Here is a 72,089-nt window from a genome sequence, read left to right on the forward strand (position 1 = left end):
TCGCATGATCAGCTTCAGCGGTTTGCAGCCTGTAAGGGGTTAACTGTGGCAGCTCTGTGCTAAAGTCAGAGATCGGCGATCGGCTTCTTTGGCCTGAAACCGGGACACATACGTAGTTGCTTCAGGGGATACATATCTTCACGGGTCTGGGATACTCATTTTACCACTACACCGGGGGCAGCTGTCACTGTGCCGGGAATCCAGGATCACCCCAATAACTGACCTTCACAGAGCCTAGAAACTCTGCTGGCGTCCTGCTCCTGCACCCCTTGTGATGGTGTCACCCGCACCCTCCCAGGGACGCCACTGAGTGTCAATGCATTTTATTAGCACTGATCACTGTATTAGTGTCACTGGTCATGTCAGTGTTAGTTAGCTAATGTCAGAACGCCCACCATACTATCACAGTCCTGACATAAGTTGCTGATCGCTGCCATTACTAGTATTAAGAAATATCCAAATTATATATACCATCATTTGTAGATGTTAACATTTTCAAGCAAACCAATTAATATACACTTTTTACCAAAGACATGTCGCAGAATACATTTTGACCTAAATTTATTAGGGTTTTAAACATTTTTTTGAATGGGATATGTTTTATAGTAAAAAGCAAAAAATATTTTTTTTTTCAAAATTTTCGGTTCGTTTTTCATTTATAGCACAAAAAATAAAAAAAACAAACACAGTGGTGATCAAATACTACCAAAAGAAAGCTCTATTTGTGTGAAAAACAATTGTATACATTTCATTTGTGTACAGTGTTACATGACCATGCAATTGTCAGTTAAAGCAGTGTAGTGCCATATAGCAAAAAATGGCCTGGTCATAAAAGAGGGTAAATCTTTCAGAGGGCAAGTGGTTAATTAGCACTGAATATTAGTATTTGATATACTGTATTGAATATTATCTGTGGGTGATACACTGAGTGCGCTGGCTTGCTGTTTTGTCACGTTTGTGTGTTGTTGTTGTACAGCACATTTATTAACACTATGCAGGATTGTGATTGATCACTAAATCACCACAACCACAACCTTTTTTCCTTTTTTTTATCTATCTTTCTTTATTGTCTTTTTCTTCATATGACCACCATAACTAGGAAAGGAAGTAAGGACAATATCTTTAACAAAGACACCAAAGGCAATACAAATCTTCATCAAGGTAAAAAAATGTCCAGGCTTTAGGACTACTTGAAGGGTCTGGTATGGAATTTTAAGGCAACTCGCCCATTTTTTTTTTTTTTGTGAGGTAACCCTTTTAAATTCATATCAGACTCAAAGGGTCTGGTATGAAAAAATAGGCGAACCCCCTTAAACTTCATAGCAAACTTTTCAGGCAAACAAGTAAATGTTCAGTTCATCTGAATGCTCAAACAGCCAAAGTTTAAACCTTGAGTTCAGACTGAACCTTATGCTCATCCCTAGTCCTTACCTCCATAGATAATGAGATTTTAAAAAAGACTCAAAATAATAAAACAAAGTAATAAAAGGTGACAGTAATCAATACTTATTTTTATTTAAGCGTTATTCAGGACATGATCAGCAATGTATTTGACAGCTAGCATTGTTTCTTCACAGGTTTCGACAATCTCAGATTCAGGCAGTATGAAGCCATATTTTCCAGTGTCACGCAGCTCAAATGTGAAGGAATATTTAATACCGGTATCATAGGCCCAGTCATCTGATCCTCCAGAGGAAAGATCTAAAAGAAAAATTAAATAAAGAAAAATATTGAACAGTTACTGCAGCATATTAACTCTAATAATACAATGACTATTATGTACAAGACTGCACAACCTGCAAAGCATACAGATATGCAACTAGAGATGTGTGCATTCATTCATACTTCTGAGCAGGGCTTTTTTTCTCAGAGAATCGGTGCAGGTACTCCCCTTTCCAAGTCACCCCTTGTTTCCAACCCCTACCCAACCCTGAACACTGTCCCTTAGTTCCACCCCCTAACCACCTCCCATTACTGCCCCTTTTAGAGAATACAGTACTAAGTATCATATGGAATGTGTTAATGATAACAAGAAGAGCAGTAAAATAGATCCCTTGCAACCAGCAATCATAGACCCCCCACCAACAATAGATTCCCCTATCACCAATATAACCCCCACAACAACAATAGACCATACAGCACCCATCAACAATAGATCCATCCAAACAACAAATAACCCCTCAGAAATAATAGATCACCCACCAGCAACATTAGACCTCCCTGCAGCAATAAATCCCTCCTAGTGACAATATAGCCCCCAGCAGGCAGCAACAATAGACCCTCCTGCACACCCCAGCTCCCCCCCCTGCCTTTACACACATTCAGTGCCAGAGGTACCGAAGCTGCATTCCCCCATGTTCCCGCTGAAAAAAACAGCCTGCTTCCAAGAATTCAAGTCAGATTGCATTAACTCACCTGATGTAGTTTTGAAATCTGGCAGTGATTAATGTAAAGTGAAATTGTGGAGTTTTCACTTGCTGATGACCTTGCACAGGAAATCCCCATACTATTGCATCTCCCTTTCTATCTTTCTCTGTGCCCCTGAATACGTCAAGTGAAGGGCACTGGGCTCCTATTACTGATGGCCTTCAGGTAATGCAGTAGTTGGCCTGGGTACATGTACAACTTCCTTACCCCCTCTAAGCCAAAAGGGACATCGCCACTGCTCAGACTTCCACCCCACCTAGCATCCCTCACACAAAAACCCCCTCAACACTCCTCTCCTTTGACCTGTCCAGACCTCCACCCCACCTAACATTCCTCACACTAAAACCCCCTCAACACTCCACTCTTTCGACCTTGCTACCACTGAAGAGGTCACTAAGGTCTTCTCTGAAGCTCGCCTTACCACCTGCCCCCTTGACCCTGTCCCCCCACAACTCCTACGATCACCCTCCTTCTCCATCCTACGCTCCCTCACCCACATCTTTAATCTCTTCCTCTCCACTGGCACATTCCCCTCCCCTCTGAAGCACGCGCACATCACTCCCATACTTAAAAAAGCCTCCCTGGATCCCACCGACCTAAACAACCTTAGACCCATCTCCCTGCTGCCATTTACATCCAAACTCCTTGAGCACTTAGTCTATAATCGCCTGAGTTCCCACCTCACCAACAACAACCTCCTTGATCCCCTACAGTCTGGCTTCCGTCCCCTACACTCCACCGAAACCACCCTACTCAAACTCACAAACGACCTGCTAACCACCAAAGCTAATGGCCACTACTCAGTGCTCCTACTCCTCGACCTTTCCGCGGCTTTCGACACGGTCAACCACCCCCTCCTCCTCAAAAAACTATACTCTCTTGGCCTCAGAGACTCCGCTCTCTCCTGGCTCTCTTCCTATCTATCACAGCGCTCCTTCAGTGTTACCTATAATGCTGCCACTTCCCCCTCACTCCCCCTCTCTGTTGGGGTCCCTCAAGGTTCCATCCTCGGGCCCCTTCTCTTCTCCATCTACACCTCCTCCCTTGGCTAACTGATACACTCCCACGGCTTCAACTACCATCTCTATGCCGATGACACGCAAATCTATCTCTCTACCTTTCGCCTCACCCCTTCAGTCTCCACCCGAATCACTAGCCTACTGAACAATATATCAGATTGGATGTCACTCCACATCCTCAAATTAAACCTGTCCAAAACCGAGCTCCTAGTTTTCCCCCCAGCCCCCCCCCCCCGACTTCTCCATCACGACCAACAACGCCTCCATCAGTCCCACCCCGCAAGCCAGAGTACTAGGTGTCATTCTAGACTCCAATCTGTCCTTCCAGCCCCAGGTCCAATCGCTGACAAATTCATGTAGACTCCACCTCTGCAACATCTCTAAAATACGTCCGTTCCTAACCCCAGGAACTACTAACTAACTCATTCACTCCCTTATTATTTCACGACTTGACTACTGTAACACCCTCCTCACTGGTTTACCTCATCACTGGCTATCACCGCTTCAGTCTATCCTGAATTTTGCGTCCAGACTCATCCACCTTACTAACCGCTCCGTATCCGCCACCCCCCTCTGCCAATCCCTCCACTGGCTTCCGATTGCCCAACTCATAAAATTCAAATTACTAACATTGACGTACAAAGCTGTCCATAACACTGCCCCAAACGACATCACCGACCTGATATCCATATACCACCAAAAACTTACTCTCCGCTCCTCACAAGACCTCCTACTCTCTAGTTCCCTGGTCTCCTCCTCCCATGCCTGTCTCCAGGACTTCTCCAGGGCTTCCCCCATCCTCTGGAACTCACTACCCCAATCCATCAGACTATCACTTACTCTCCTCACCTTTAGGCTACCCTGAAAACCCATCTCTTCAGGGAAGCCTACCCCGCCCTCACCTAATTGCCGATCTCCTCCACTCTTCCTACCACTCCATCCCCCACAGCTATTTCCTCCTGTACCACTATCCCCTCCCTCCTAGATTTTATGCTCCAAGGAGCAGGGCCCTCAAACCCATCGTGTATTGTACTGTTTTGTTACTGTACTGTCTCGAGTACTGTCTCCCATTATAATGTACAGCACTGAGCAAACTGTTATATATAAATACTGTATAATAATAGTAATAATAATGTACCCTTCATCTGCTATGCTGATAGGTTGAAACCCTGTCTACCACAGGTGAACTAGTCAAAGAATTCCCATTTCCTTATTTCATCTGCACTTAACTGGGTAATTGAAGGGAATATTCACGCAATTTATTATGTGAATATTTGAGAATTATTCTCAAATCCTTTGGTAAATCAGCCTCACTGTACAGGGCTTACTACATTACAGTTACAGACATATTTGGTTTATGAATTATGGGATATTAGAATTATATCTTATGTACTGTATGTAGTAGCAATATAAATGCAAGTGAGATTCAACTTACAGATGGTTTTTCCTCCTGGTCCATAGGTATAGGTGGTTCCATACAAGGATGATAGTGCATTAACTGCGCCTTCTGCAAGAGCAAACTAAAATAAACAAAACACATTGTTAAAATAGTGTTATTTATTTTAAAGGCATTCTATAGTTACAGCATACAGTATAATTTCATTTTATAACATCAGCATTGTAATAGTAATACAAATGATAGTTACTTGAAAAATCTTATTTTGTTTTGTGTGCTGCCTGTTTGCTGGCCATCTCTTGGCCACTTCTTGGATTCCCTGCATGCTTTGCAGCTTCTCCTAATAATAATATGTTTGCTTTACTGTTAATTTCTAAGGATTATATATTTCATGATACTATACAGAAATGATGTGGAGTGTTTCGTGTAGTGACTGTGACCCCTGCAATTCAGAAGGCAGGTTCCATGAAATACGTGCCACAGCAGGGCAAATTTACAGGGGAATATGTTTATAGCCAGGTGCTGGCTATATCATTATGCCATTCAGGGACATTTACAGATGAGACTATGGTTAATCCTTTTTCCCCCAGTGCCTAGTACTGAGATTGTATCCAAAGTGTATCCAATTTTTCTGACAGCAAAGGATCTTGGGACCTGTAGTCCTATAGCCAATACATCCTGTACTCCAACTAGAGAGCTGGGGAAGGAGAAGGTTGCTGGGAAACAGATATATTCTACAGCATGGGACTGGCTCTCTCTCTTGGCATGGGATTCAGAGCTGAATACAGGAGGACTGACATTCTCCTCCCAAGACAGATTGCTGGCCTACTGAAGCAGGACTCTGCACATCAGTTCAGCACAATGGTGACCAAGATCACATCAGCTTCTCTGCATCAGGACTGTTACTGTCTGATCTTCACATAGACTTCTCTACTCACCGTGCTGACAGGCCATCAGGGGGTAACTCTACACTTCAATGCAAACAACCAAGAGCCTCGGCAAGAACTCTCATTCCTAGGAGACCATGCTATCCATAGGATTGGTGAGTGAGCTTAGATACCACATGCAGGCATATTTACACCTCAGTTACCAGGAGACAGTTGCTTCAAGCAGTACCGTGGCTTATCTGTTTAACTTCATTGAATTACCAGTATTCACTAATGTTTATGGTCCCCACCATTGCTAGCAGAAGACAGTAGATACCACCATATCAGTAACTTTAAACATCACATGACTCAAGTTGCAATCTCTAGTTAAAGAGACTTTTTCTCTTCTAAGGTTATTGTTATTCAATTTAGGACATTTATATCTATTTATGCTGCAGTATATATTTACATAATTCTCTGCATGCCCTGTTGCGGTGCCAGTGGCACAGAGGGAGCTGATAAGTCAACAAGCTTTTTCTTCCGCCTCTTGCTGCTGGTTTTGCAACTAAATAGTTGAAGCTTACTACTCACAACTGTATAACCTGTTAAACGTTGCTAATTGATTATTCCTATTTTACCAGTGTTCTGCTTTTAACTGCGGTTGTATATCCTAAACCTAGGTAGCTTACTCTTTTGAACAAGTCTAATATAGAGGTCTTACTAAAGAATTGTGTCTCTTTCATTAGTATTTTATACTGTTTAAATATATCTGAACCCAGAGTGTCAGAGGTGTCAGGGGGCTTGAAAAGTCAGGGCAACCACTGGGGACAAACATTATCAAGTGGCCGCTGCGGGGGTAGCGCTACATGTGTCACAGCATTCAAGGAAGTAAATGTATGGGATTCTTGAAAAAAATGAAAAAAGATCATTCAGATTAATAGAAGTAGGCTAGCAGTAATTCAAATGAAATTTGCAAATTAATATAGAATTTTACGTTTTAATTATAGATATACTTTACGTTGTGCTGCCACCCCAATAGTAATGTTTCACTTCTTTTTTTTCTCTTTTTATGTTGTCACTGAATGGGCTTTGTTGCACAAATACTATGAGCTCTGTTTACTCAATAGTAAAAAAACTTGGAACAATGAAAATATAGCAATAGTGTCCTCAATGACCAATCACAGTGCTTGCTTTCATCTTTTAACTTGCACAGAATTGTGACCCTTTATTTAATTTTCACATATTTTTTTAAAGTTAACTATTTGCCCATTCAGAGCAGGGTGAAAAGCTCTCTTGATACTTACCTTCCCTGCACTTACATATTTAATGTCAGCCTGCCTGAGCCCTACGTTATAAGCCCTGTTTATAAGCTCATTGCCAATCTGTGTCAGAGCTTACACAGGGATTGTAACCTACCTCCTAACTCCTATTATTGCATCACAAGAGGAAGAGGGTCACATGCTTCCCTACAGTATGTGGGCATGAAAGCATGTAGCAGTGGAAGGGGAAAAGGCTATCAAAGGAACTTGTTACTTTTCCCTTGAAGGTCAAATCAGCAGTGGAACTTTAATAAGCAATGGATGCTACAATACAGGCACATATTTACTACTGGCCTGAACGTCACCTGAACTGGGTTATTATTTACACCACATCTCTTAGGTGTCACTTCAATAACCCCAGTGTGGATAAGATAGTGTTTTGGTAATATGAGCATGCACTGAATCACGTATGGCTTTATTTAGTGCAAGTAAGTCTTAAAAGAAGTAGAAATGTGCAGAGTGCATTAATTCAAAGCAACACCTGATTCCGACACTCACTTAGCTATCTAAAGTAAAACTGAAATTGGACTGACTGATGTGTGTTACTGCACGGACTTATTGCCCTTTTCCAGTGAATTATCAAATAAGTCCAATAAAGTATATGTATCAATTAATCAGCCTTATTGTTGCGCAGACTTTTGTATGAACAAACTTTAAAGCCCAACTCCAGGATATCAACAACGCCTAGCCACCTCTCTCTAACTAACTGCTGGTATTTAAAAAAATACCTATCCAAATGTCCATTTTACTTGCCCTAAAACTATGAGCACATGAATCTTCTCTGTTCTTCTGTTTACTTCCTGAATCCTTCTTTGGATGTTCACATAACTGTCTGATTAATTTTTACTCCTCCTCTTGTTGAAGGTGACATTCCCAGCAACGTGGGTGCTCTCTCATAGGCTTCAGAGGCAGGTGAACTCAAGGGGGTTGTGAGAGGACCACTGTCCAAGAAGATAACAAGCAGGGGAAAATGTTTGGTCCCCAGGGCATGAAATTCATTTTGGTCATAAAGGAAACTGGGACTTTGATCTGGGATGGCTGAGTATGGCTCAGGAAGAGGTATTTGTAATTAAGACCGATGCATAATGCAGGTTTTAAATACATTTTTTCCTGAGGTTGGGCTTTAACTTTCTTTGTCACTTTGCATGTCCTTCATGTAGTCGATATAACCAAATCCCCAGGACTGCAGCACACATGCTTTGGTTTGTACTGACTAAATATTCTAGTTGAGTCAATTGTGTTAGACTTTTATCAAATGATGTGCCTATCTCCCAGAAATTCTGGGTCAGAGCATTAACAACCTATTATTCACAAAAGTTAAACATATTAAGTTAGAAACACATCTAGAATCATTTCATAATTTTACCTTCTTCATGTTTCTAAGTGAAACTTGGATTGTAAAAAGAAATGAAGTGACCTTGTATAGGCGAGATAAACAGCGCCCCTGGTTCCACAACTTATTAGACCTAGTTTTCCTCCAGAAACAGTTGGTTGTTATGCAAGCCTTAGGCCTCATTCACACGGTATGTACAGAAAAAATGATGGAAATTGATGTGCAGATTTCACTTGCAGAGACATCAGTTTTCATGCGAGCAATTGATTTTGTTGTGTCCTTGCATAATACGTGCAGAAAAACTGATGTCTCTGTGCCACGGTCTGAACAAGCCCTTAAACTTACTACACTTTGCATATTCCAAGAGAACAATATTTTATATCTGTAGAGGTATGTTCCCCAAACCAAAAGGATAAAGTCTTGTGAAAATAATGTAATACTCACCAGTTCATTATAGTTCTTTGCTAGTTTATGTGTGTAGGAGTAAGGAAAGAGAAGCATCTGTGAGTAGGAGTGAATGGTCAGGTAAGCCTTAATAGAGGAAAGATTAGAACGGATAAATTCACCAAGAGCTCTGGTTTCACTCTCTGATTCAGGAGTTGTACCACAATAAACCTCACTGCAAGGGCTTGATGTTGCTCCGTTAGCTGAAGAGATGATGAAATCAGTTTGACTAAAGTTATTTTATTATGTATTATAAGCGTTTACAAATATGTAGATAGAAATACAAGTCTTACTTTGTTCACAAAGAATATCACTTATAAGAAGGATTTGAGAGCATGTGGAATATTTGAATATTTGAAGAATCACTTGACAAAATATGAAGTTATTGTGCAGTAGGTTATAAAAACTATTAAGTACTATAAGAAGATATATTTTGAAAAGCTTATCAATAAGATAGAGAGAGAGAATATTTTGTAAACAAGCTAACAATGAATTCATTATTTAAAATATAAAAGAACAGGTACAATTGTAGTTTATTCTATTAGAATAATATCATCTAGGGTCAATTTACATATTATAAAGTGGACAGTTATGATTCTGTAATTCTCGGTTCAGTTTTTCTAAACGTAAACCCCACTGGAACAATATATACCTTAAAGTGAACTCTCACTTAAATTTTTTTCAGTGTTCTGTCACCAAGGGGATAAGCGCATGTAGCCCTTAATCCCATGTTACTTTGTGATTTATAAGCCTAGATCCAAGGTCAGAAAGGACCCCCCCCAACTCCCCACACATCCATAATAATAATATAGTTAACAAGTAGATGGTAGTTTAATAACTGGCTCTTGTCTCAGGTCCGTGAGCTTGTCTGAGACAAGTGATGGCCAGAATAATACAGAATGATGTGAGCCTGATATGTCCTCCTCCTTATTTATTCCACTTGCTGCCTCTTGTCTCAGGCAAGTGCTTGGAACTGAGACAAGCACTAGCTATTAGGCAGCCATCTGTTTGCTAGCTTCATTGTCAGATGGCCACAAGCGGAGGGAAGCTCCTTGTCCCACCTCATTGATAGGCTTACAAAGCAGGCATGAAGAGTGGACAATGAACTACATGTACTTTGCCCTCCTGGAGGATAGAAGACTTGAAAAAATTTGAAAATTGAAAGTGAAAATTGTTCTTTAATTTCAGTTGATAATGGTTTGTGGGGACTAGGGTTAATGTTTAAAAGGTGTTCTTCTGTAACCTAGAGAGCTGTCTGTGAAAATACCACCAAGATGTAGGCTGTCACTCTGTTGGTCTGGGCCCCCACCTTGGACAATCGTATATATATGATAGCCAAGGAATGGGTGATGGTTACTCTGGTAGTGATGGGGTCTTGTATTTCTCCCCTTCACAAGCAGCTGGTTCACTGCATTTTGGAATTGTACCTGCGGCACAGAGTACCTAGGGATCTAGCCTGGGAAGTCACGGGTGAGAGGTGTAGTTACAGAGTTAGATTGATTTTCTGTATCCATTGGTATCTGTGAACATGTCACTGTTTTTTTTTCTATTTTTTATTTATTTTGTTTACATTTTTTTTTACACTTTTTATTTTTTTTAAAACTGTATTGCTATCACAAGGGATGAACAACATCCCTTATGATAGCTTAGGCAGTGACAGGTACTCTTTATGGAGAGATCATGGGTCTATCAGACCCCCAATCCCTCCTCTGCTTTCCAAGACAGCCACTCAAACAGCCAATCAAACAGAGATCAATACAGTACCAAAACCGGAAGTGACAAAATCCTCGTTACATCATGCTTAATTCATCACAGAGGAGAAGGAGGAACGGAAGTTTGGGCCGTGGTAAAGTTGGAGCTGCAAAAACTCCTGCAAGAAGATATTGCAGAACCTACTGACTTTTCCCCATGGGTTTTTAACATAGTGAGAGCCAAAGGAATGGAGGACATTTTGGTGACATTTTCCTGGCAAACAAAATTATAATACCAGACTTTTACCCACTGTTTACTACAGAGGATTTCATTTTCCAATGCCAAAAATATTCACTAAACTAGACCTCTGTAAAAAGGATATTTATAAATCCCACTTGCATTGCAGGCCAGGAACCTAACAGCTTTCATTGCGCATCTGGGACATTTCGGCTTTAAATGCACCCTTTTTGGACTGTGCTCAGCTCTGAGCTATTTTGAAAAATTAATGCTCATTGTTTTTAAAGAACTACCTGGTGTAACAATTTACTTGAATGATATCCTTATCCATGCATCCTCTCAGGAGGACCACAGTTCATTTTTTACCAGGGGCGGACTGACAACTCATGGGGCCCCCGGGGCAATAGGGGATCATGGGGCATCTCATGGGGCATCTATGGGGCATCTATGAAAAAGGTACCAGGGGCATCTCATGGGGCCCCCTACTGACCTCGGGCCCTCAGGCAGTGCTTGGGTTTCCAAATGGTCAGTCCACCCCTGTTCTTTACTCAAGTTTTTTACAAAAGGATGGAATCCAACCTCACTTTAAGCAAAGAAAAAATGTGTTTATGCACAACTGAGGTTGACTTTTAGGCCATAGACTCTCATCACTGGGTATACAACCCTTACAATCCAACAAAGATGCTATACTCAAGTTACCCATTCCAAAAGATAAAGCAGAGCTTTTAAGATTCACAAGCTATTATTTAAGGTTTGTAGCTGACTATGCTAAAATCACAATACCTTTTGGTGCCTTACTTCAACAGCATGCAGAATCGCAGTGGACTGCTCTGAGGCTGTACGTGTTTTGAATATCTACACCAACACTTTTTTCACCAAATTTTCACCAAATTCACCAACGTTTGTCTCTTGTGATGCTTCCACTGTTGTTTTAGGTGCAATTTTATCACAAGTTCACTAGGGAGAGGAACATCCTATTGCTCTTGCATCTCAAGCTCTTTTTGCAGCTGAGCAAAAGTATTCTGTATGAGAACGTGAGGCATTGACCTGTATATGGGCATGTGAATGGTTACATCACTTTCTCTATGTTAGAAAGTTTACCCTGCGAACCAATCTCCTTGCTGTTGTTGTCAGGGTCTGGCCACCATCATCTTTGTATACATAGCTTGCTTAGTGGCAAAAATCAAAATAAAACAGCTGCTCCATTACAAATCAGACGTTTCCCAAAAGGCCCACCATAACATCAAAGCTACTGTTTGGTAGAAAAAGTATGCACCACTCCAGGCTACTCCACTGATCTACTCTTGCTAACACACTACTAAGTGCTTTCCCAACTCATAACTGTCTTCACAGGAAAGGTAAAAATGGTAAAAATCGGCCACACATCTAAAACCACTTTTATAGTAGATGCTTGAATAAAATGCACAAGCACAAGCTACAACAAAGGAGACAGAAAACAGCTAATATGTTTTGTGCTTACTCAGCACTTAATCATAGCTGACTGAGCATGAAACATGTTAGCTGTTTTATTCAAACACCTACAATAAGAGGTGGTTTTTGATGTGCGTCCACCTACTGTTTTTACCTTTTCTGTGGATACGGTTTGGTAGCTTATGATTTCTGCTCAAAATGGCCAGAGGTGGCTACAACAGAAATCATGACCACTAAAGTCATTATCACCACCTTGGAAGGATGATTCTCAAGGTGAAGACTACCAGTGGAAATCATTACCAACAATGGTCCAAAATTTATTTAACCTCCCTGGAGGTATTCCCGAGTGTAGCTCATGGTAAAGTTTCAGCACCACAAGCGGTAACCCCGAGCTACACTCGGGAATACCTTGCAGCGTTGCTCCAGGATCTCTTCTGCACTTACCTTGTCCTTCACTCCCGCGATGTCCCCCCTGCAGCATCTCCTGCCATCTCCTCCGGCCGATGCCGGCTTCTGTCTTCCGGGTTCCGTTCCCTGCGATGTCGGGACGTATGGCGGGCAATTTGAGAATGTCAAAAAGTGACATTCACTAAATACACTAAAATTACATAGTAAAACATTACTGCATCAAAGCATCAACATACATTTTGTCCCTAGTGCTTTGTCCTGTGCCCTGCCTGCATTTTTACTGTGCTTTCTGCCTGGAAACTGAGAAAAGTCCATGGCGTCCAAAAAGCGTCCCTTTAGGTCAAAAGCGGTTTTAGATCAGCTAGAGAACAGCGATAGTAAATTAGAACCACTTGCAGAATTGAGTGATAACGATTTGTGGGGAAATTCATCATCAGACACTGAAAATGATTTTGCGACTTTGCTCAGTGATGTGCAAACTTGGCGCTATATTTAAAATTTCAGTGTTTTTGGTTTGATTATATTATTGAATTAAATGTATTATTATTATTATTATATTATTATTTTTTATGATTATTTATTAAATTATAATTTATGATTTCGTGTTTCAAATTTTATCATACCCGGGATGTTTACTAGACTCTTGTTCGGCCAGATTTCAGTGAGTTATTCGTAAAAATTACAGGCCTACAATAAAAAAACGACATATTTCCATGCAAAAAAATGTACCACTTTGAGCACAGTAATACTGACATAATCATACCGCTAGGAAGGTTAAAGAGAGTCTGAGACTTTCCTTAAAAGGATCGGGTATGGTGTAAGTTAAAAAACAAACCTCCATGCTGCAGGATGCAGCTGTCCAATTCTAGCTCTAAGACTGAGAACTGAGCAATCACATGAATAAAGCACATCTTAACACCACAATACCATCCACAGGCCAATGGAGGTGGTGAGACATATAATCAAACATTTAAAAATGTCCCAAAGACACATCTGTGTTAGGGATTCTTCTTTGGCAAAGCTATAACTGTTATTCTAAACACATTACAGGTCAACTCTTCACAGCGCCACTAGGGAATCACCTGCAAAACTGATGATAGGTCATAATCTATCTCTAAACCTGTGAGCCAGAGTGGAGAGGTGTCAGGTTGAATCAAAAACATAAAATGATACAAAAAAAACCACCAAGGCAACTATTCTCATTCCTGGCCAGGATAAGGATAAGACCAACCAAGTCAAAGTTTAACCCCAGTCAATCTAATCCTTAATAAACCCACGCCCAATTGGCATGTGAGATGTTAGTACGTGTTCAAGATCCTTCGATCGGGCAGGACACTACTCCTAATTGGCTTACCTGGGATGATGCATTTAGCCCTACCACACAGCCACCAATATCTGGAAGCCCAGACAACAACTCCCTCTCTCAGAACACACCAAAACTATACCTAGGTACTTGACTGACTGTGTACTTTATAATGTTATCATGTTTTGAACTGTAACAGGGGAGGGAGTGAATGATGTGTATTTATAAAGTTCTGTGTATCCCCATTTTAAGAAAATGTTAAAGCTTTTCTGCTTGAAGAACTTTAAGAGATAGCAGGAGGAGCTGGAATAGGAAGTTTGTGTGATTAATAAAGATGGTGATTTGTTAACAGTCTGTCAGCATTGTTGAGACAAAATAGATAGTCGCTAAGAAACTTACTGCCCCATGCTGCAGCAAAATTTCTGTTTGGATCAGTTCCAAGGCAGGGTGTGTTATTGTTGAGGGAGCGTGTTTTTCTCCACATACGGTCCTGTACCAAATACAACAGTGTTTAGTCATTATGAATTATGCATATATGTAATTTTTTTTAACAATAAACACAAATTTCAACTTACATTTGTCCAGGAGTATGCATAGCCATCAACATTTAGGACAGGAAGAACATAGAAATCCAGATTGTTAAGAAGGTTGGTAAATTGTGGATCAGAGCCATAAGAATTAACAGCCTTTTATTCACAAAAAAAGACATACCAAGTTAGAAACATACCTAGATTTGTGTAATATTTATGCATTCTTAGATAACTGAAACATGAATTATACGAGGGATACATTGCACTCCTGAATCCACAAGTTAGCAATTTGCATTTAGAAATTAAAGAGGAACTTCTCCCTGGTTAAGACAATGAAAGTCAGCAGCTACAAATACTGTAGCTGCTGACTTTTAAAAAACAGTTACTTACCGGCCCATAGAGTGCAGCATGGTCTTTCCAAGAGCTGATACTGCTTAAGGCTGTGGAGACCTTATGCTGCCATCTTGGATTTGGGAGATGGCTGAGACTTCCTGTTGAGTCACAGCCAGGTCCCCACTTTGCATATGCAAGATCACGTGGTGCAGAAAGACCGGTCCTGCAGCCTTTTGGGATGGGTTATCCCAAGAGGATGTGGGCAGGGGAAGGGGGTGCAGCCCAAGATGATGTCCACCTAAGGAAGTTGGAGCGAGTACCTGTCAAAAAAAGTTACCCGATTCCAGGAAAAAAAAAACAAACACCTTCAAATTTATAAGTGGCCGGGTAGGGGGGGATGGTTAGGGGGGTGAGGATGAGCAGTACTTTCAGTTTTGAGTATATGTTTGAATATTTCAAATGCTAATTTAAAGAAATATATAAAAAGAGCTAACCTCCTTTACAAACCACTGACAGAATGCAGGCGTGATCCATTCTCTGGCATGGAATCCACAATCCATGAAGATGGCATTTTTACTGGCACCAGCTTTTCCAACCTTAAAAATAAATGCATGCATACATAATTGCAATATAATAAGTGATGTTTTTACATGTAGTGCTTACACCCAGAGGGAGTGCTGAGAATATACCCAGGTCTCCCACAATAGTATAGAGGCTGCCAGTCACAAGCACAGTTCCATACTAACAATTCAGACTCAGTCTAGAGGATGTCTTAGAATTTATTGCTGAATAAATTGAACAGGAGAGGGGTTTAGGATCACAGGATACTCCAAAACGATAATAGCAATAACAGGAGAAAAGCTAATCTTCTCTAAGCAGCCCTTTCCTGGAAGCAACAGGGGATGGCCAGTATATCTAGGGCTCTATAAGAGTAGTCCCAGTCCATATAGCAACCTCTGGCACTTAGTTCCCTTTTAGCACTTGCACATACAAGACTCTACAACAAGGTCTTTACTCACAATGTCCCAGAAGCTGTCTGCCACCCAGCATTCACAGGTAGATCCTTAATGAGGGAGATAAAACACCCTTCTCCAGACCAGGACTTCAGGACACTGCCCTCCAGCAAGTATAATCCTTTAGAAATCTACCCCATACTCTCAGTCCGCCTCCTGCTGAGACCCAGACTGCAATTTCCATCTCATTAGCTATCTCCTAGGGGCATCAGAACTGGAAACCCTTCATGGAGAGGAAAGAATACTCTGGAAAATCCTTCCAAACATTTATCATCTCCCCATCCACCTTCTGGATGCCTCCTTCCAGACACTGGGTCAAGCATGATAAATATTCATAACTGGAGGGTTTACCCTCTTGCTCTATCATCTGAATGCTTTTTACCAGATACTGGCAAGAGAAATCAATCACCAAGCTTAGAAATCCCTCACCAGGCAAAAATAATAGATTGCTGCTCCACTGACTGCAGTGAAGCTAAAAATTAAATTTAGCCTAACAGTCTAACTAGAGGAGGGCGCTACATACATTTAACTGACAAGTACATGTGCTGTTTTATTCTTTGGACATTTGTGTGGTATTATAAAAGGAATAAAGAAGCAAGCGCTATCCTGTCAGCATCTGTACACTCAAGGCAACCAACAAAATCCTTAATAGAACCAGAACAAATGGACAATAGTTGAAATAAATTGAAAGAAATGAGCAGTGCACGTGGAAAAATGAATATGTCCAAACTATGCGACTAAGTGAACATATAATAATTATAATATGAAAAATTATATAAAATCTGTACTGGTGACTAAAAAATTGCTATAATAGTCCCCACAACTTCAATCAGTGCTTGTGCTTCGTATTTAATAGAAGGAATGCGCACTCACCAGAATGCCAGAGCAAGGTGGATGGATGGATGAGCAAGAGTGTGGTCAGACAAGCCGAGTCGGTAACCGTGGGAGTGGTGCGGTACAAAGCAGCGGGCAGAGAATGGTCGGGTTACACACCAGGTCAGCAACAGAAGATCAGGTCCAATAGGGGGCATCCAGGAGGGAGGTCAGGCAAGACAGGGGTCAGAGCAGGAGAGTACAGCAAAGTCAGGAACAATCCGGGTCAGCAACAAACAAGAATCACGGTCAACAGGATCAGGAACACAGGGAGACCAAACGGCAATTCATGTCAGCGCCGGGCGACTTAAATATCGCGCCCTGCGCTGTCATTTGTGCCAGGCGCGCACCCGTGGCTCCGCCGCAGCTGGCCAGGACCTAGTGCCCGTACACTAGCATGAACGGGCACAGTGTGCCTGCGCCGAGCCGCGGATCATGGCGGATCGTGACAGGGAGCCTCCTGTTTACCCTGTGTGAGCTGTAACCACCCATCCCTAAAAGGGAACTCTGGACACCCCAGGAACATCAACACCTAAGTCCCTGGACCCTACCCATTTTAAGAGGGACCCTTTTCTACCTATTGGCCCAGATGACTACCTTGATGATGCTGGGATAATATACAATGCACATTAATAGTGCACATCTGGTGAGTGCATATTCCTTCTATTAAATACAAAGCACAAGCACCGACTGAAGTTGTGGGGACTATTATAGCAATTTTTTAGTCACCGTTACGGATTTTATATAATTCTTCATATTATAATTATTATATGTTCACTTAGTCGCATAGTTTGGACATAATCCTTTTTCCACGTGCACTGCTCATTTCTTTCAATTTATTTCAACTATTGTCCATTTGTTCTATTGATGCTTGCAGTATTTTTCTGACATATAGTCCATTTATTCTTATGATTACTTTTAGCTCTGCACTATTTTATTTGTGTGGTATTACAGTCCCACTATAAGTTGCTGTTCAATGCCATTACAGGTTAAAAAAAAAAATCCAGTATATATACCATAGTTTGTAGACGTTATAACTTTCACACAAACCAATCAATATACACTTATTTTTGTTTACCAAAGACATGTAGCAGAATAAATTTATGAAGAAATTACTTTTTTTTTTAACTGAATATGTTTTAGAGCAGAAAGTAAAAATTATTGTTTTTTTTTAATTTTCGGTCCTTTTTTTGTTTATATAATAAAGAATAAAAAACCCAGTGGTGATCAAATACCACCAAACAAAAGCTCTATTTGTGTGAAAAAAATTATCTAAATTTCATTTGGGTACAGTGTTGCATGAGTGTTGCCAATTAAAATAGTGCAGTGCTAAATAAAAAAAATGTGCTGTCATGAAGGGGGTAAAATCGTCCACAGCTCAAGTGGTTAAAGGATGCTGCTATCACTGATCTCCTTTTAAAAATGCTAGTTGCTGGGCTTTCTCTGGCAGACGACATTCAGAATTTCTGATCTGAATACTTGTCCAGGTCAGTTGCTCAGAAAATATAGAAGCTTTTGGGTTAGCAAGACAGACAACTAGCAGTAAAAGAAAAAAAAGTATAACATTGCAAGGCTAAATATTTTTTCAACTAGGCAGGAGCTCTAGTTTAAATATTGATACATTTGAGGATACGGTTACCTTAAGCAAATAAATAGGCCGTCCCTCGTAGGAGGTTCCAATCTGTGAGCGGGTGACAAGGTCTGGGTTCTGTGCTGCAATGTTTGCAGTCCAGGCATAAATCTAAAGTGGAGACAATAGCTATAAAATATTTTTCAAAAAGTGTTTCCATGAAAATGTATTACAACCAAATTGTAGCCTTACCATTTCAAGGTCATTGTACTTGTCATAGCTATGTACAGAGCGAGCATTGCTGGTAAATTGGTTGTCAATGGCTATCTGAACATCGTCCATCATAACCCTGCACAGAAACAGACCAGTATGTCATATTGATGTCAGTACTATAATACAGTATGTTTGATGATGATATACACTTTTAAATCACTTGTAAACCACACTAATTTCTTTTTAATCAAAAGAATGAATTAAAAAATGTTTGGTGTAAAATCTACATTATATTGCTCATTTTACCATACAAATCTAAAATGGTTAAAACTGACTTTTCAGAACTAAGAGAACAGGACATGCATTTAAAAAAGGAATATTTTACTCAGCTGTGAATAGTTTTTAATCTAATGATAAAAGCTGATATATAATGGATCACATTGCATTATTGCTATTTGATAAAATAAGCCATTTGACGCCAAGTGCTTGTTAAAAGAAGAAAGCAAAACAAAAACCCATACTTTATTTCCCCAGGCTATGTTGTAAAATGCAACTGAAAACTGTGTCCCTTTTATTTCTGGTGTTCAGACTAGAACTTGCCAGCTTCTACATTTTACCTCCTTATCTTATTATAGGACCCAGAACATAATACCATAAATCAGATTCTTACAAATGCACATTACACATTAGGATGGGTGAGCATATTAAAAAAGAAAAAATCAAAATGGATTAAAAAAAAAAGGAATAGTAAAACATTTTTCTATAGATTTCCTTGGAGTAACTGGGACCAAACTGGTGCCATCTGCTCTTTATATAGTAATGTAAATAGGTTTTAAAATAAAACCTTTGCCTGTGTATTATATGTACTCTATATGAAAAGTCATGATGTGCACATATGTAGCCTATACCTCTGGTTTTAGTGATTATTTTGTCATGCAGTTTTGAGAAAAAGTAATATTTGACAGGTTCACTTTAAGTGTTCATTAGAAGAGTTTCCTTCATACATTTGCCATAGAGACTTAGTCATTTTTAGCTATGCAATTGTTTCGTATGTTTACACAAAGTGAAGGTTGTTTTTATGTAAAAGTATTTAAAAGTAATGTCTATCTGAGCAAATAAATGTAATGATCTGGAAATAGATGAAAGGAACAAAATAAACATAACCTATAACTAGTATTCTTTCTCCAGTGTTTCAGAGCTGCACTGAACACATAGAGCATAATTTGGCCTTAAGTTAATATTTGTGAATATTTTCTGAGCATGGTAGCAGAGAGGGGAGCATATGGAGAATGCATACACTGCATCTCCAGGGCTTGGGTTTAAAGTTTGGGATTAAAAAAAAAAAAAAAAATATATATATATATATATATATATATATATATATACAGTACATATACTTACTTAGGTGGATGCAGCATCGATCCGATGATACATCTGTTCCCTACGAGCTCTAAGACCGAGAACTGAGAGTTCAAAGACCCCCGTGTGGGGAAATATGAGGGGGGAATACATTACACCCCGATCACTCAGTTCTCAGTTTTCTGTGAGCAGAGAGTGGTGACTATCTGTCACCTGCTCTCTTCTCTGCCCCCCGATCCAATCTTTTTAAATATTTGGTCAATGACCTATGGCAAGCATGCAGATAATACATCTTACTTTTCCCCAACTGCCCTGATCTGCATACAGTACGTGTTCAAGGTCAGTCCTTGACGAATTACTGAAGACAGTGGTTTAGCAATACAGCCAGGCAACTGGAGCTTCAAGTAGGCAATGAGCAGTTGTCAGGTTAATCAACATTTAATAATATTTTTCACAAAATATACATTACCTAAAATGTTTTTACTATGGCAAATGTCCATAAAGGCAGAGCAGCTTTGATTACACTTACTCAAATGGCATTCCACTGTGAGCAATGAGAGCTTGAACATCATATGCTGTGTCATATTCAGCCCGAAAGTCAGTAGTCTTTCCTTCTTCAAGAAGTGATACTGAGTCAGGAACCCAAAAATCCAGCTATGACAAAAGAGAGTAGATAGGAAGGACAGGAATATTGAAGCTGATGACTGCTAGTTTCAATCACCTATAGGTTTATTTTATCTCATAGCACTGCAGTAGAGAAAAACATTGTTCTATATAAATATACTGTATATGTGTAGTAGTACTAGGTTGCAGATCTTGCTTTTAGAACTCCTAAGATATATATAGAGGTAAAAACCCAGTAAGGGGTTCAGTTAGTAAACATTCAAATCTCACTTTTGGGCAGGGTTAGCACTAAGTGCAAGACACTCATCTCTCTTTATTCATCTGTTTATATGCATATAAAATATTTGAATGAAAAAGCAGGATGCAATCAGCTCAGTCCATGACTGTCCATCCAGTTTCATCAGATCATAATGTACCTGGAAACATTTAAGGCCTTACACCCTCCCCAAACATAACAAAAGATAACAGGTTCAGAGAACTGTCACTCTTCTCTTCCGCTGCTTCTCTTCAGGCTATCTTTGTCCTCCTTTTGGAAGACTGTCACTCTTTTCTTTCTTAGCTCCTCTCCAGGCTCTTCTTCTGCTCCCCTTTTGGAAGACTGTCACTCTTTTTTTTATAAGCCTCTCTGCAAACTCTACCACTGTCTCCCTTTTGAAAGATTGCCACTTTTCTCTTTCTGAGCTTCTTTTCAGGCTCTGCCCCGTCTGCCTTTTGGAATACTGTCAGTTTTCTTTTCCTGAGCTCTTCTCCAGGCTCTCCATATCTATCCTTATGAGAACCTGTTACACTTCTCTTCCTGATCTTCTTTCTAGGCTCCTCTCTTGTACCCCTTTTGGAAGACTGTCACTATTCTTTTCTTTAGTTCTGCTCCTCTCAAGGCCTCCCCCCCATGAGTGACCTATTTTAACTTTCTCAGTCCTACATTGCATCAGGCTGCTTGTGGGTACATTGATGTGCACTGGCAGGTACAATGCAGCTGGTGTGTCAAACATAGTCCCACCATGAGGCACGCTAAGGCAAATTGATTTTGGCCCCCTGAGTCCTGCAGTGCATCAGGACCTGGGCACCTTGCAGCTTTTGAGGTCAGTACAATGATTGTGCATGTCTATAGCATGGGTTGGGGTGGATAGTGGACCACTACTGCTGCACAGACTTAGAGGGAGAGTTGGGAAGAGCAGAGTGCATGACTAAATGATGCTTCTGTGGGCAAAATCTTATTTAGAAGGAGGAAAGTGACCTAATGTCACAGTACTATCACTTTACTTGTCTAATGTGCTAACTAGAGCTGCTGCACCTGTCCCCTCATGTTGCTTAGCAACTTTTAGCTTGCAAGATACCATAGTAATAAACTTTGAAGCTGCTCCAAACAGGATAGATTTTAAATTTACATTGGTTCAGCCTGGTTTCATCTATACCTTTATATTTTGCATCTGCAGGGCTGCTGTAGATGCAGACATTCACTATGGTAGCCTGTGCTCCATATAGCCAGTGCTGGTCTCTTCCAGGTTTTAGGGAATCAGAGAAAAGAGAATGCATTGCATTCATTGAAAAAATACAGGTTGTTCTCTGAATGGTGGAAGTGCCAATCAAACAATCCCCTGTGTTGAGTACAGGGGCGGACTGACCATTTGGAAACTCGGGCACTGCCCGAGGGCCCGGGGTCAGTAGGGGGCCCCATGAGATGCCCCTGGTACATTTTTCATAGGCTTTTTTGAGTTTGGGCAAGGACACAGGGGCCCCATGATCCCCTATTGCCCGGGGGCTCCATGAGTTGTCAGTCCGCCCCTGATTGAGTATATAGATGGAAGGTGACTCATGCAGCACTTGGAAGAGACTAGTGCAGACCATATGTAACATTGCTTACTAATGTGAATTTCTTCATCCCCACCAGCCTTTTGGACGTGAGCTATAAAGAAACAGATGTAACAAGGTTTGACCAATGCCCGGAGTTCACTTTTAAAGAACAGGCCTTCAGAGTGGTAGAACTCAATGCAGGCTGTCCTGGTAGGTTCTTTACTGCTTTTACAGAGTCAGTTCACACTTTCAGCTCACATTTGCACAATAGAAAAATGCAGGTCAAAGGAGACCCTTAGCTTTTTCCAGTGATCTTGAGGGCATACTGTAACCGTTGCTAAGCCCTGCACCTGTTCCTTACGGGCACACTAAAATGCCAGGAGGAATGTACTGAACCTAGACAGCTCTCTGTGCAAGGAGCCTAAAACACATAGAACAGACATTTATTTATATACCATTATGTTGCGTGGCATGGTTAAATATATTTTTATATCTCATTCAGTTACCATTTTTTTCACGAGAGAGTGTTGTGGGGTTGCTGGTTAGTGAGCTGCCTTTGGACATTGTGAGTAGGATCTTTTGCCTAGAGCTTCAGGTGTGCAGGTGTCAGGCTCCGCCCAACGGGATCTCTAGTGGTCCACAGAAAGGGATTCCCCAGGACCCGGAGTCTAAGTCCCAGTCTGCCTTTTCACCAGAGCCCCTGATGGTGGGGATGGACTTGGTGCAAGACTGGAACCAGGTCGCGACCCCTGGGTGCACCCAACTATGGTAGAGGGGTCCCGCTGAGGGTATGTGCCCGGGATGAGCCTGCTGTGAAGGGGCTGACCGTTCCAGGTCTGAGCGGGATGGATGGATGACCACCAGGAGCGAGCGTGGTCAGACTAGCCGGGTCGGTAACAGTGGGGACAGGTGCAGTACCAAGCAGCAGACGAAGAGTAGTCAGGTCACACGCCGGGTTCAGTAACAGAGGGTCCAAATAATAGTAACGACAGGCAGAGGAATGGTCAGGGACGAGCCGGGGGTCAGAGCAGGAGAAGGTCAGCATAGATCAGAACAGGCAGGGTCGATAACAAGGAACGCACTTACAGGAACACAGGAACAGGAACATGACCTTGCGGCAATGAGGACATTGCCTGGCCAGTTTAAATAGCGCGCCCTGCACCGTCATTGGTGCCAGGTGTGTGCCCGTGTGCGCGAGTGCGTATGCGCTGCCGCAATTGCCGCTGCGGATGCCCAGGTCCTAATGCCCGCATGTTGATGTGCCTGGGCGATCTGCGCATGCGCAGATTCGCGCGCCGCAGCGAAGACCGGGATTCCTGACAGCAGGTGCCTTGAGTGTCAGATACCAGAGGTTGCTACAAGGACTGTGACTGCCTGCATAGAGTCTCAGAATAGCTAGCTGTCCCTTCTACTTCTAGTATTGCTGGAGGCAACTACTGAAAGGCTAAATACTGCTGAGACAGAACTTTGATTGAGAAATTGTCCTCTAATACCTGCGTTTGTTTTTGAATTATCCTACACCCTCTTTCCTCTTCTCTCCTGCATTCAAATACTGCAATAAAGCTTCAAAAAGTGACCCATAGCTTGAGTTTTATTGGTGAAACTGGGACAGGGGCTGTAGCCTCTTAATGTTATTTGCAATGGCTCCTTTGGGGTGAGCAATACGTATGAATTCCATTTATTATTTTAACATACCTTAATTTATATATTTCTCCATATTTAAATGTAGAGCAAGCTTTACAGCAAATGTGACAAGTTGGAACAAACCTAATGTCAATAAAAAATATTTTTTGTAATAATGGTCCTTTAATACTGCATGTGTTCATATCTATTGTGTGATTATCTATGTAGACATCCCTATGTACTGCATACACAATGTCAGGAATTAAGGCTGGAGGAGTCAGTATTTCCCAGGGACAACCCTGCAGTTTCTGTACAACTCCTACATGTTCATAGATAATTAAAATGTCATTGTGCCATTCCACATTTCCTGCAGTGGAGGTTTTATACAGCTCAGCAGTTTAATTGCATTAACTATTCACGTACATATAAAGGGTAAAATCAATAAACTATATTGTGTAGGTTTCAGAATACTAAGTATTAAATGATTCTTGCAAGTTTTGTTATGCCATCAGTTTATGATTATGGTTTAGCTCAGATGAGAATTATTTGTGCATATCTCATACACATTTTTACAAGCACTCTTGGAGCTTTTTTGTAAGCTGTGCTTGGCATGAGTAGCTAAGCATGGCAATATTACAGAATGTACCGAAGACAGTAAATACAGAAAGATTTTTAAGGACATTGAAGCAGTCAACATATCATATTAACAGGGAATGCATTTAAACACATTATTAAATATAAATCAATAGATTATATGATGTTGAGATTTGCAGCTCTGCCAAAAAAAATCAAGAGTTGAAAGAAGTTTGTATTAGGGGTATAGACCGGCTTCACCCCTATGCGTTGTGATTATTGTGAATTTCAGTGTCATTTATTTTAAATGAAACTCCAACACAGTAATGGAATGTACATCTGATACTAATGCATTACCAAGTCAACACATGATGTGAAAAATAGTGCAGGTGCTCTCTCAGGTCCCATAAAAATATCATAATAAATATCCTGAATGGTTATTATTACTGATTAAAAGACCCCCACTTTCGGCAATTGACTACTATGACAGTGCAAGGGCTTAGAATCTACATTAATGTACATTGAGAATTAAGATCTTATATCTGATATTCCGAAAAAAGACTGGTGAACTACAGAGGACAGACTATGGATCTAGAAACTGAAAGTTAGTAAATTCCCTGCGCTGCTGCTCCCACTTTCCCTGACCAGTTGACAGTTTTTATCCACACCATTGGACCTTTGTAGTTAATGACTACGCTGACAGCTTTCTTGCTACCTGGTCTTAATTTCAGCATAGTTAGATAAAAGCATATGTAAACACATTTCATACTTCTGATATATGACTGCTGTACCATGAACAAAAACGTATTCTGTTCTCTTTGTATTTCTTCCTTTGTGTAAAATCCCTGGATTTCCTGCCAGTTTCTCTACTTTCCTATTACAAACTGACTACACTAAACAGGAGAGCACAACATGGTCGGTTCTCTGGGTATACTGGGAACTCAGCCTCCTCTCCTCCAATGATCAAACTTTTCCTGACATGCCCCCCCCCTCCCTGCACAGCCTTTCACTGGGAAAATGCTACTCCCGCAGCTCCTTATGCAGCTGAGAACAGAGGGAATCTGACCACATGAAAAAGGGAGGAAAATATTTATATTTTGTTTATATCTATACACAAATGTTTTGCATTTAATTTCTATTTTACACTGAATGGGTTGCTTTGCAAGGTGAGGGTTTGCAATCACTCTAAGATTTATTTAAAAGAAACTTCATCTGAGCTATCTAAAGTTTATTGATAACCCCTTAAAATGTTCTTGTATGTAAATAAAAAAACTTGTAAGCAGAATCCCTTTTAGGGTGACCCTGCCCTGTTTCCTAATTGGTGTTAGCCTCCTTTCAAAAGGGGTGAATGGGAAGAAGAAGGCTTGGAGTTCCCCTACATGTGGCAGCAAGGTGCCATGAGCATTTTCCCCTTGGCAGGCCTTGTTTGGCTTATGAGTACCTTCAGGGTATGGAGGTGAAAAGATATAGCTTAGAAACTGAATGCTGACTGGCAACCCTTATTTGTAGAATGTGTACAAATGTTATCTGCAAGATGTTTTTTAAGATTGGGACGTGCTGTGATATTCTTATAATAGTAAATAGCTGTAAACGTAAGATACGAGTGGAAATTCGTTATTGAGGAGAGGGATCTGGATCCCTGTTATAGGGCTCGGACCTGCTATGTATTTATGAAGACAAGATGGCGGAGCCTCCACTGAAGGTAGGAGAGTCAGCGAACCCCAATCCCCTTGTGTTCCGTGAGGTTACAGTAGGATGTCCCTAGGCCAGCATATATTGTGTTGCTGAGGACCAGTTCATGGAATCCAGCATTGGCCTTCTGGCGGCCCAAACATCTTCTTTCTTTGCTATAGTGTTGCCATCTTGGATGTATATGCCACAAATGCACAGACACGCCGCAGGCCACTGCCAGGCTTATTGGACCCTACAGAGCTTTTCATCACATCTGTGCATGTGCAAAGTTTCTCAAATGCCCCCCACAAAAGCACAGGTGCACCACTCTTCTATTTCAGACCACATATACCAGCAGAGACCTGCTGCTTTCTGCACAGATGCACAAGAAACTATAGACTTGTAGCATGTCTGCACATGTGTGAGATTTACGCAGCTTTTGGGCTTTACCCATCATTCATACCTAGACGAGGATGCAAAAAGAGAACTATAAAAAGGGTTTCTTTTTGTTTAAATAGTTTTTATTCCATTTGTGTTAGAGGAAGGGGGGTGAGGTAGATGAAAAGAAGTTATTGTATTGGGTGAAGATCCTCTTTAAGTTATTGGAGGAGGGAAGATTATGAAACACATCAGCATCTCCTCCATTTACGGAACGCCTTGCATTCACAGTAAAGAACGCAAGACATTTTCAGAATGGCCAAGCTGCAAGAGCAACCCACTGTAATTTGGGTATGCCAGGTGCAACTGTAAGTTTCAGAGCTAAGCATTCAGCACTGACTGTACTATACTCAGGGAATGAACATAAGAATGTTATATAAAGCAGCACCTGTTGTTGATAGAACTCTCAGCCATATTGTGCCATACTCCTGGCCATTGGCCCACCCCTGACATTCATGGCTGTAGGCCTTAATATTTATGAGTTAAGATGTCCCCCAAAAATGCATTTTCCACACTTTACTGTAACTTTACAGCTTCACAAAGCTTTCCGTGACATCTGACATCACTTTTGACATACTATCAGAATTCTTGGTGCTATACACAGTAGTAGAAATTCTGTAATTGTCATTTATGTGCAGAGTGCAAACACACGTTTTAGGGCCATCTTCTCCTTAGTCCTCCATTCCACCTAGGGAGCACCACAGAGTTGGGAACACTTTCTTGTGTTTACAAAGTCCACAGCATTAAGCTTCCTTCACCATGTCACAGGACTCGCAGCTGAGGGTCAGGGGGATGAACGTGCTTTCCATAGTATACCTGTCTCTTCCCAATGTACCTTCTAAAGCTCTGTCCTGCTGGGCTTGTTCCCAGGTGGAACATGCTTTCCCAGACTTCCACCACTACTGACAAATGCTGTTCAACTTTGTAAAGGGCCTTTAGGTCAGTACTGCAGAAAACTACATCTTGACAGCTCTGGGGTGTTTGGTTCCCATGCCCTGTCTATCCTAGGCTCCACCCACCACTGGCATTTATGTGGGCACTAAACCAATCCCACCCATTTCATCACTAGAGGAGTGATTTCTCTAAAAGGGGAGCTAACACCTAAAAATAACCCTCCTTTTATTATGCTAAATAGGAACAGAGCCACCAAGTGGCATGCAAGCTAACTGCACCTGCCAATATTTAGACTTGATATTATCTTGGATAACACAGAAAAGTTGGTGACATTGTACTCCCACATAATGTATTGATTTACATTTAATAACTTTGTGTTTTATTGTAAAATGTCTTGATTTACATTTGACATCTTTGTGTTTCATCATAAAATATACTTGGTTAATAGGAGATATGCTGACAGCTTGAAGCTTACAAATACACACCAATGCTGAAGGAGATGATATCATTAGGTTCATAGACTTACCTATGACTCACATTTTCCTTTATTGGAATACCAAGACAATAGAATGACACGCCAGAAACAGAGATTAGTACTAAAATATAATACAGCTTTATACTGGTGTGCCAAAGTTTAAATACTCTTGTCTGTCTCCATCATGGACATGCTAAATATTAGCAGTGTCCTAGGGTCAAGGAACATGCATTCCTCACTTGTTTTACTTAAGAAATTCTCATAAATATCCTCTTGTTTATTATTAACCATTTTGATATGTCTTCCAACATCTAATGTGACTTGATCTGTAACTGGTATAATTTTTTGCCACATTGATATTATATATATTCACATGTATTCCTGCACATGGCTGAACAGAGGTTGTACAGCATGTAGAACCTGCATAATGACATCCCCGGGACCCACTGCTGCTGTGTACAGCCACCCATTAAAATGAATAGGAAGAGGTGGCTGTACTGTACGTGGTCATGTGCCGGGATTCAGGTAAAACATCCACATGTCTACTAATGTATGGTCGGAACACAGATATTGTGTGTTTGGAGCATGCATCAGTGCACATACAGGTACTTTACACAAACCCTGGTGTGCAGCTGACTTACCATTGGTCTTAATGGGCAGCTGCATTTTGTGGCAGCAGGTCCCAGGGCAGGCAATGCATAAGCTGATCTAAGATGATGCTTGCCCCATATCTGCACACACTATCATTTGGCCATACAATCTCTGTACAATCAACTTTAGATTCGCCAAACTATTTTATATGAAGACCTACATGAACTATTCAATCAATTTGTATCCAACTGCTAAAAAAAGAAAGGGGGGGGGGGTCAGGAATGAGTTTTAAAGGAGGAAGCACTTTATGAGATGAATAGGATGACTGCTGCTCTGTGACAATGATGTGGAGTAATACTAAAAATACTAAATAAAATACCATGATATTATCAAATACAATAGTTCTAATCGTTTAGATTCCTTAACCTCTTAATGACACAAGTAAACCATCTTAAGCCTGAACCCAGTTTTTCAACTTTGGCACATTAGTAAAATTGTACACAGCTTTGCAGTTTACTATGAAGTGAACTATGTCTCACTTTTTTAAGGGTGGATTGTTACTTCATTTAGAGGTACAGTAAATGTTAATTGATATCTCCTGATTTTTATTATTACAGAAAAAAACAGCCAAAAATAATTAAAAAAAACTTGTAAAGCTTGATTTATATTTCTTGCAATTACTATGGCCCACGACCAAAGCAAAAACCCTAAACAAATTCTCCTACTCCTGACACGCATTAGGATACCACATATGTGTGCATTATTTGTTGCTTGTACCTATTGTAGGGTCATAAAATAAAAGTGTGTATTTTTGTTTTGTAGCACCCTCCCAGACTAGAAAAATTTAGTGTTTGGCTTGCTCTGTAGCCAGAGGAGCTGGATTTGATTGTTTGGGTCAGATCATGATATCCCAGGTGGTGAGATTGATTGTTTCCTCCTGTCTATGTTGAGAACCTTCCAGATTTCAGGTAAGGAAATTTAAATCTCTCACCTGAATATTTATTACCCTCTGACCAATCCCTGGGGAGGTGTGCCCAGTAGTTAATTGGAGAGGGGGTAAATAGGTTGGAACCTGTTCAAACTTGTTCATCCCCTGGAGGAAGGAGGATGGTGTGTGCTTCATGGGGCTTCTAAGCCCTGGAGCCTTCCCGATGGGCTGCTGGACTAGTGCCTCTCCTGGATAGAGTCCATGACCTTGCTTCTACTGCAATTCATGAGAAAAGCCCAATCTCCTGAGCTGCAGTTTATCTATGGTCCCCAGCTGTGGATGTTAAAAACTGTTCCAGTGTGCCTAGTATGCTTTTCTATCTTGTTATCTTCAGCTGCAAGAACCTAGACTGCTCCACTCTGCTCCTAATAACTGGCAACACCTATCTTGTGGTCATCAGCTGCAGGAAACTTAGACAGTTCCAGTCTACTTTGATACACAGTGTTCTGTCATTCTCCTGACCTACAGCTGGGAGTGAAAGACTGTTGCTACTACCTTGTGGTGAGGTGCCTCTGCTAATTCTGTGCCTAATATTCTCCTGGTCCACAGCTGGGAGTGATAGACTGTGTTTCTGTCACCTAGAGAAGAGTTCTCTGCAAGTTTGTGAGTATCCCATACCCCACTGTCCTCCTAAGTAACAAGTTTCTGCAATAAATTAAAAAGAAGAGACATCCCCTAGACTGATTATTGAGCCAATTAGTGAACTGTTGGTGTGGGCCTGGCTGCTTATGCACTAACCTGGGAGAAGAACCTGTGGTATCCAGGTGCCCTTTTGGGGGTGAGCAATACATGTGGGAACCTGGTCCATGAGTTCCCTTTGTGCATGCTGCCATCACTACCAGCAACTGACAGAAGCATTAAGTGCTGGGGTACTCTGTAGACTTTCTGGTGCATTAGCACACACAAAAAACTGTTGAAATGCTGAACTATTATATGTGTAAAGTATCCTGGGAGGATTGGCTGCCAGGGAGAGCAGCATTTCCCAGGGTTTCCATTGCTGCGTGTGTAGAGTTCACCTGGAATATTGGCTCCTGGGGAGAGGAGCAATTTCAAATGAACTGTAGAGTGGTTAAAATCTCTATTTGTGCAAAATTCTTTTGGAAGAATGTCTGCCAGAAAGAGAGGCATTTTCCAGCGGACTGCAAAGATTTAACAGATGGGGGGGAGAAGCCCACCCCGTGTGGAGCCATGGGTACCAGAGTGGCTAGAAGTGGTGAGGCACATGTGTATGGATGCCAGGAGGTTTGGAGGTTACATGTGTAGTGAGTAAAATGGTGCACATTTGGATGCCATAATGTACCCATATCAAGAGGCATCTGCTGCTGGGGCGTTTAGATCAGCTAATGGAGGTGCAGCGCGGGTCTAGGACTTGCATGGCTGCCATAAATGTGCTCTGGCAGTATACTTCCAGCATTTGGTAGATTAAACTTTACTACTGCTCACTGCTGCGCTTGAGGTGGCTTTGCTACTGTTTATGCTGATATGGACGCCAGATGTCATCTTATGCCTAGTCCTTACTCCTAATCCCTTTGCATACAAAATTGTGTTATTAACATTGCTAATCTATTTTTTGCTTGCCTAGTTACCAATCATATTGGGTGAAAATATATTACATTTGTCTTCACCACATGGTTTGGTGCCTGTTTTATTTTATATAGTGCTACTACTAGGTGCTAAGTATTACCTTGAGTGATTTTCTGTGATATTGTATTTTTGTACACTGTTGTGTTATATGGACTGAGCTTTTTTCAAAAATCTCAAAGCAAAGAACACAGGACCCATCCTAATCAGCGACTCCTATGGGGGTAATGAAACATAAAATAAGTCAGATTGCCTCTGCCAGGCTTTGCGATAACCAGTATGAACAGAGAGCAGGTAGATATATTTGGTTCAGCTGTCACTGACTGCATGACCCAATGGGGTTTATTTACTAAAGCTGGAGAGTCCAAAATCAGACTCCCTTCTGCATAGAAACCAATCAGCTTCCAGGTTTCATTGCCAAAGCTTCATTGAACAAGCTGAGGTTAGAAGCTGATTGGTTTCTATGCAGAAGGGAGTCTGATTTTGGACTCTCCAGCTTTAGTAAATAAACCCCAATGTGACTGGGGTCTGAATGAGGGAAAATCTCTACTCAGGGTCACAAACCCAGCATATATAATTACTGGCCTCCTTTCTGAAAATATTAGTTCCCTGGCAATCATACTGTGCCAAGAACTACAATGCCTTAAAGGGCACAGCTCTAGAAAAAAGAAATAACTGGAGCTCTGACATTATTTTAATTTTCTGTTCCAGGCCAGTGACCGAGAAGATACTGAAGCCAGAAACAGCCAAGCAACTAGTATTTGTAGAAAAAGGTCAGCAATGGCAGCCTGCATAGTTCTTTTATGACAGGTATACTTGAAGTCACATGATATGGTAATGGATGGGGCAGAAGAATACAGAATACACATCTTAGCTCTAGAGTGCTGGGGGTAGCTAAGGTTGTGCTTAAAGGATTAGTTCAAATTTCTGCACTTTTTCCAAATACTCCCCCATGTTTCCTATTACCCCCAGCACAGTGCAAAGCACTGTTAGGATTTTAAAAGCTGCCCCTTTCCCTATGCATATCTCTATGCCCTGCACAGCACATTGGAAGCGTACCCCCAGTGGCCAATTCATACTTGTTCAAACCTTGCCTGTGCACAGTGCAATCTACACCACCCTCTCCCTCTAACAGCTGCAGCTGAGCTCTGCAATATGCAAGGGGTGATGGAAAGCATGGAGGATTTTTTTTTTAAAGAAGTGGAGGTGAACTAACCCTTGGACAGGGGCGGACTGACCATTTGGAAACTTGGGCACTGCCCGAGGGCCTGGGGTCAGTAGGGGGCCCCATGAGATACCCCTGGTACCATTTTCATAGGCTTTTTTGAGTTTGGGAAAGGACACAGGGGCCCCATGATCCCCTATTGCCCGGGGGCCCCATGAGTTGTCAGTCTGCCCTTGAACATTCTGAGTTCCAAACAACATATTTTACTGCATAGTACAATGAAAGAAACTTCAAATAGAAGCTGCCACTGTCTGATTCCTGGTCTGCATACAATATACAGTAGCTTCTCAGTATTTGATGTATTTGCCACAGACTTAGTATGCAATCCAGGAGTCAGAGAGGTAGCATGCATCTGAGGCTTCTCACACTAATACTTTGCTGTATGACAAATTCTGTGTATGTGAATACCTATATATTATATGTGTGGGACCTCCACGTTTTCATGCCATCAGAGTATTTGCTGAAAATATTAACAAGTAGATGTAAATAACTTTATTAAATGTTATGATACATCCTGATTCTGTAACTTTCTCATACCTTTGTCTGGCTGGCTATGGATTTGAGAAATTCCACGTGTTCAATTGTTTGCGGCACTACCCGAAACACTTTATCCCTTAAAAGACATTTTAAAAAATGGCATGATAAAACATGTTATGAGAAAAGATGATTAATGTAAAGTAGATTTGAAGCTACAGTGGTTTTCCTTACCCATTAAAGGTTAGGGGCTCAGCAGACACTACGGCAATACTCGTAATAAGGAGTAAGGTCCACATGTTGGCAAAGCAAGAAGTCAATTGTTGTCTGCTCATTTTATACTCTCTGTTTAGAACGCATGCCACATGCTTCATGAAATATCTGTCTGTGTTTGTGCCTCATTTTTTTTTTTGCTTGTGTTTAATTATAGCCATGACCCTGAACTTTATCACCACACACCTGTGAAAGGTTTCATAGCAAGCATAACATTTGTGAAACATGCCCTGAATAGGGTGTAAAAATAAACTTTATTAACCACTTGCTCTCCAGAGGATTTACCCCCCTTCCTGACCAGGCTATTTGTTGCAAAATGGCACTGCGTTAACTAAACTGACAATTGTGTAGTCATGCAACACTGTATATATATGAAATTTCTGTCCTTTTCTTCCCACAGATAGAGCTTTCATTAGGTGGTATTTGATCACCTGTGTGGTTTTTATTTTTTCCGCTATAAACAAAAAAATATCGACAATTTTGAAAAAAAAAATATATATTTTTAACTTTTTGCTATAAAACATATCCAGTAAACAAATTTAAAATATCAAATTTAGGCATAAATTTAGGTCAAAATGTATCCTGCTACATGTCTTTGCTAAAAAAAATTCCCAATGCATGTAAATTAATTGGTTTACGTGTAAGTTATAGTATCTACAAATGACGATATATAATTTTTTTTAATACTAGTAATGGCGGTGATCAGCAACTTATAGCGGGACTGCGGAGGGCATTCTGACACTGGGGGGGGGACTGACTAACTACTGACATCCCCAGTGAAACCAATACAGTGATCGGTGCTAATAAATAGAACTGAAACTGTACTAATGACACTGGGCAGGAAGGGGTTAACATGTGGGGCGATCAAAGGGTTAACTGTGTGCTGTTTTACTGTGTGCTGTGTGTGTACTTCACTGTAAGCACACTGCTTTGTATGACTGCTATGCAAAGCCATGCATAGCAGTGTGCAGGAGATGACGGGAGAGAACTGTATTGTTTAACCTCCCTAGCGGTATGATTATTTCAGATTTTTGGTGCTGAAAGCGGTACCATTATTTTGCATGAAATTATGTAGTTGTTTTATTGTAGGCTGTAATTTTTAGGAATAACTCACCGAAATCTGTCCGAGTCTAGTAAACATCCCGGGTATGATAAAATTTGAAACACGAAATCATAAATTATAATTTAATAAATAATCATAAAAAATAATAATATAATAATAATATATTTAATTCAATAATATAATCAAACCAAAAACACTGAAATCTGAAATATAGCGCCAAGTTCGCACATCGCTGAGCAAAGTCGCAAATCGTTTTCAGTGTCTGATGACGAATTTCCCCACAAATCATTTTCACTCAATTCTGCAAGTGGTTCTGATTTACTATCGCTGTTCTCTAGCTGATCTAAACCCGCTTTTGACCTAAAGGGATGCTTTTTGGACACCATGGACATTTCTCAGTTTCCAGGCAGAAAGAACAGTAAAAATGCAGGCAGGGCACAGGACAAAGCACTAGGGACAAAATGTATGTGAAATGCTTTGAAACAGCAATGTTTTACTAATTTCCTGAACTTATGATCTTGTGAGTATAGGCGCTCAAATACTCCTCAATGAAAATTAAAATATAAAAATGGAAAAATATTATTAAAACAATAGAATTATAGTTAATAAAAGACCTATTGGAGAGGGACCATGCATAAATAATTGTATTTTTTTTATATCAAGGCATTCATTTGACACTTGTAGCTGAGTATATTTGTATAGCAATAAATACATTGGGGTACAAGTGTCACAGAAATGTCTTGTTATGAATAAGAACACAATTATTCATGCATGGTCCTCCTTCATTAGGTCATTTTGTTATTTTTACTGCCTTCATGTATAGGTATATAGAGCAGGAATATACTGGGGGTCTGGTTGGGGAATATACCCACATTAGTACCCAGGGAATATAAGGAATATAATATCCCAAGGACTAGTCCATTTTTAGGGGGTCAATAGGTCCCAACTTATAGGTAGAGGCAGGATTTTGTTTCCTTGTGTCAGAGCCTCCAGGAAGAAAAGCAGTACAGTAGTGAAATCACCAAACCTTCTTCCAAATCTTCTGATATTAGCAATCAGAAATGGGTGCAGTATGAATATTGATATCACACATCAAGCCTACATGGTTGGATTCAATTTACAAGTGGCATCTTACTTTTGCTCCATGCTATATGTATTGCTGCTATTACAGGGGAGGACTGACAACTCATGGGGCCCCTGGACAATAGGGGATCATGGGGCCCCGTGTCCTCACCCACACTTAAAACCACACCCAAAAAAGACCTATGAAAGGTACTAGGGGCATCTCACGGGGCCCCCTACTGACCCTGGGCCCTCGGGCAGTGCCCGAGTACCCGAATGGTCAGTCCGCCCCTGTGCTATTACTATTTGATTACGTGGCGTTATTATATATGTATATTGCCTTTGGGTCTCTCTCACAATAAAAAATATTGTTTTGTTATACTATATATATATATGCCATTCATGTGACTGTGTGCTTTATGACCCAGGGACCCAGATCTACATACAAACTTTTTACTGTATTTATGCATATTAGCTCCATAGGCTGTTCATGTAGCTGTGGAAAAGTGCCACACTCATGAACTTAATGCAAAGATTATTATACTATGTATCATATGATGACTGTAATGGATGTTAATCATAGCCATGCAAGTTATTGATCATTGGTGTCAATTGAGCTACAGACCTGGCTTATATTCTGCATCAATTTTGGGCTAGCATACAGCAGGAAAGATGATTTCATATATGGAATCTCCTAGACTAGTCCATTAGAAGATATTGCATGTGTACATTGTCATTGTCCTTTTTTGGTGTACTATTAATGGGTATGTTTATGTACTAAATTCTGGGCACAAAGTGCTTCACTGTTTAATGATATGAGAATGCTGTATTGCATTTGGTTCATATCTTATAAGTTTGCTTTGCAATTGTGCTGATGTCTAGCTTATGACTAATCATTGCTTTGATCCAACAATTTAATAAAATCTGGAATATTGAATATAAATGAACTGACTTGCCTTTTCATGTTTGCTTGATCCATGTGCTTTAATATCATGATATACCGTATAGGTTGTACTTTTAATAAAAATTATTTGATGCCCAAGCTGCCAATCCACCCAAGTGTGCAATGCCTGCTCACCTTGATATTTCACCTAAAATGCTAGGTCAATTGAACTTTAACAGATTATTCCTGCAGTTCCATCTCCAGCTGTTAGCAGCCATTTCATGCACGGGGTTCCTTTAAGAGACCAATCTTTGATGCCTTCACTTCAGGTCAAGCTCAAAAGAAGGGGAAATTCTCATAGCGCAACCCCCTATATAACATTAAAAATGCTTTTATTGCTATTACAATGCACTCACAACTTACAGTATAAAAATAACAAGAGCAGTATTCCCAAATCAAACGGTGGCGTTTCAAATATTATATTAAATCCTCCTGCGCTGCTATAAATAACAAGATCTAAGTTACAGCAGCTGACATCCAATCCTCACCTCAGGCTGGAGTTTACCACCACACTTCTGGTTTTCATCACTGGAAGTGATATAACTGGCTCTGCCATTTGCGTTGCGCCACTTTTCACGTGACTTCTTCATGTACCCTGAAGAAGTTACACGGCCAGTGATGCAACGCATCGGATAGCGCGTGGTGGATGTATAGATATTTTATTTTGGATATATTGTTAATCCTATTGTACATTCTGGTGTTTTAAAGGGACAGTGCACCACTGAGATTCTCCCCTACAGAGATTAAATTGACGATATTGTTGTTTTCCAGTTCTGAGAGAATCCCATGTAATTTGCATTTTTGTGAGTACTCAATCTATTGAGGAATAAGGGCCTTTGAGGCTGTACTTTTTATTCCCTTCTCTTGTTTTTAAACATTTCTCCTGGACAACCCATGAAATAATATTTCTTTTGGGTACGCTGTAATAATGTTTAGTGTAAAAAAAGGTATTGTTTTAAAAAGTTTAATTATTTTAGTTTTTTTCCTTCTCCTTTTTAAGGCTCTAAGCTTTCCCCAAAAATAACCTTATGTTAGCATTAAACATCTGACAGGGATTCTAACCTGTTTCTGCTCTATCCAAAAACTGTAAAAAAAAACACTTTGGCTGGACATGCACTTTAAAGGAAATAAGTAAAATACAATATTTAGAGCCATTCTAGGGGACTGTATGTGATCCTAGAGATTTAAGTAGGTACAGATGTAGGTGAATTCTAAGATTGCAACTGTAACCTGGACTGTAGCTGATAATTGCTGCAGAGCTTTTTCCTTGCTACTGTACCCTTCTGCAGTTACCCTTCTGCAGTGTGGACAGGGTTAAACTGAATATTCATAAATGAAGAGATGCAGCAGCCATGTTTGAGGAGACTACTTTGTAACGCTTGTCTATGGTATGTCTTCAGTGCAGGGGCCATCTTGGCTGGGTCTGGATTGAGCCCCATTGAGACTGGTGGACAGTGATTAGCTGATGAAACAGAGCAAAGATAATGAGCTGCTGGCTGCTGATAGGAGAAGGGAGCACAGTCTCAAAGCTGGGGAGGTGTGGAAAAAAATTGGGCTGCTGACTGAACAGAACTCTGCCATGGCTGACCACAATTGGGAGAGATTGCTCATTGCACAGTGCAAGATGTGATTTGGATGTCTGCTGTAATCAGACGGTATTAAAGAGCACTCCCATCATTTGTAAGGGACGAAAAGAGAGACTGTCCCAGCAGGACTGAAAGAGAGAGATCACAGCAACTTATATCCATTTATGGCTTGAACTTGACTTTTACTGAATCAGAGAATGTGTCCAAAGACCCAGAAGAAAGTACCCTGGGTCTGGTAAGAGACAAACATCATGCAAGTGTAGCACCCTCCTAGGTAGGCGCTAGGGGTAGATAGATTCAGATCTGGCCCACTGAATTGTTTATTGCTCGGTAAATTTAGCTTGTTTCACTGTAATAAGAGGAGCTGCAATTCTGGGTTAGGCAATTTTATTTCTAGCTCACTGTAATCAGTGCAGCTGCATGTAATTGTTTAGGGTTTACACTGTGTCTCACAGGCTGAAGATTTGGTTGTTCTCACTCTGTATTTTCAAAACCCTGTGGACATTTCTGGAACATAGGTGTAGAGTAGTGTGTAAATGGGCAGCATAAATATTCATTCTGTCCCAGCCAATCTTTGCTGGACCTGCACAGGTGGCTGCTGGGAAATAGGTATACATATTCTGAGACCTGGGGTATTTTTGCTTTGTCCAGCACGGAGGGCCTGCTGCCTTCTGGGTAGTGCTGGCATGTGCTTGCTGTTTGTGAGGCCTCAACTGGGATAGGCCTGGAAGCTGATTGAGGGACTGTATTTTGTTGGATCTGTTCTGGGACCACTGGTAGAGGTGTCTGGAAGACATTGGAAAGAGGCATCCATTTGTCTGAGGATATTTGTGAGTACAGACTGTGGGAGAGATCCTAGAAACTGTGGGCTGCTGGTGTGCCCTCTGGTGCTAGAGAGTCAGATGTGCGGGCAGAAAATGGGATACTAGCAGGTATCTTGAAGAGCTCAGTCCATCTTGTTCTATGTTAAAGGGACTCTGCTCAAGTTGATTAAAGTAAGATATTTGTGCCTTTATCTGTGTCAACTAGGCCAATTCCATTACTGGCCCCTACAAGCACCATGCCTAAAGTGCTACAGAAAAATGTTAGTGTCCTCATCATGTGCATAGTTCTTTTTGAGGCTTCCCACTCAGCCCCAATCTCTATCCCAGTTATACCTAAAAATATAAACACCAAAAAGAACACCCCTGGAGTGTTTACTGCAGAGGTCAGCAACCGGTAGATCGTGATCTACCAGTAGATTGCAGTCAGGTGACTGGTAGATAATGTTCAGGGCTTGCTGACCTGCCATCCCAGAGCATCAAAGTGCAACACAGAAGGACTACTTGCAAAGTTGGAGCTGTAGTAGGGAGCAAGAGCCACATATAACAATGGCTGCTCTGTAGTGCCAGCTCCTGTTTCATGTGGAGTGATACCAACTGCACTCTACCACTTATCTCAGCTAGCGATCTCCGAAGTGGTGCAAGCAGCAGGAAAGAAGAGATCTTCAGGTCAGTGGGAAGCAACACACTGGGCATAATAGTACAGGGCTGATTTCACACTGATGCACTTCGGTTTACTCACTCTCCAGGTCCAGTGGGTTTGCTGCTTTTAGCTATAGACTTCTATTATATCCTGCGGTGAACTGTGCAGAGGTTTCAGAAAGTGCACCTGCAGAATATAATAGTAGTCTATGGCAAAGAGCAGCAAACCCAGGAAAGTCACAGATGCACTGCACTGCACCCGTGGTGCAAGTAAACCACAGCACAACAGTGTGAAAGCAGCTTTATAGGGGGCTCAGAACAGTAAGGGTTCATTTATATTTGCAGTTTGGGGGGTGGTAAAACCCCATAGTTAAGATGTGTTTTTACCACCCCAACTGCACCACTTTAGCTGCAGTGGCCATGGGTGTACACATGCTGCAGATGCAGCAGGAGTTATATGCCCTGTCATGGTTGGTGGGTGTAATACCTGCCAAGCATGACTCATTCAATGAGTGAATGAGACCTCTCTGCAAGTGCCCTGCAACTTTGTGCAGTACAGCAAACAAGGGGTCAAAGCAGGCAGTTTTCTCACCACCTGCCTTAACCTCTTGGATCCCACAGAAGCATGCAGTCGCGGGGTGCTAGCAGAGCGCCTCATTTACCTGAATGGGTCGCAATTGGCAGGCAGTAGCACCCACCAAAAGCAACAGGCGGTTTCATTCCTGCTGAGGCATGTGTTCACCTTTGGCTGCTGCCACAGCAGCTAAAGAGGGTAGGAATTGGGTGCAGTAAATCTGACCCCCAACATTACATGTGAATGAACCCTAAGGGTGCGGCTGCTGAATGCAACTAAGGTCTCATTTACAAGCGCAGCAGACACTGCTGCTCCTCTGAAAAGTGATCCAAGTGTGTTTTACAAGTATTGAGGAGGCAATATGCTGCCTCCTCACCATATGATTTAAACCCATGATTTGCGTGCAATGCAAGCGATTGTGACATGGTAATACGACAATAAGAAGTTTAAATGAGGTGTGAGGCGGCGACACTGTGCCCTGTGATCTTTGAGTTCTCCCATGTTGTTCAGGTAGATCACCACCTGTTTAAGGTTGCCTACCCCTGCTTTATAGTTTCCTTTTGTAGAACCCTCCTAGGTAGGTGCTAGGAATTGTACAGTTAGAATAGTATAGCTATGTGTTTCTCTGCTTATCAGAGAGACTGTTAATAAAATCTTACTGGTCTCTCTGCTTGACAGAGTGCTGTGATGGGTTAGTAAAGACTGCTCATGATGCTCTGGTGCTGCTGAATTTGCCTTGAGTTCTGCCCACCTTCTGAAAGTAACTAGAGTCTTCCAGAACCTGGGAGGGAACTAGGCAAATGAGCAGCCTGAATACTCCTAGAATACTAAATGCAGCCCTGGCTAATTGCAAGGGAGGGTAGCCCATTGCATGTTGGCAATGGTATTTATGTTCTATGAGCACATGGTCTCAGGGTCTTTCCTGGAGAGGATTGCACCAGCCAGGCTGCCTCGCCAGGCACTTGCTGCCATGCGGCCTCAGGTGGGGTGACCTGAGGGCCTGAGGTTAGAAAGAGTGACCCTGGTTCTACAATATGCTGACTGAGGGGAGCTGTCTGCCATAGATCTGCCTGGTATCACAGGAGGGTTTTGTTTGGGAGATTGGAAGGAGGCTGCCATTCTGTCCTTGGGCTTTATGAGTACTGAATCTGTGTGCTTTGATACTCCTCTAGTGCTTGATAGTCAGCATAGGTCTGGGAAAAGGGAACACTGACTAGTGTGCTGAAGAGCTTGTGCAATTGCTGCTACTGCATAGGAGTTTGCTCAGCTACGTTTCCTTTGGGCTGTCAGTCTTTCATAACTGGGTTATACCTGAGGACCTCAGTCCTGTTACTACTACTACAGCTAAAGGGACTTTATTCACTCCTAGAATACTAATTACTACAATCCAAAGAGAAGTCTGCTTTCTGCTTTCAGCCAGGACTTCAATGGTGCTTCAGTAAGCAATTGGTTAGATGTGAATAGTTCTAATTTTGGAGTATCCTACTACATTTCCAATCCCTATCTCCAGTTCTACAATAAAACTTCCAAAACAACATCTCCTAGACTGGTCATTGAAGACAACGAGTGGAAGCGTATGTACCTGGCTGTGAAACAGTGGGAGATCTGGGCAAAAATACAAGCAGCTCCTGTGGGAGTATTGCTACACTTTATATTTTTACTTTTCCTGGATGGACTGCTTTAAAACAAGTAAAGCTTATACATCAGAACTTTATATACAGTATGTGTGGTTAATCAACAATGTAAAATATAAAATAAATGATCAGTTATATCCATATTTCCACTAAACATTCTTTATTGTAACTTTCTTTCCCTATCAATAGATTTTATATCCATGTTATTCCACTGTTATCCAACTGCAAATTAAAGCCTAGCCTCGTCAAAGTGATTGGAATCAAATCATTAAATAAACATGGAACTTTACAATTCTCAGTTGTTTTTATGCATTGAGCATGACATGGTTGGCAATGTATTTGATGGCACGCATAGTTTCCTCGCAAGTGGGTTTGATCTGATTTTCAGGGAGAACAAATCCATATCTTCCGGTGTCACGCAGCTCAAAAGTATAGGAATACTTCACACCAGTATCATAAGCCCAGTCATCAGAGCCCCCAGCAGCAAGATCTGCAACAAAGAATATATTGGGTTTTTTAAGGGATATTTACAGTATATTATATATAGTCTAGAGTTGGCTCATCCAAAAGTCTTATTTTAGTTATACCTTGATTCTAATTAACCCAACTGAGCTGACTTGGAAACTCCAGGAGAAAAATTTCTGAGCTGTTGTCCTTGTCACTTTATCTGCCCCTCTGTCTGTTTTATGAACTCCTTTATGTAAAAGAATAGAGTAGTTCTCACCTCCCTTAGTCCTTTTCCCCTTTTCACACTGACCTCTGTGAAAATCACAGTAATGGCATAATGGAACTATTTAGAGACATTCTATTCTCCATAGTATAAAGTAAGTAAACAAAAAGAAATGAAAGTTGGGCTAAGTTCAAGCATAGAGATTTCATAAGAAACTGATAATTAGTATAGTTTGGAAGCATCTATGAAAAGTCAAAATGTCAGCTATAGTTGGATTTTTCCTTTCATAAATATATTGTATTTTCAAAAACTTCTGTATAAGTTGCCCCAGAGCTAACAGCCAGCTTCCAAAAAGACATGTTTTCATTTAAAAAAATGGGAAAATCTGAAGACTATCAATGCATATTCTCATTCTTCAAATACCAATGGTGGGCTTATATGAAAAATAAAAAAATGTAAGCTATTCACCCAGTGAATTTAATCTAATAATAATTAATAGTATGTAAAATTTAATTTTATTAATACAATAGAAGGCTTTTAGGCTCGGTTCACACTGCTGCAACTTGGGATCTGACTTTTTGCATGACATGTGAAATCCCATGTTAGTCATCGAGAGCTGTCTTAATTAGTACTACTGAAGTCACTCCGACTTTCGAAAAAGGTTCCTGTACTACTTTAAGGCGACGTCTATCTGACTTGTGCCCATAGACTTTAATGGAAGTCGCCTCAAAGTAAGATACTCATCTATATTGATGTGATTTGGATCAAACATTACAGGAAGATTGCCCAGGCATTCCCTGAAAGTTGCTTCAGAGTTGCTTCAGAGTCACTTCAAAGTAGTACTCATGTTACCTGGCAAAGTCACACTGTAAGTCACGCGACTTACAGGTCACAGTAGTGTGAACCAAGACTGAAGGTAACTTGCAAAGAACAGTTTTCCTACAAACTGAAGATATCCCCTACAGTATAAACTGATATATGGAATAAAAATAATGCAATAATATATTAACAACAACATAAAAAGTCATCCACAGTATTGCCTCCAGCTACATCGCCATTAGAGATGAGCGAATCGAACCAGGTGAACCGGAATTCGATACGAATTTCAGGAAAAATTTGATTCGCGGCGAATCCGAATATTTGCCTACTTCGGGTGCGCAAATCGGATTTTTCCCGATCAGCCGGCAAAAGTGTCCCTGCAGAGAGCTCCGCTATTTCTGACATTTCTCTGACAGTTCCTTCACATGTACAGCGGTTGAAACATTGTATCTATTAGTTTCCATTTAGGATACAGATGTTTCAACCGCTGTACATGTGAAGGAGCTGTCAGAGAACTGTCAGAAATAGAGGAACTCTGCAGATACACTTTTTGCCGGTTTGGAATTCTTATTTTCATCCTACTTCTTCTTCTTCTTCTTCTTCTTCATCCTCATCCTCATCCTCAGAAGAAGAAGAAGAGGATGAGGATGAGGATGAAGAAAAAGAAGAAGAAGAAGTAGGATAAAAATAAGAATAATTCCAAGCCGGCAAAAAGTGTATCTGCAGAGCTCCTCTAAGTGTATCTGCAGAATAGAGGAGCTCTGCAGATACACTTTTTGCCGGCTTGGAATTATTCTTATTTTCATCCTACTTCTTCTTCTTCTTCCTCTTCATCCTCATCCTCATCCTCTTCTTCTTCTTCTGAGGATGAGGATGAAGAAGAAGAAGAAGAAGTAGGATGAAAATAAGGATAATTCCAAGCCGGCAAAAAGTGTATCTGCAGAGCTCCTCTATTCTGCAGATACACTTAGAGGAGCTCTGCAGATACACTTTTTGCCGGCTTGGAATTATTCTTATTTTCATCCTACTTCTTCTTCTTCTTCTTCTTCTTCATCCTCATCCTCATCCTCAGAAGAAGAAGAAGAGGATGAGGATGAGGATGAAGAAGAAGAAGAAGAAGAAGAAGTAGGATGAAAATAAGAATAATTCCAAGCCGGCAAAAAGTGTATCTGCAGAGCTCCTCTATTCTGCAGATACACTTAGAGGAGCTCTGCAGATACACTTTTTGCCGGCTTGGAATTAATCTTATTTTCATCCTACTTCTTCTTCTTCTTCATCCTCATCCTCATCCTCAGAAGAAGAAGAAGAGGATGAGGATGAAGAAGAAGAAGTAGGATGAAAATAAGAATAATTCCAAGCCGGCAAAAAGTGTATCTGCAGAGCTCCTCTAAGTGTATCTGCAGAATGTCATTTATGGAAACAAATAGATACAATGTTTCAACCGCTGTATGGAGTGAATGTCCCAGAACTGTCAGAAATAGACTATTTCTGACAGTTCTATGACATTCCCTCCATACAGCGGTTGAAACCGCTGTATGGAGTGAATGTCACAGAACTGTCAGAAATAGGCTATTTCTGACAGTTCTGGGACATTCACTCCATACAGCGGTTGAAACATTATATCTATTTGTTTCCATAAATGGATCCATTTATGGAAACAAATAGATACAATGTTTCAACCGCTGTATGGAGTGAATGTCCCAGAACTGTCAGAAATAGGCTATTTCTGACAGTTCTGTGACATTCCCTCCATACAGCGGTTGAAACCGCTGTATGGAGTGAATGTCACAGAACTGTCAGAAATAGACAGAAACTGTCACAGAACTGTCCTTCTTCTCATCCTTCTCCTTCTTCTCGTCCTTCTTCTCATCCTTCTCCTTCTTCTCATCCTTCTCCTTCTTCTCATCCTTCTCCTTCTCCTTCTTCTCATCCTTCTCCTTCTTCTCATCCTTCTTCTCATCCTTCTTCTCATCCTTCTCCTTCTTCTCATCCTTCTCCTTCTCCTTCTTCTCATCCTTCTCCTTCTTCTCATCCTTCTCCTTCTCCTTCTTCTCATCCTTCTCCTTCTCCATCTTCTCATCGTTCTCCTTCTCCTTCTTCTCATCCTTCTCCTTCTCCTTCTCCTTCTTCTCATCCTTCTCCTTCTTCTCATCCTTCTCCTTCTCCTTCTTCTCATCCTTCTCCTTCTCCTTCTCCTTCCTCATCTCCAAGGGCATTTAAATTAAAGGTACAGTGTTCTGCACTAATTTAAAGGCTCTCTGAAGCCTAGAAACCCTTTTTATAAGTTATCTTCGTAGCGAATAAATTCGCATCGAATCGAATTTCTTCCTGAAATTCGCCGAATCAGCCGAATCGAATTTTTGAATACTTCGCTCATCTCTAATCACCATCCTCATCTCAAAATATCACACAATCTACCTTCATTGCTCTTTCCAAGATGTCCTGCTCCTCCTCCTATACTTTCATCGAGGATTTCTCCAAAGCCTCTCACATCCTTTGGAACTCCTTACCTCAACTTTTATGGCTATCTCCTACGCTATCTGCTTATAGTGGATCCCTGAAAACTCATATTTCAGGGAAGCCTATCCTGCCAGTATCTAATAACTGCAATTTTATTTCTAGAACAACTCATTATCTTTTTTTTCACTTGCCCTCCTAACCCTCTCATCTTAATTTATATTGTACTTCTAATGTCTCTCTTTAGCCCTGGTTCACACCTATGCGACTTCAGGTGTGACATGTGATTTACAAATTGCACCTGAAGTTGTATATAATATATTTCTATGGCACTGCCTTAATTAGTGCGATTTGAAGCAGTGCAATTTCAAAAATAGTTCATGCACTACTTTTTTCTGATTTCTTTGCGACTTGCATTGACTTCTGTTAAATGAAATTGCAAGCCACAGTGAAATCAAAGGTACAAATGGCACTGATCTGTACCTTTGAATTCTCACTACTTCAAGTGAAGTAGCGCAATTTCAAAGTAGAATTTGGTTTGAACCAGAGCTTGTATTGTAAAGCACTCTGAAAACTGTTAGCTCTATATAAATTGTGTACAATAATAATAATAACTTACAGATTGTAGTTCCACCAGGACCATAAGTGTATTTAGTTCCATAGAGGGAAGTCAAAGCAGAAACAGCACCCTTGGCAACATTATTCTGAAATAACATGGTGACATAAATGTATTAAAAAGAAGAATAAACATCTTTGTGAACATCTTAAACTGGTATATATAATGTCCCATTGGTAAGTGTAAAATAAAAGGGGTGTGGTTTTCTATAATGGGTATCATTGCTCAAAGAACAGCCACCTGCAAAATGATACTTATAACTTTTGAAGAAATAAATTAAAGTTTTTGTCACCCGCAACATGCTTGTGCTGGCTCTGTTATTACTGCATACAAAGGATAGGTAGTAAATAGAATAATGTATGCGCTCCAAAATAGGAAATCCTATGTTCATGTGTTTATATAGCTTAGGGTCCATCTATACAAGACCTAATTTTCATGTGCAGCCAGTGTTTAGCTTTGTCAGCATCCACTATGTAAAATGGATGGATTTGTACTTTCTGCCTTTCGGTCAATTGAAATTTGCCACATCTTCCATGCCTTTGTGGGTTTATTATTATTATTATACAGTATTTATAAAGCGCCAATAGTTCGCTCAGCGCTGTACATTACAAAGGGAGACAGAACATGTGACAGAACAATACCAATACAATGTGATACACGAGGGGTTCAAGGGCTCTGCTCTTTCAAGCTTACAATCTAGGAGGGAGGGGATGGTGGCACAGGAGGAGATAGCTGTGGGGGATGGAGTGGTAGGAAGAGTGGAGGAGGTCGGCAAGTTAGCAGGGGGTGGGGTAGGCTTCCCTGAAGAGATGGGTTTTCAGGGTGTGCCTAAAGGAGAGGAGAGTAGGTGATAATCTGATGGGTTGGGGCAGGGAGTTCCAGAGGATGGGTGACACCCTGGAGAAGTCCTGGAGGCGGGCATGGGAGGAGGAGACCAGGGAACTAGAGAGAAGGAGGTCTTGTGAGGAGCGGAGTGTGCGTGCTGGGTGGTACTTGGATATTAGGTCAGAGATGTAGTTCGGGGCAGTATGGTGGACAGCTTTGTACGTCAGCGTTAGGATTTTGAATTTGATCTGTTGCGCAATCGGAAGCCAGTGGAGGGATTGGCAGAGGGGGGTGGCGGAGACAGAGCGGTTGGAAAGGTGAATGAGTCTGGCAGCCGTATTCAGGATCGACTGAAGTGGGGATAGCCAGCGGCGAGGCAGGCCAGTGAGGAGGGAGTTGCAGTAGTCGAGTCGTGATATGATGAGGGAGTGGATGAGCTGTTTATAGAGGAGAGGATGAAAAACTGCTCATCCAATCTGCATCAGTTTATCTAGAAGTAATCTGCTAGCGGAGTAGTGGATAACATTTTATTGGCAGTTCCATCAGAGTCTGAGTAATGGAGATGCAATAGAAAGCAAAGCCTATCCAATATTACCGCCCCTCCAGTTCAGTGTCTGATGCAAGCTAGGAGTTCAGTTCCAGGTATGGGAAATTGCACAGCTTACACCAGGAAAGAAATAATAGGGAACCTGATCATTTAGCATACATTAGTATTTTTTGAACAAAGTCATCAATAGTAGCGCCCATATTTCCCTTATGCTAGGCTTAGTTTAGTAGTAACTGAAATTGAGGACAAGGCTAACACTGATATTTTTATATATACATTTGTAATCAGGGAGATAAATAGTGAGAGTTAGCATCCTGTGTCCAAAAGAACGGTATCTAAACACTTTGATAATGTCATATCTGTTTAAACATTTTCTTTACAAATAAGGTATCTTTTATGATTTGGCTACTTTTTCAGTAATTCCATGCACATATATTTATTTTACACATTGACTGGTATCACTATTTTTGAAATTATAATCTTATAATGTTTCTGCAGGTGTGCTCTTTTTATTTTATTTTTTTGTTTAAATCAAACTTTTAAGAAAAAAGTTAAAGGATAAGACACCTAGAACTGCCAAACATTGGTGACATGTAATGTGGTTTCTATTGGGTTGATTTAAAACAGGCTTTTCACTTTGTGAGTGAAGTTGCACTTTGCAAGACAATTTTCCCCGGAGCCTAGTGCATGTGGTGAAATTTAATTGTGTGAAGAATACCCAATCATGTACAAGGAAATGGAAAAAAACAATATTTTTGCATGCACATGATTGGATGATGACAGACAACAGAGCTTCACATTATTCAAATAGTTGCATAATTACATTTATTTAGTTATTTAGGTTGAAAAAAGACATCCAGTTCTGCCAATAAAAAAAAGGAGAATACATAAATAGAAGATTTCCATACACAGAATCCTATCCCACAGCTGATCCAGAGGAAGGCAAAAAAAAAGTGTATATATCTCTTGGTGCAATTTGCTCCAGTAGGGGAAAAAAAATCTTCCTGATTCCCCAGAAGGTGGTCAAATATTTCTAGGATCAACAACCCCTTGTGTTTTTACTAATAAACTAAGCTCTAGTAAAAATGTCCCTGCAAAGTGCAACTTCCCTTGCAAAATAAAAAGACTGTTTGTCTTTAGTAAATCAATCCCAGCGTGTTTCTAAAGAGATTCCATCAAGAGGTAAGCAAAACCATTGCTTGTTTACAAGTCAGGTAGGGCAAGGTACTGAAAGATAGTTTTATGCTTTTAGGTGACATATTCCTACATGAACTCATAGTTTTTAAAAGCTAACTTCTTAAAATCATGAGTTATCAGTAATTGGTGTACTTGCTCTTTACACACTTTCAAATATAATTTAACACAGTGCATTGATAATATATTGGAGATGATTTACTAAATGGGTAGAATATGTTTAGTTTGTAAAGTGAATTTTCACTTAGCTTAGGGAATGAGGTGAAGCTCCCTTTGCAAAGAATACCTAATCATATGCAAGAAAAAAATAATAATAATGATTTTAAAATAAATAAATAAAAACAAGTTTTTTTTGTTTGTACGTGATTGGATGATTGAACTCAACACACCGCCACTTTATTCTCTAAGCCAATTAAAAACTTATTTTGGTAAGTAAACAGCTTATCGTCACTTAGTAAATCAACCCCACCATCTAGAAACAAAAAATATGTGTTGTCAAACTTACCAGTTCAGTGTGATCTTTAGCGAGAGCATAGGTATAAGAGTAAGGGAACAGCAGCATCTGGGAATAAGAGTGGATAGTCAGGTAAGCCTTGATGGAGCCAATGTTGGCACGTATAAAGTCAGCCAGAGCTTTAGATTCCTTTTCAGATTCAGGAGCAGTACCGCAGTATGTCTCATCACAAGGGTTTGAAGAAGCTCCGACAGCTTAAAAAGAAAATATTAATTAATAAAACCATATTACGCTAAATAGATTATTGAATATGTAAAATGCAGCAATGTATTCATTTAAAAAAAACCTTTGAAAATAGGTCATATACACATGGCAGAAAAAAACTGTGAGCAACAAGGACAGCTCTTCTTTCAAGGAATTTCATACATGAAGCCCACATGTGGATGTTATCTCATACAGATTTGTTAATATTATTCTTATTATTATACAGGATTTATATAGCGCCAACAGTTTGCTCAGCACAATACAGTTCAATACAAGAGGGATAGGAGCAGGGGCGGACTGACAACTCATGGGGCCCCCGGGAAATAGGGGATCATGGGGCCCCTGTGTTCTTGCCCAAACTAAAAAAAAGCCTATGAAAAAGGTACCAGGGGCATCTCATGGGGCCCCTACTGACCCCGGGCCCTCGGGCAGTGCCCGAGTTTCCAAACGGTCAGTCCGCCCCTGGATAGGTGGGCTCTGCTCCTTGGAGTTTACAATCTAGGAGGGAGGGCTTAATATAGCATCTTACTTTAAAGTGTCACTAAACCCACAACATAAAAAGCTAACAATAAATACTGTATTACACGCTGTTCATACCCTCAGTCACTATGGGATTTTCTGCAAGAAACATGGTGGATCCTGCTGTTCTCTATCTCCCCTTTTTGATCATGTCCTCAATGCAGTTTGGGATTCAATGCAGTGGTTCATTGACTTTCTAAGCTTAGCATTTCTTCTCTATCACATCTGATTAGCCCATGTGACTATAGAGTCACACGTGGGTGTATACCCAGTGGTAAATGACAGCCCACTCCCTCCCTCCTCCATGCCCACTAACCAACTAAACACAATGGGGGTGGAATATTACCTGTAGATTGATGGAGGCTATACCTCCCTGTTATTCTGAGATGCTGAAAGGGAATGACACAGCCTGTGATTGGCAAAAATCCACCCACACCATGTTATAGCCAAAAAATAATAAAGATTTGATTTCAAATATATAATGTATGATTATTTAAAACAGTTTATTGATATTTATTTATTTATTTTTTAACTCTGTATCTCAAAGGCTGTTTTCTTTTTTTCTTTTTTTTTTCTTTTGAACGGTGACCAGTAGCACAGGACTAGAAGCTCCTCCAGCCACTGTTTCCCTGCAGACAGGCTGGGAAAGAGCTGGGACATGTAACAGCTGTATATTGATTAGATAAAAGGCACTTAGATGTTTTTTTAATTCAAATAATTACATTGTCATTATCCATATACTGAAAGAGAAGGGACAATGTAAATTAAACAGTGTGTTTAATTTCACTTTAACTAATACCGCATAAATCTGAGCAGTATTTGCATTTACTAAATTAAAGCATTTTTTGATGGAATTAGGTGGAAATAGTGTGAGAGTGGGGCATTCACCCTGCATGTGGGGCACTCACCCTGCATGTGGGTGTACCTTTTTTCATTTTTGCAATGCCCGGAACCAGACAGGCCACATTCATGTGACATCAACATTATGGCAGTACCCTGGATTAGAGACGAGCCGTACACTGTGTTCAGCTTTGTGACCTACAGAGTTCCTCTGTGAAGCACTACATCCTGTTTCACTACACACTTTCCTTGTTGCATTTAGGAGGGACACTGCTGAGCCCGTGCCCTTTCCACCTATCCATCATACTCCTGTCATCTCACTTCCAGTAACAGAATGAGGTCCCAACGAACACTAGTGCGGATTTCATGCATGCTGTCACTTAGCTTCTTCCATTTGGGTAGTCTGTGGGTCTCCATAACACGGAACCCATCCTGATGCATTCAGGGAACCAACTGGTGGGGAGGAAGCCAGATCACCGACTCCCTCGCTACTCGAAGGCCCTCTGCCATGCCAGGTACCACACTTCATAACAGGCTGCTGTACACTTTGCACCATTCCTTGCTTGCCCATTGCAACTGTTTTCTTCCTCCACGTCTTCTACTGAGTTAACCCTTTGTAGTAGCAATGCTTCATACCCCATATATGCTTTACTGGCCCTGTTCTTTCATTCGCCAGAAACCATCATGCACCCCTTTGAATGATTTTAGACCAGGCTTTGGAACAGTTGAACAAACTTTACTGTAACTCTTTGTAGCAGAAGAACAAACAGACACAACTTAATCCAGACCCTAAACTAACTAATGGAGGTGGCTGCCTAGGCATATCGTTACAGGTGTTAGTCCATGATTGGCAATCTCCAGCAACTGGTAGTGTCCACCAAACCATATCTTATGGGACTACACGCTGGCTCTCAAACTCCTGGACTCCAAGTTTTTGGTGCACTCTCTCTCCAACTCTTCCCTGGCCTCCCTCCAAAACTAGTTCTTCCCCATTATTTATCTATGCCTGGGTTAGAAGGCTGGTCCTAGACAAAAACCCCAGAAATGGAGGTCCTGGAAATTAACCCCTTCCTTAGCTGGGCACACCAACTAGCTAGACTAAGCACACAACTCCCCGTAGGCACCTGTTTACAAGTGTAAATATACAAGGATGTCATTAGACAACTTGCATATCTGCATATTAGATGACCTGCACATCTACAGCTGTGGAGAAACTACAACACCAATAATGGCAAAGCCTGTTGGGACTAGCAAACATTCAGACACTGGAACATTCTTTATTTCCTAACGCCGGTCTATACACTGTACATAAATTTAAGAAATACATTTTTAAAATAATTTTTAAAGTGGTATCAAACCTAAAAGCAAACATTTATTATATTGCAGCCTACAAATTCTTAGACGTGCTGGCTCCATTTGTTTTCTTTTTTGGGATTTCTTTCCTTTATTATGATCTGGTGATCCAACCAGTAAGAGTGTTGAGCCAAACCATTTACCAATGAAAGGGGTGCTTACAAGGAACAGCTTTTATTTATTGATTGAAAACCTTTATCCTAAAATAACTGTTAGCTGTAACTGCAGTGTGAGCTGGAGTTTGGCTTCAATTTGTTATCTAAATCTGCTAGTCCATCTAACACTCCCCTCCCCCTACACTGACAGTGCTGCTTCCCCTGTGCTCCTTCATCCAGGGCGGAGACACTCTAATACAATAGATGTGTTTCCGGCCAGATCACCAGGTGAAATCAGAGGGAAATTAATAAAACTAATGAAGCCACCACATCTAGGGATTGGTAAGCTGCAATACATTACATTTTTAAGTTTAAAAATGTTTTGGAAAAACATAAGACCACTTACTGCACCATCCAGCATTGAAGTTTCTGTTTGGATCAGTTCCAACGCAGGCAGAATTCTTGTTAGCAGAACGAGTCTTTCTCCACATGCGGTTCTACAGCAAACATTACCAGAATTAGAAAGTTTAGTTACACTAAAATAACAGCTCCTTTTTCTTATTTGGTGTCACAGGCTACTTACTGAGTTCCAAGAATATACATAACCATCAACATTCATAACTGTGAGAACATAGACGTCCAGGTTGTCCAAGAGATCGGTAATTTGATCATCACTGCCATAATTGTCAACTGCCTGAGATATGAAACAAATATGAATATAAGTTAACTATATCTCATACAATGTCCTATGCTTATTGAAGTTCATTATCAAATCACATGACAGGGCTGAATATCTTGGAAGTGCACAAAGAAAAAACTTTCAAAACAAAGAAGACTTTAGCCTAAAGTATTGCGTAACTGCTTGCCCGCCGCCCTATAGTAGAAGTATTGCTACAGGGTGGCAGGGCTGTGCAAAATCATGTATATATGTGTGATTTTCATTTCGAGTAGTGGGTGCGCGCGCTGCCCTACCCATGCCGCCATTGGCATTTACGGATGTCAATCACAGGGTCCCGGCCGGAGATTCCCCACTGGCACCCGGCAATCGTCGGGGAAAGCTGACAGGGGAGACACCTGTGTTTAAACAACATAGGTCTCTCTCCTGCCAGCAAGGACATGCTGCTTTGTATTTCTCTGCTCAGCATAGAGATACAAAACAGCATGCCTCCCTAGTAAAACACACACGGCACATCATGTAAAACAGCACATAGCACACAGTTAACCTTTTGATATGTTAACCCCTTCCTTCCCAGTGTCATTATTACTGTGTCAGTGCTTTTTAGTAGCACTGATCACTGTATTAGTGTCATTGGGATGTCAGTGACAGTTAGTCAGTTCCCACCCAGGTTCAGAATGCCCGCTACAGTCACTGATCACTGCCATTACTAGTATAAAAAAAATGTAAACAAAATTCCAGTATATATACCGCCATTTGTAGATGCTATAACTTTCATGTAAACCAATTAATATACACTTATTGGGACTTTTTTTTAGCAAAAACATGTGGCAGAATACATTTTGGCCTATATTTATGAAGAACTTTGATTTTTTAAATTTTTTTTGATAGATATGTTTTATAACAAAAAGTAAAAAAAAAATTTTTTTCAAAATTGTTCGTATTTTTTTTGTTTATAGCGCAAAAAAGAAAAACCGCAGAGGTGATCAAATATCACCAAGAGAAAGCTCTATTTAAGGGAAAAAAGGGACATAAATTTAATTTATGTACAGCATTGCATGACTGCGAAATTGTCAGTTAAAGTAACACAGTGCCGTATCACAAAAAATGGCCTGGTCAGGGAGGGAGATAAATCTTCTGGAGGGCAAGTGGTTAAATCGACAATAAACTCTGGTTCTTAAAGTGGCTGTAAAGGCTCAAGGTTTTTTATCTTATCTTTATCTGGACTATTGATTATGTGATTTGGAGAGTGTATAGAGCAGTGCACTTCTTATTTCAAACAACATGGAGTTATGGGGAAAAGAAAGGTTCAGGAGCTCACAGTGGGTGTTCCAAGGAGGTAGAAAAACACAGTAAAAACTCAGAACAGTGAGGGATGTTTTTATCAGAGTCTGTTGGAACTGCTGATATCTCATCTAAGATGGTGGCTCCCTAGCTGTCTCAAGGCCTTTGTATGTCTACACTAGGGAGGCTTTTGCAGATAAATACCATGCATAAAATACATTATTTCACATACAAATGGGAGGATTTTTGTTGTCTTGTGACAAGGCCTTTTTAGTTGGCCACAACTGACTTTTAAAGGCACTCTAGAAATTATGTTTATGATTTTCTGTGAATATATAAAAATGTTTATATAAATGAAAAACAATCTTTAAATATAACCATAATCAATTCTTTCTACATTGAAGACCCCTAGGGCATATTTATAAAGCAGTAAAAGTGACATTCACCAAGTATTCTCTGCAGGTGAATCTTCCCACTGAATGTATTTAACATACAAATAATTCACCACCAGTGAATGTTTTCAAAATATCACTACTACAAAGAGACAGACACCGCTCTACCAGCCCGATAAGTCCAGATGAAACTGTGAGATGGCCTCAGCCTTCACTTCAGCCATGCCCTCTGATGAGTTTTGCCCCACCAACTGGGGCTTGGTCGCAGAGGTCACCTCTGTGATAAAGCTCCAGTGGGCGGGGTGACAAGTGTCAGAGGGCGTGGCTGGAGTGGCAGCTGAGGCCATCTCACACTTTCATCGGGACTCATTGGGCCCATATAGTGACGTATTCTCCTTGCGTGACCTGTGCTTCTGAAAGTACACTTGGACACCGGATTTACCCTTACTTATACCAGCAGGGTAATGTCTCTTTTGTTTTCTGGTTTGGGGCAGCAAATATTCATCACTACATTATAAATATGCTCCCAAAAATTACCAGGACTTTGAATCATCATGTTACACTCCATATTTCCATTAAAGCCTCTCCTAAGTTGATATTGTGCAAAGGAATATGTACTCACTTCCTTCACAAACCACTGACAGAAAGCAGGGGTGATCCATTCTCTAGCATGGAATCCACAGTCCATGAAGACAGCGTTTTTGTTTGTTCCACTTTTTCCAACCTTGAATATAAACAAATTCATTCATTTTGCGTCACACATTTTTTACCAAATAAGCAATATAGAGCAGGGTGATGCTATTGTAGACATACCTGTTCTTGATAGAAAAATATGTAAAATCTGAACAGACCACAAAGCAGCCAGAATCTTTGTTGGCCACTCATGGGAAGATCATAAAGAAATATAGTAAACATGCCATTATGCTAGCTGGCAAAGCTGGGAGCCCTACCCCCAAACTAAATGAGTTTCTAAAAATGGCCCTGTCTACTCACTAAAAATCATTTTGAAATTAAACTTCTTTCCGTAAGTCTTGCTAAAGAGATTTTTCCATTTGTGTGGAGTGGACATCAGAATCCTATTATTGCACAGACTTGATAGATGGTGAGTGTCTCTGCAGAGCTGCCACTTTGCTTTCACCAAGCTATGTGTATATGTATATTCTGTGCCTCTAGTGTATCCTCTACAACAGCCATTTTCAACCAGAGTTTCACTGACCCCTGGGGTTCCTTTAGATGTTGCAAGGGGTTCCATGAGCAATTTCTGCCCCTCAGATAGGTAAACACTGACACTAATTATCTTTTTACCTATCTATTAGAGGGATTCATCCCAATGACCTCAAATGTGAGGAGCATTCTTCCCAGTGACTATTGTACTATTGTACTGCGAGCATTAGATATACTGTAGCAGTTATTATCAAGGGTTCACCATTCATTGAGACTTGAAAATTATTTCAAGGGTTCCTCCATATTAAGAAAAGCTTCTCTACAGTGATTTATGGAGAACACACAGGCAAGTGAGAATAAACAGCTCAGACAAGCATGTCCCTACTAAGGCTCCTGGACAGCCAGGAAAACCCAACATGTAATCCAGTCCCACTCTACTCCATCCAAACTAGAGAAATCATTATTCCTTATGACACTACATTATATTTGAATATGAATATGTATAAAGTTAAACTGACAATCATCCTGATAGTAAAAGTACCTTAAGCAGATACAAAGGACGTCCCTCGTATGAGGTACCAATCTCTAAGCGGGACACCAGAGTTGGATTCTGAGCGGCAATGTTAGCAGACCAGGCATTGATCTTTGGGAAACAAATATATTTAGTTAACATGAATACTTCATATACATTTTTAGAATGCTACAGTAGACATACGTACAGTATCAAGATCATTGTACTTTTCATAGCTGTGTACTGCACGAATGTTGCTATCACGCTGCTTTTCCAGTGCAACCTGCAGGTCATCGATCAAAATTCTGAAGATAAAGCAGATTATCATATGCTATACATTTTAGAAAAACATAGCTGTAAAAATCAGATGGTTAGTTAGCTGGGGGACTTTTTTTGTTCCCTAGTGCTGTTTTAAAATGATCTTTGCCTCAGCACTGCAGTGGCTGCAATCGGTCAGAGATGGAAACACTGGCTGTTTATGATCCAGCTCAATGCCGAATTACTAAATCAACTCAACTAGGCTTCTGATCATACTACAGAGCAATTTAAAAGATGTCACTGCATCCTGGTATAACAACTATAATTCTGCATTGAGGGAACATGAGAATATGCAGTGTCTACCTGATTTCTTGGATGTCCAATAAGCTCCTAAGGCCATCTTAGAAGAGACTCAACTTACTCAAATAACTGTAATATGTGATTATTTTATGGTGATAACAGCTAAATATAGATCACTATTATACATGATCTGAAAAATAAAATCAAGTGTATGTACATTTTTATTTTTTTTTCTTTCTGGATAGAGAAAGATTAGCATCTCTGTTTATACAGTTAGCTGGGGGTCCATAAGAAAGATTTCCTCTCAATAATTATTTTACTATCTCAGTGACAATGGTTTCAAAAGACAGAATGTAGAATAAAATCTGCAACAACAATGCAATGAAGCGATACAAAACTCTTTTTTACTTAGAGTAGGGGGAAGGCTTTGTATTCCTGTTGCAGATGTTACTTCACCTTCCTTTTGGTGACATCATTGTCACCGGACATAAAGAAAGAGGAAAATCTCTCCAATGATGTGTAAGATAACAGTAAATCCTCCCTCTCAGCCAACTCCCCCCCCCCAAAAAAAAAATGGTTCGGCCAGAGATATACTTTAATAAACACATTAATAAATATTAAAGAAAACAAAACCCCATACTTAAGCAGACACTTCAGATGTTGTGAATGACATTTATACATGTGCTAATCATTCATTAATTGCAATTACAAACCTGCGTAAATGCTACCATGGCACCCATGTCAGCACACCCCCAATTTTATGTTGTGTAAATTATTTGCCCAAAAAGACTTTTAGTGTGTCGTGATGCAATATTAAAAAGGTAAAAAAAAATCTCCATTGACTACCTTCCCTATCTAAGTTACATTCAGCATAATGTGTCCTCCAGATCCATAGGCTGCCATTTAACTTTAAAGTTCAACTTACTCAAATGAAATTCCACTCTGCTCAAGCATGGCCTGAACATCATAGGACACATGTCTCTCAGCACGGAAGTCAACACGTCTGCCTGGTTCTACGAGATCCACAGAGTCGGGAACCCAAAAGTCAAGCTGTTATGTAAAATTAAAATGATAATCCATGATTACAGTATTCCAAATAAAGATTGCTACTTTCATTAAAAGTATTGTAAAAATACAATAATTATTGAACTAATAAAATGCAGAACGGAGTGACTTTGGTATTAACAAAATGAGGCTTGTTTGTTGATTTGAACCCCCTATGATTAAATGTAGGAAGAGGCTGCCATAAAATACTCACATATCCATTACATAACCAGATGTTTTATGGATTCTACTGGTATGAGCTCATTGATTCTTTAGTGAATACCCATTGTAGGCAATCTCTGCTACACACTGTAGCTGTATTCCTCAAAAAGCATTATTTTAAACGCCATCTGTTACCTTGATTCAAGTTATTAAATCCTATAAATAAATATAATTATCCAGACATAGCTACTTTAAGTGAGTTTAGTTATGGATCAAGCAGGAAAGGTTAAAACAAGGGTAGGCAACCTTGGCAGCTGTTGTGGCCAAGTCCCATAAGGTATTGCAAGACTGACAGTCACAGGCGTGACTTCCTAAGGCAGAGCCATGATGGATTTGTAGTTTTGCCACAGTTGCAGTGCCAATATTGCCTACCCCTGGGCAGCCCTTTGTCATTTACTATTTGCCTACCTCCAAAACAAATGCTATATAGGAAAGTGTTAATGGAACAGTAAGAATGTGAAAAAATCCTTTTGAAATTACAAGTAAAATGCATTTCTACTGTATTGCCAGATGATTTAAGTTTTGTTTTCCGTTGTGCAAGGACATTGAAGTGTCTTTATGATTCAGATAAAAAGAACATTTTATAGGCATACACATGAAAGAGGAAAGGTTAGAACAACAAGACTTACAATATTTCTATAATGCAATATTTAAAGGTCTGTCAGAAACAACATTCTATGCCCGAAAATTAATCCTTAGACAAATTTAAAATGCACTTACAACAAAGCAATATTTTTATAAACATCTCAATGTTTTTACTTAAAGTAGTGTTAAAGCTTAAATGTGTTATATATATATATATATATATATATATATATGTAAACTGCTGCGTAAATTGATGGTGCTAAATAAGTACCTGTAATAATATTAGTAATAATGTGACATTGATTTGTGATCTCCACCCAACTATCATCTAATATATTGTTATTATCTCTTATTATGCTCTGAAGTTTGTTTTGAGCTGTTTTTAGTTGTGCATGCATTGGCCAAACACAGTACCAGAGGGCTAGCGACTTGTACTACACATGTCCCGGACGAATACAGCACCAGAGCACCGCAACCCCGGAGCATAGCACTAAGCAGTGTGTGAAGATTCGGTTCTGGATGGGAGTTCCCATGTCAGTATGGCTCCAGGCAGACCGTGCAAGTCAAAGAGCCACCCTATAGACATTAGACTTCCGAAGGCTCAATAAGCAGCGAAGATTGCACAAAACAGTGGACAGGATACAATGATAATATAAGGTGTACTGCTACAATTATTCTTTTTTATGGAGGGTTTAAGAACACATTAATACGTTAATACTGAACAATTAAAGTGTAATTTTGGCCAAAGTTTGTTTCTGATTTATGGAAAGAGAGGTAAAGGGTTAAAAGCTCTGTAAATCTTTATTGGTATCCTGTTCTCATTGGGGAGATTTACATTTACGTATTATCCATGTGACCACTGCCCATGGGTGTTTCAAAGACGAAGATGCAAATGGCAAATGAGAGCCTGGCAGGAGTCTGTGAGACTGATGCCACCGCTACAGTAAGGACCCATTCACATGTATGCATTCTGTTTGTTAATGCTCGTTTTGCTGCATGGTAACTAGCATTGCACTAAGATAGCCTATTCACCATGAACAAATTAACTAAATACCCTTTTTAGTGTTCATATAATTAATCAAATACTCTTCCTAGTGTCCATATAAACAATATAAGTAATCAAAATTTAGTCAAAATAACAAAAATAAAGTCCATAAATAATTTCTTCCAAAAACTCGCCATGTGAATCCAGTATGTGCCGCATACCTCATAGTAAAAGAAAACTCAATAGTGTATTATCCTCACACAAATTCTTCAAAATATCACAATTATTTATACTAAAACCCTATAGGTCTCATGCAAAAACGCATAAATCGTGCAAACACGTGGTGACCTGTGAAACACGTGATAGTGAACCACTCTGTGTATAAATATTATAAAGTACTTCAGTGAACACTCAGTGCACACATCTAATGTGGCTGAATTGCATACCCTTACCCAAATGAGTAATAAGCCAGCCTTTATATATACCGTATTTCGCGCTCCATAAGACGCACCTGACCATAAGACGCACCTAGGTTTTAGAGGCGGAAAACAAGAAAAAAAATATTCTGAACGAATGGACTGCAGACACAGTACAGGAAATGACCAGAGACTGTAGACACAGTACAGGGGATGACCAGAGACTGCAGACACAGTACAGGAGATGGCCAGAGACTGCGGACATAGTACAGGAGATGGTCAGAGACTGCGGACATAGTACAGGAAATGGCCAGAGACTGCGGACACAGTAAAGGAGATGGCCAGAGACTGCGAACACAGTACAGGAAATGGCCAGAGACTGCGGACACAGTACAGGTGATGACCAGAGACTGCGGACACAGTACAGGAGATGACCAGAGACTACGGACACACTACAGGAGATGACTAGAGACTGCGGACACGGTACAGGAGATGACCAGAGACTGCGGACACAGTACAGGAGATGACCAGAGACTGCGGACACGGTACAGGAGATGACCAGAGACTGCAGACATACTACAGGAGATGACCAGAGACTGCGGACACGGTACAGGATATGACCAGAGACTGCGGACACAGTACAGGAGATGACCAGAGACTGCGGACACAGTACAGGGGATGACCAGAGACTGCGGACAAAGTACAGGATATGACCAGAGACTGCGGACAAAGTACAGGAGATGACCAGAGACTGCGGAGATATTAGTACAGGAGCTGACCAGAGACTGCGGACACAGTACAGGAGATGACCAGAGACTGCGGACACAGTACAGGAGATGACCAGAGACTGCAGACACAGTACAGGAGATGAGCAGAGACTGCAGACACAGTACAGGGAATGACCAGAGACTGTGGACATAGTACAGATGACCAGAGACTGCAGACAGTGCAGGGGATGACCAGAGACTGTGGACCTTTGGGGAGGGGGAGCGGGTACCTGAATTTGACAGGTACCTGCTCCCACTTACGTGGAGTTGTCCTTCCCTCTTCTTTCTGCGCTGGCTTCTGTGACAGCCGGGTGTCCACTGCACATGAGCGAGAATCGCTGCACTTTGTGAATGGCCCGGCGCCTTCTGGGACCTGTCATGTGTCCCAGAAGACACTGGACCATTCACAAAGCGCAGCGCTTCTCGCGCATGCCTAGTGGGCACCCGGCTGTCACTTCCTCATAAGGGGTGTCACCATTTTAACTGTGGGAAAAGCGGTTGGCGTTCCTGGAAGCTGCTGCAAGGTGGATCATGGGATCTTTTAAGCTTGATGTGTGCCGTTTTATGTAAACATTACTAATAAAGCGTGGAGTTATCATATCTTTAAACATACTACACTATACAAATCTTCTTCTCTCTATGAATGAATATACTGGAATGCTAAAGGAGACAAGAGTATCGATAGGAGTTTTGGGGGATCAGAAGGTACCCACAAGGTCCTAGCAGATCTGTATCTGTACCCTCCTTTGGATATATATATAAAGGCTGGCTTATTACTCATTTGGGTAAGGGTATGCAATTCAGCCACATTAGATGTGTGCACTGAGAATTCACTGAAGTACTTTATAATATTTATACACAGAGTGGTTCACTATCACGTGTTTCACAGGTCACCACGTGTTTGCACGATTTATGCGTTTTTGCATGAGACCTATAGGGTTTTGGTATAATTATTTGTGATATTTTGAAGAATTTGTGTGAGGATAATACACTATTGAGTTTTCTTTTATTTTGAGGTATACGGCACATACTGGATTTACATGGCAAGTTTTTGGAAGAAATTATTTATGGGCTTTATTTTTGTTATTTTGATTACATTTTGATTACTTATATTGTTTATATGGACACTACGAAGGGTATTTGATTAATTATATGAACACTAAAAAGGGTATTTAGTTAATTAATTTATACTTTCAAGGGTGAAAGTGAGGCTTTTTTAGAGTGTTTTTCACAGGGTTTAGTATTTTGGGACACTGGTTTACGTATATTAGTTTATTCACCATGAATGGATTGCCAAAGCACTACAATGGACCCAAAAAACACACATAACCCTTTTTTAAGCAGCACTGCACCACAATGCATGGCATTGTGTGTTCTCCCCTAATGTATAGTGCATTGCAGAGTTATTCACAATGAATGGCCACACAAATCACTACAGTGTGATATGTGATAGGTCATGTAGATTTTCTTATTTTGAATAAGACTCTTTTGGTTCTGACTGGGTGCAATGAGATGCACAATCACATTTACCAATTTATCTAATATAATATTTACTGAGTGGAAGGCTAGCTGTTAGAAGCTATCTACGAGTATTGTAAAGATCTTTATAGAATAGTCTGCAGTTTTGATTCATGCTTACTATGCTATACACAACATGTTGCTTTCTTAGAAATACACAGTACTAAGAAAACTCAAGACAATATTGATATTCCTGTGACTCCCATTTCCTTCACTAACAATGACAGATATGAAACGTGAAATTACGTGATGCTTGCTGTAATATACCATTCTGTTCTTGAGCGAGGAAAACATTTTATTCCAGTGTGAACAAAGGGCCATTGAGACTACTTACTACTCTCTGCAGAGTTGTATTTAATGGAAAATAAAATACATTTTAAAAACTGATCTACTTTTTTGTATCATTAGATATGTTGTAGTTATCCAATATATATAAATTCCATGTACTTGGATATCCATAAATAGTGCTCAACCATAAGATTCTGGGACAAACGATTCTTAAATTGTACCTATGGGAAAAAACAAATGTAAAACACAACAGTTTTGTTTGTTGTTGCTCTGGCCTGTCCCATTTCATGGCCCTTATAACTGGTCCATTGCTGTGATAGCTGAATATCTTAGTGATGATTGACTGACTTAAATTGTCAGTAATATGTTGACTATCATGTTTTGTTGAGGATCCATTGGGCTCCTTAGCTAGACTCTAATCTTACAGCTAGCAGAAAAGTGCAACCACTGGCATGAGCAACTTGAAAATAAAAACTGATTGAGGAACATGATATCCTGTTACAGCTGATGATACCTGAATTGGGTATAGTTTTTATAACAGACATAAATGGAATATAGGACCACTAGCATGTAAAACAACTTCAAAAGTCACACAGTTCCTTATGTACAAAATTGTATATACAGTATATATATATATATATATATATATATGTATATATATAAAACTGTATACAAAAATAGTGCAAAATGACCTCCAGTAGGCTTCACTGACCATTTTCGCCCATTAATTTTTCAGCCCCTGTAATCCAGAAGAATGGCAAGAATGTTCTTTTGCTAAATATATTGTACTAAATATTGTCCCTGTTTCCATTCAGAAAATTTGGATGCATAAATAAATGCTGATTCAGCTGAAGAAGAGGCAAATATTTATTAGTTCAAGGTAAAACTCTAAATTGATAACATACCTTTGCATGTCCTCCCAGAGATTTTATAAGCTGCGCTTGTTCATATGTTTGTGGAAACGCCCGAAATACTTTCTCCCTAAAAATATACAAAAAAATATGAATAAAACTAATACAAGTATTTTCATTTAGTTACATTTTTGCTATATCATGCATTTCCTTCTTACCCATGAAAGTTTCGGGGCTCAGCAGACACTGCTGCAATACCTGCGAGGATGAGTATGGTCCACATGATGATCAAGGCAGGAAGAATGGGTTACATCTGTCACTTTTATATGTTGATCAGATTGTTTTTCTAGCATATAATTTGCTAAAAGAAAATGTACGCCCGTTTTTTCATGTATGATTAATTACACCTCTGGCCTTGCTCTATTTACCCAATGACTTGTTTTTCATACACCTGTGTTTTATTATATCATGTTCAATACAATGGGCATTGCTTGTTCTTACTGTTACCCAGAAAAGACTTTTAAATATTTAAGTTATACACTAATTTTCCCATTATTTTTAATAATTTTTGTACCTGTGTAATCATAGGTACAAAATCACACTTTTATCCACTGAGGAATTTTATAAGACTACAATTGGGGTTTTCAGAATAAAAAAGTCAAAACAATTCATCCTGCATCATCTTGCATTCAAACACAGATATCACAGGTTTTTTGTTAGAAAAGGTATGATGCCAATGCAGATGCAAGATAACAGAGAAGGAATTTTTAAAACAAAACAGACACAAATGCATCTGAAATTATGAAATTAAAATAAGTGGACACCTAACCACCACTACTACACTATGGCCAAAAATAAGTAGGTACCCTTCCAAATTATTGAATTCAGGTGTTTCCAGGGAAGGGTGCTGTTAAAGCTACAGCAAATTTTTACAAAGACATTTTAGACAATTGTGTTCTCTCACTCTTTCAGCAGCAGCTTAGGGAAGGCACTTTTCCGTTCTATCCCATGTCCACAAAGCTTGGTCCAGAAAGAGAAAATCAGAAGGGTTTGGTCTGGAGGAGCACCAAATGAACATTTTAAGGATGAATCTGAATGCAGATTCCAAGCCTGGCATTCTCATTTCTTTTCTCAACTATAGTACCTGACCTCACAAATGCTAATTTGGCACCTGTACTTGAAGGCCTTGCACTCTTAGAACAATTACAGCTGATGCCATCAGCTCTGCTGTTTTGTGTTCTTGAAAATGTAATTTGACATGGCTTACAGCCATGTGGGTGTTGGTGTAGGTGGGTGCAGGTGTGGGTCCCCAAATGCACCTTGTCTGTTTTTGTAGACTAGCACACACCTGAACTCACAAGGATGTCAAATTGTGCTACCGTGTGTCAATTGACATGAATGGGACTGCCTACACAGGGATGTACAGAACACCTGTGCATCCCTATGTGGGTAAATATGGCTCTTGCATGGGATGAGGGGATATCTATTGGTCTGGATCCGAGACGTATGAGTCCAATTTGCCATTTGAAAGGGTACAAAAGAGATGTTCTGTCTCTACCCTCTGCTCATTTATTACATTCAAGACTAACAGTTTGAGATCAAAGGAAGGCAGATTCTCAGTCCAAAACTAAATGGGCCGTCTGCCCAATACTGGACCTAAAATCACTAAACAGATTTTTTTGTGTTCCAAAATGCCTTCCCTCTCATGAAGATCCTCCCAGATCACGGTGATTCATATCACAATAATTGGCCCAGAAGAATGTGGTACACAGTCATACTCAGACTTCTCATGGAGGGACCTTGGCTTCCAAACAGACCAAACTTACTGGCTCAAGGCTTCCAGTTCCACACTGCTTTGCTCAAAGTAAGAAGGATGGGAAACATCCATGATAAGGTCATCCTTCTTTTCAATCTGCTGTCTCTTCCTGTCAGCATGCTCCTTGTCTGCACATGTGTATTTGACGAACACCTAGTGCTGCCTTTCCCTCTTTCAATCATCTTCCCATGGGATTAGAACAGGCTGATACCAAGTCCAATTCACATACTGTGCTGAGTAGCTGATGAGTGTACTGGGAAATGTTTTTTTTATTATGGGAGGAAAATTGGAGAGAGGGAAGATATTAATACTAATATAGTCTTCATTTGAGTGACTTGTATGTAGTTCCTGCTGTCACTAGTTTGCATTCTTTAATTGGAAAATGTCAAGATTCTTTATCAACCAATAAATATTTGTGTACGTTTTGGTAACAAAAACTTTTTTAATACACACTGAAGAAAATTATTTAGTTTCTTCTATTGCAATCCTGAATGTAATAATTAGGTGTAAGGTAAAAAAATAGTGCGCTTACTGTTAGACTAACCTATGAACAGACATAGATCAAAGTCTGATGCAATAGTTTAGAAATTTTGCTTTATGACTGTACAAGAAGCCTGACTTTGTTCCCACACAACCTGTCCTGCTTCTTTCATTGAAAAAAGATGGTGGACACCTGTATTCTAGGTTTTCAAGAAAAGGTCTGAGAACAAACCACCAATGTGCTTTCAGATATGTAGAGGTTACATATAAGATTCATCAACTTTTTGTATTTTTATTCTTGCATTGTACCAATTATTTTTTTTTTGTTGCAATAGTCGATAACATATCCGTGTCTACTACAATGTGCACAACATACTTCTTTTATATAATGCAACACAAAAATAAATAAAAACTGTCATTTTAAAGAATGCAAGGGAAATTCTAAAATAGTGTTTACTGTCCATGTTTATACATGGGCAATAATCCAATATAGTATATGTAAATCCAATCATTAATATATCATAATGACATTTAAAAAGTTGTTTACAATAGTTTTTAATATTCAACTTTCATTCATATAATACCTGGTGATCCTGCCACGAAGGTATATATGCAATCACTTCCTGTCATAGGGTGGCAGTGTTCTGTCCCAGTTTCCTAATTATGCCCCTGCATTGTTACCCTGTGACAGAGGCTTCTGATGGAGACTGCAAATGGTGGTATCAATACACATTAAACAGACATAGTCCTCTTTTGTCACCATCAGGAAACCTGCTCTGAGAAATGCCATTCAACCATAACTGGAGTGCATGCATGTAAACAGAAACTGGCTGCAAAGAAGCTGCAGGAGATCATCAACAGGGAAATGCAACAAAAGGTGAAACCAAAAATGATATATAAAAATGGCAATTGTTTATGATACATAGGGGGTTATTTACTAAAACTGGAGAGTGCAAAATCTGGTGCAGCTTTGCATAGAAACCAATCAGCTTCCAGGTTTTATTGCCAAAGCTATATTGAAGAAGCTGAGGTTAGAAGTTGTTTGGCTACCATGCACAGCTGCACCCGATTCTAAGTGCACCATTATTAGTAAGTCTCCCCCTAGTACTTTAGAAAACGTAATGTTATTTTATTGCGGTTGACATGTACCTTAACGGAAAAAGACATAGAAAGTCAGTAGTTCATTATATAAAAAAATTTCTAACACACCCAATTAGTCATCGCACATACTTCTGTGTAAAATGTTGCTATATAACTACAACTATAAGGAGTCTTGGAGCGATCAGTATAAGGCTTGGAGCACATGCCCTGAATGCTAGAGTCTAGCAATTTTCCTGCTGTATGGCAACGTTCCATTGATTCTGTTGTGTAGGTGCCTGAACAAATCCACAACAGCCTTTTTTGCTCTCTACTATGCAAGGTTGCTCTGGTCAAGCAAAGCTCCTTCTTCCCCACTTCCCTCACAATGACATTGGTCAGTGAGGCTGTCCATCATAGTGATGTATTATTAGGGAATGATTGAAGATGAGAGATAGCGGGCATGTTTGAACCTTCAAAAGAAGGGTTGGGATTCTATTGAAATAGAACTGCATTTGGGCCTTAAAAGTTTCCATAGGTACCTCTAGACCAACACTTTGGGGTTGATTTACTAAAGGCAAATAGACTGTGAACTTGCAAAGTGCAGTTGTACACTGAAAGAGCAGTTGCTCTGGAGCTTAGTAAATGAGTAGAAGCTCTGCTGACTTCCATCATCCAATCATGTGCAAGCAAAAATGCTGTTTTTTTTACATTTTCCTTGCATATGATTGGGTATTCTTTGCAAAGTGAAGCTTCAACTCACTTACTAAGCTCTGGAGCAACTTTTTGTCTTTAGTAAATCAAACCCCTCTTTTTGAATTGCTTAAATGACAGAGTCACTTAAAGTATATATTGCCAACAAGAAGGGTCAAAAAAATTATTGTCGCCTCTCATTGGCCATTTATTAGAAAAAGAACTCCCGGGAACAAGGTCTGGGAGGCTAGTACACTAACAGTAATGAAGTGGGTGACTCAGAATGACTGTATCTCTTTATATTTTTTTCCCATGACATAATTTTTAAGGTTCACATGGTTTATTTAGCAATGTGCGAGAAATTAGACTTCACTATTCAATATTTATTTTGGGTCATTGACAGTACTTTACCAGTTCTGACAGAGAGATGCTAATAATACATTTGAAGTGCGTCCCTCTTACATGTGAGCTATGCAGATTTGTACACTGTGACATTTGGAACGTCATTATCATATTTTTTTTTGTGATGGCAGCATCTTTTACAGGGCTGTAGAATAGCTCAGAGTTGCTTACTTTGTTTTGCCTCAGTACTATTTAAGTAACCAGATGTGTACATTTAAGTTTTTCTCATAGGAACAGTTCTGTGCACATCATTAAAACTACATGACAATGTTACAAAGTTAAAATTGTCTAATAAGAGAATGTGTACATGATTGACTTATATTAAGGTTGATTTACTAAAGGCAAATGGACTGTGCCCTTTGCAGGTGCAATTGTACACATTTTCCCCGGAGCTTAGTAAATGCAGTGAAGCTCTGCTGATTTCCATTATGCAATGATGTGCAAATAAAAATGTATTTTTAATTTTTTTTATTTTCCTTGCACCTGATCAGGTATTTTTACAGAGTGAAGCTTCACCACATTCACTATGCTCTGGGGGAAAAAAAGTGCAACTTCACTTGGAAAGTGCATAGTCTATTTGTAAACCCCATTGTGCTTTTTGATGGTTTTTTTTCCTATACATTTTAACTCTTTTGAAGCTCTCAGTGGTGACGTGTGCATGGATACTGCAGATAATTGTTCAGCATGGCAATAGCCAAGAATAAAAACTTCCCAGTTCCACTGCTGGGGAAGAGGAGGAAAGACCCTTGATGTCTGGTAGCAGGCCTGAAGACTGCAAGATTTAAATTGGTATCAAACACAAAAACAAACATTTATTATATTACAGCTTACTAGTTCTTAGATGTGGTGGCAGCATTATTTTTATTTTTTAGACTTTCTTGCTTTTATTTTCATCCGGTGATTCAGCCATTAACCTCCCTGGCGGTATGATTATTTCAGATTTTTGGTGCTGAAAGCGGTACCATTTTTTTGCATGGAAATATGTATTTTTTTATTGTAGGCTTGTAATTTAGGAATAACTCCCTGAAATCTGTCCGAACAAGAGTCTAGTAAACATTCCGGATATGATAAAACTTGAAACACAAAATCATAATTTAATAAATACTCATAAAAAATAATAATATAATAAATTTAATTCAATAATATAATCAAACCAAAAACACTGAAATTTGAAATATAGCGCCAAGTTCGCACATCACTGAGCAAAGTCGCAAAATCGTTTTCAATGTCTGATGACGAATTTCCCCCATGAATCATTATCACTCAATTCTGCAAGTAGTTCTGATTTACTATCGCTGTTCTCTAGCCGGCCTAAAACCGATTTTGACCTAAAGGGACACTTTTTGGACGCCGTGGACTTTTCTAAGTTTCCAGGCAGAAAGAACAGTCAAAATGCAGGTAGGGCACAGGACAAAGCAGTAGGGACAAAATGTATGTGAAATGCTTTGATACAGGAATGTTTTGCTATGAAATAATCGTTCTAAAAAGAAATGTCATTTTTTTAAAATTTTCAAATTTGCCGCCGGTTCCGGTGCCTGTACATCCCGACGTCACAGGGACCGGAACACGGAAGCCAGATGCCGGCATTGGCCGGAGGAGATGGCCGGGGACGCTGCAGGGGACGCATCACGGGAGCGAAGGACAAGGTAAGCGCTGTAGGGAATCCCTGTGCAACGCCGCATAGTATGCCCGAGTGTAGCTCAGGGTTACCGCTTTTGGTACTAAAACTTTACCCTGAGCTACACTCGGGAATACCGCCAGGGAGGTTAAATATGTTGTTTTTCAAAACAACAAGCTCACTTGCAGATGTATCAGTTACAGGGTTAAGACAAACCATTTACCACTGACAGGAGTGCTTACAATGATCAGCTAATATTTATTTTTGTAAAAACTGGAATCAATAATAATTGGACTATTTTATTTATTTATTTATTTATTTATTTGCTATTTAACTAGATGATTTTTTGCTGGCTAACTACAGAATGAGTATTGATTTGCTATCAAGTAATATGTATTGATCAATGAGATAAGCTCACCATTCTTCTGTCTCAAAGCAAGTGACTTGCATAAATCAAAGCCAAAAGAAATAATTGAAAGGAAAGTTAACGGTATTAAGCTGCTAGTAATGGCAAGGCTTGGTTTTTTTCACAGGTACTTTTATACATACAGTATGTTTCATAAATACTATAGATATTTTGAGATAAATTAGAGATAGGATACTACAAAAATTGGAGATAAAATAAATTACATGTGAATAATCTGGCAAAAGCCTAAAGCTAGTCAAACATAGGTATTTTTTTTTGTTCAGCCAGTGAACACACAAAATGCTGGATGGAGGAAAACCCTATCCAGGACAGTGATCAGCTGCTAATCGACAAAACATTTTTAAGCATGTCCGTTCTGTAGGACAGGGAAGGCCACACACTGATTGAAATTCAGACAGACCCTACTGAACCGGCTGAATTTTCAGCAGTTTATGACCACCTTAAAGTTGGATTTGCACCTTTGCTTTGTGGAAATCCACATTTTATCATGTTACTGTCTTTGCAATGTAATTTTCTATGAATGGCAATGCCCCAAAATGGACCAGTGCTTAAATGCACCACAACACACAGATGTGAATCCTCTGTGCATTGTAGTGCACTGTGAGAATGGTAAAAGGTCTGTTGAGGTGTGCTGGCCCCCCATTCAGAAGAAATAAGCTGCTGTATAACAGAGTGAGTTAACATGTATGCAGTTACATGTGGTCTTGTGACTAAAATGGGCCTAAGCTGTATGTGAAGCCTTGATTCCTTACTGCATGTTGAGGAGCACTCCTATAATCAAAGATAATAACATTAAAAAAAGTGAGCACAGATGATCTGTGGACAGATCAGTTCAGTTTATGTTGATCCTAATTAAGTGAAATGGTGCAGATGGTAATCCAGTTCTGTTCATACTATAACACAGTAAAAGGGGCCTTAACTGCTGACAAAGCACATTCCCAGTTATCTAGATACACAAAGACATTATTTTTCAACTGAAACTTGCATTCTTTTCTGTAAACAAGCAATTGTTATTGTGCAATCATTTAATGTAAAAATATATTTATAATACATCTAAAACTGTTTGTTTTCTATGCAACCTTCTATACAAGAAGAAAACTTTTTCTGAACTGGAAACTTTCAGCTACTCCAAGATTGTCTGCTTGGTGCACAACCATTAACAATGTTCTACCTTTCTTACCTATGGAATTAAAAATCGCCCAAAGGAAATTTGATACAATTTGGGCTGTCTGGATTGATGCCCTTGATCACTAGTCGGTGTTTGACAACTGATTACTTTAAAGTAACTAAAATGGCCGATTCCCTTAACTCTCTTATCTGGGCATCACCCCCTACCCCCATGTTCCCCTATACAGTGTTCCCAGTTTGTTCTATACTTATGGCCCCTCTCCCCCTTCCATTTTAAGTCCCCTTACTCAATGCTGAAGGCTGGAGAAGGAGAGATCTTTTTTTTAACAGCTTTACAGGAAAAATTATTTAGATACTTGTATATATGACTTGTATATATGACACCAACTTGTGTCTACCGCAAATAATTTTATTACGAATAATGTAACATACAGTGCTGTGAAAAAGTATTTGCAACCTTCCTGTTTTTTATTTTTTGCATATTTGTCACACTTAAATTATTCAGATTATCAAACAAATTTCAATATTACTCAAACATAACCCGAGTAAATACAACATGCTGTTTTTAAATTATGATTTCATTTATTAAGGCGGCCCCTGACCCTCTCCACAGTCTCCAGGGCCACAGCAGCCTGACGCAAGGCGACAACAACCACCCCACCAAAGATCAGCCTAGCAAGGACCACCAATCTGACAGCAGCCCAGGACCACCCCAGGATACCTGCACGGCAGCACCACCAGAACGGGTAAGCTGCCACCACCGATCCCCACCGACCTGCCAGCCTCCGCAGGGCCCTCCTCACTAGCCCTGTGTCCATCCCTGACCACCAGGAACCAGCTCAGGCCCACTGATCGCTGCTCCGCTGCCCAGCCCATACATCGGTTCTGGGCCCACCCCTGGACACCCTGCACCCAGCTACCGGGCACCCAGCTACCACCCCTGGACACCCAGCACCCAGCTACCGGGCACCCAGCTACCGGGCACCCAGCTACCACCCCTGGACACTCAGCACCCAGCTACCGGGCACCCAGCTACCGGGCACCCAGCTACCACCCCTGGACACCCAGCACCCAGCTACCGGGCACCCAGCTATCACCTCTAGACACCCAACAACCGGACCACCCAGCGAATCGAGACGTCGCCCAGCGAATCTCCCGGACCCGGACCACCCAGCGAATCTCTAGTCACCGAGCCGCCAGCATCACCAGACGCCGTGCC

General features: G+C 40.3%; 2 protein-coding genes across 2 annotated transcripts; both read right to left on the bottom strand.

Annotated features, from left to right (window-relative positions):
* Positions 1-1,490: 1,490 nt before the first annotated feature.
* Positions 1,491-33,052, bottom strand: LOC149469252 (carboxypeptidase B-like). Its single transcript, XM_089669549.1, has 11 exons — positions 32,952-33,052; positions 32,781-32,856; positions 20,296-20,420; positions 18,447-18,543; positions 18,264-18,365; positions 15,233-15,334; positions 14,451-14,561; positions 14,275-14,365; positions 8,805-9,007; positions 4,882-4,966; positions 1,491-1,701 (listed from the first exon to the last, which is right to left on the bottom strand). Exons 1-11 carry the CDS (start codon positions 33,050-33,052, stop codon positions 1,517-1,519), a joined length of 1,278 nt encoding a protein of 425 aa, XP_089525675.1. The 3' UTR covers positions 1,491-1,516.
* Positions 33,053-41,458: 8,406 nt separating this feature from the next.
* On the bottom strand, positions 41,459-63,531 carry LOC149469253 (carboxypeptidase B-like). Its single transcript, XM_089669532.1, has 11 exons — positions 63,448-63,531; positions 63,284-63,359; positions 57,479-57,603; positions 56,204-56,300; positions 56,026-56,127; positions 54,943-55,044; positions 52,552-52,662; positions 52,375-52,465; positions 48,949-49,151; positions 45,881-45,965; positions 41,459-41,805 (listed from the first exon to the last, which is right to left on the bottom strand). Exons 1-11 carry the CDS (start codon positions 63,510-63,512, stop codon positions 41,621-41,623), a joined length of 1,242 nt encoding a protein of 413 aa, XP_089525658.1. The 5' UTR covers positions 63,513-63,531; the 3' UTR covers positions 41,459-41,620.
* Positions 63,532-72,089: the final 8,558 nt, after the last annotated feature.

Source organism: Staurois parvus, unplaced genomic scaffold (assembly GCF_062004578.1).
Source record: "Staurois parvus isolate SC_StPar_1 unplaced genomic scaffold, SC_StPar_1.0 ptg000078l, whole genome shotgun sequence".
Classification (NCBI taxonomy): Eukaryota; Metazoa; Chordata; class Amphibia; order Anura; family Ranidae; genus Staurois; species Staurois parvus.

What these genes read in the sequence shown, in the direction of transcription:
- LOC149469253 (XM_089669532.1), bottom strand. Translation starts at nt 63,512, where the DNA reads ATGTGGACCATACTCATCCTCGCAGGTATTGCAGCAGTGTCTGCTGAG. An exon ending in CTCTGGGAGGACATGCAAAG is followed by an intron (nt 57,604 to 63,283) that starts GTATGTTATCAA and finishes TTTACATAACAG; the next exon opens with CTTGACTTTTGGGTTCCCGA. An exon ending in CTTCAATGCTGGATGGTGCA is followed by an intron (nt 49,152 to 52,374) that starts GTAAGTGGTCTT and finishes TTTCTTTTTAAG; the next exon opens with CTGTCGGAGCTTCTTCAAAC.
- LOC149469252 (XM_089669549.1), bottom strand. Translation starts at nt 33,052, where the DNA reads ATGAGCAGACAACAATTGACTTCTTGCTTTGCCAACATGTGGACCTTA. An exon ending in CACAGTGGAATGCCATTTGA is followed by an intron (nt 18,544 to 20,295) that starts GTAAGTGTAATC and finishes GTTTCTGTGCAG; the next exon opens with GGTTATGATGGACGATGTTC. An exon ending in ACCAGGAGGAAAAACCATCT is followed by an intron (nt 1,702 to 4,881) that starts GTAAGTTGAATC and finishes TTTTTCTTTTAG; the next exon opens with ATCTTTCCTCTGGAGGATCA.